Source organism: Schistocerca americana, chromosome 4 (assembly GCF_021461395.2).
Source record: "Schistocerca americana isolate TAMUIC-IGC-003095 chromosome 4, iqSchAmer2.1, whole genome shotgun sequence".
NCBI lineage: Eukaryota > Metazoa > Arthropoda > Insecta > Orthoptera > Acrididae > Schistocerca > Schistocerca americana.
Window position 1 is genome coordinate 393,749,550 of NC_060122.1, and position 72,089 is coordinate 393,821,638.

The following is a 72,089-nucleotide window of genomic DNA, read 5'->3' on the forward strand; positions in this document are numbered from 1 at the left end:
GCCACCTGCCATCTGTGAGTGGTTATTGCACGTTGAAGTCGAACATCGACGGTGGTCACATTTACTTGTCTGGGCCGTGTAGGTGGCGAAACGGGAGGCGCCACTTGAGCCTGAAACAAAAATATGGCACCACCAAAACTCACTAAAAAAGAAGAAATTCGAGGTAAAACTCTCTGCTAGCAAAGTCACGTACACAGTCTTTTGGGATAGCGATGGCGTCATTCGCGTCGAATTGTTACCAGGCGGGTCAACCATTAGCTCAGAGGCATATGTGATGAGTCTGAACAAACCAGAGAACTGTTTCCGACGTGTTTGGTCCGACTAGAAGTCAAAAAAAATCTTTCTCCAACACGACATAGCACCCCGATGCACAAGCCACAGAACTTGGGAAGAACTGGGCAAATTGGATTAGACATTATTGCCTCATGTTCCATAGGACCAAACCTGGCGCCTCTTTGGACCACTTAAGATTATCTACGTGAGACACATCCTGAAAATTATGAGACAGTAATTAATGCAGTGAAAACGCGATTACGAACGCAGGTCAAGGGCTTTTACTAACTGGGACTACATGCTCTTAGGCAATGCTGGTGTAAAGCCGTAGAACCTGTTTGAGACTGTAGAAAATCAGTAACTGTACAAGAAATGTTGACTGCTATTGTACCAAATTCCTACTCTTAAGAATATATACACACACCAAAAAAAGTTTTGCATCACCTCGGTTCCAAGAGCTCCGGAACCTGTTCAGAAAATTGGAATAGAGATCAACACAAATATCATTTCCGCCATTTTTACTGCTCATGAAAACCACACATTGCATATTGTACCACCATACAGCGATACCATCAAAGGTAGTGGTCCAGATTGTTGTACACGCTGGTACCTCTAATACAAATTAGCACGTCCTCTTGCACTGACACATGCCTGTATTCGTCGTGGCATACTATTCACAAGTTCATTAAGGCACTGTTGGTCCAGATTGCCCCACTCCAAAATGGTGCTTCGGCATAGATCCCTCACAGAGGATGGTGGGTCACGTCGTCCATAAACATCCCTTTTCAATCTATCCCATGCATGTTGGATTGGGTTCGTGTGTGGAGAACATGCTATCCTGAAGGAAGTCATTCACAAGATGTGCATGATAGGGGCACGAATTGTCGTCCATGAAGACGAATGCCTCGCCAATACTGACGATATGGTTGCACTGTCGGTAGGAGGATGGCATTCACGTATCATACAGCCATTACAGCGCCTTCCATGACCTCCTGCTGCGGACGTTTGTCCCTCATAAAGACACCCCAAAACAGTGGGGTATCTCCACCTTGCTGCACTCGCTGGACAGTCTAAGGCGTTCAGCCTGACCAGGTTGCCTCCAAAGGCGTCTCCAACGATTGCTTGGTTAAAAGCATATGCGACACTCATTGGTGAAGAGAATGTGATGCCAATGCTCAGCGGTCCATTCGGCATGTTGTTGGGCCCATCTGTACCACGCTGCATGGTGTCGTGGCTGCAAAGACGGACCTCACCATGGACATCCGGAGTGAAGATGTGCATCATGCAGCCTATAGTGCACAGATTGAGTCCTAACACGACATCCTGTGGCTGCATTAAAAGCGTATTCAACATGGTGGCGTTGCTGTCAGGGTTCCTCGAGCCATAATCCATAGGTTGCGGTCATCCACTGCACTGTCAAGGCATGTCATCGACACTTCCTGTCTGTCTGTATCTCCTCTATTCCACTTTAGTTCACTCTGATATGCCTGGACACTTCTCTTGTTGAGGGTCCTACCTGGCACAAAGTTGTAAGGCGTCCGGATTTTACAGACCTTAAATGATCTTTTACAAAAGAACGCCAAGCTTCAGTGCAGAAAGGGATAAGGCCAGATCAGTACATTATTCCTTTTAACGTAAATACGGCCAGGACCGAGGGTAAGTGGCTGCACTGATTTAACAGGGCTAGTGGAGACCCGGTAAGAAAAATAAAAATCTAACGAGACAGCGGTTGGCTAAAGCCGTACTGGGCGATGCAAATGCGACATGTTGGGGAGATATCCATTATATAAAAGCTTTTTGAGAACCAAAAATTGCTAGATCTACCTCATCTCATGGCAGGCCGCACAAGTGTGTGGAAAATAGCGAGTGTTGAAAGTAATTGATCATGATTGTTGTATATCACTTGACCCCTGAAGGCACAGTCGATAAATTATACGTAGAATGAGAAAGGGAACAGCTGTTTTGTCTTTCTAGAATAGATCCCAAACTTTCACTTTTATTAATTCATGCATTCTAGTTACGTGACAACAGCATTTCTAATTAATTTGTTACGATCCGCACCTAATAGTAGATGCCTTACAGGGCCAGATTAATATAGAATATCTGTTTAACACAATGAGCCTGAGAACACAGTTCAGATGTATTATCCATTTGCTAGCGTATCCTTGCAAAGTAACAATGCGGACGTGATCAAACCGTGGTATTGACCGTCTAGGCATGGCTGAACTACAGACAACACGAGCCGTGTACCTTCTCCCTGGTGGAACGACTGGAACTGATCGGCTGTTGGACCCCTCCGTCTAATTGGCACTGCTCATGCATGGTTGTTTACACATTTGGGACACCTCTGAACAGTCAAAGGGACTGTGTCTGTGATACAATATCCACAGTCAACGTCTGTCTTCAGGAGTTATGGGAACCGTGGTGATGTAAAAAATTTTTCGATGTGTATATATTCTGAGAAAAAAATATTCAGGGCATTATTTACCGAACAGCCCTAGTTTTAATAACTAATAACTATTTTGTATCAGCGTTCAGCTTAGCTGGCTTCTTCTCCTTCCTCTAAAAACTATCACATTTAAATACAAGCTTCTACCATCAACAATTGAAGATGTGGTATCACAAACTCGTTGTAGCCGATTTTGGTGGTCACTTCAAAGGCACTGATTGTTTTTCCTCTCGCAAAGGTAATCAGCTGAGATCGCTGTTTCGACTGCAAAATTTATCCGAGGGAAACCATTTCTGAGAAAGTTGATCGAACAACCCAGAGCTCAGATTTCACGATGCATACTGCTGACTGGGAAAACTGATTAACTGCTGATGTCTGTTCTTTATGGAACTACATTGCCGCAAGGTATTGAGAGGTCAGCGAATATACACTAACGTGACAAGTCATGGGATATCTCCTAATGTCGTGTGGGACATCCTTTTGTCTGCCGTAGTGCAGCAACTCGACATGAGTGGACTCAATACCTCGTTGCATATCCCTGCAGAAATATTGAGCCATGCTACCTCTATTGCTGTCCACAATTGACAAAGTGTTGCTGGTGCAGAATTTTTCGCACAAACTGACCTCTTCATTATGCCTCATAAATTTTCGATGGGATTCATGCCGGGCGATCTGGGTAATCAAATAATTCGATAGAATTGTCCAGAATGTTCTTCAAACCAGACACGTACAGATTTGGCCAGGTGACATGGCACACTGTCATCCATGAAAATTCCATCGTTGTTTGAGAACATGAGGTCCACGAAAGTCTAAAAATGATATCCAGGTAGTCAAACATGACCATCCTACCTGATACGTTCATCGTATGTCCCACCATTGATTTCTGTGGCTATTTCAAGGCGTGTTTCTTGTATGTTAACACAGACAACTCTACCTCAACGCCGTTGCTCCCGGCCGTTGAGGTCGCGGCCACTTCGTTGTCCGTGGTGAGAGGTAATGCCTGAAATAGGGAATTCTCGGAGTATTCTTGACACTGTTGATGTCTTAACATTGAATTCCCTAACGATTTCCGAAATGGAATGTCCCCAACCACCATTCCGTGTTCAGAGTCTGTTAATTCACGACGAGCGGCCATAATTACGTCGTACACCTTTCCAGGTGAATCATCGGAGTACAAATGACAGCTCTGCCAATGCAATTCTCTTTGGTACCTTGTGTAAGAGATACCACCGCCAGCTGTATATGTGCATATCGCTATCCCATGACTTCTGTCACCTCAGAGTTCAAAATGGTTCAAATGGCTCTGAGCACTACGGGGATTAACATCTGAGGTCATCAGTCCCCTAGAACTTTTTTTTTGGTCATCAGTCTACTGACTGGTTTGATGCGGCCCGCCACGAATTCCTTTCCTGTGCTAAACTCTTCATCTCAGAGTAGCACTTGCAACCTACGTCCACAATTATTTGCTTGACGTATTCCAATCTATGTCTTCCTCTACAGTTTTTGCCCTCTACAGCTCCCTCCAGTACCATGGAAGTCATTCCCTCATGTCTTATCAGATGTCCTATCATCCTGTCCCTTCTCCTCATCAGTGTTTTCCACATATTCCTTTCCTCTCCGATTCTGCGTAGAACCTCCTCATTCCTTACCTTATCAGTCCACCTAACTTTCAACATTCGTCTATAGCACCACATCTCAGATGCTTCGATTCTCTTCTGTTCCGGTTTTCCCACAGTCCATGTTTCACTACCATACAATGCTGTACTCCAGACGTACATTCTCAGAAATTTCTTCCTCAAATTAAGGCCGGTATTTGATATTAGTAGACTCCTCTTGGCCAGAAATGCCTTTTTTGCCATAGCGAGTCTGCTTTTGATGTCCTCCTTGCTCCGTCCGTCATTGGTTATTTTACTGCCTAGGTATCAAAATTCCTTAACTTCATTGGCTTCGTGACCATCAATCCTGATGTTAAGTTTCTCGCTGTTCTCATTTGTACTACTTCTCATTACCTTCGTCTTTCTCCGATTTACTCTCAAACCATACTATGCACTCATTAGAACTTAGAAATACTTAAACCTAACTAACCTAAGAACACACACACATCCATGCCCGAGAGAGGATTCGAACCTGCGACCGTAGCGGTCGCGCGGTTCCAGACTGAAGCGCCCAGAACCGCTCGGCCCCTGAGACCGGCCACCTCAGCGTACAAGTATGCGCCAACCATCGACTTACAATGGTCAACACAGCTAGTAAAAGAACCAGAGACTTTAGGAACAGAAACGAGTGCTGAACGAAGGAAATAAAGGGTATGCTCCAGTTGTTGTGAAGGACATAAGATACTTAGAGAAATGTCTTGAATTCACATGACTCATTGAAGTCCTCACACGCTAATTTCAGCCTAAAAACGTTTAAGGAAGAAACAATGGCACTCAGTAGTCGAGGACCGAAAGAGAAATGCGAACACTGATGCCACATATAAACTGACAATCCAAAGCATTATGACCAGTTCTCACTGCAAGATTAATTGCCACCTGGTTGTGGCATATGATACAGTAAGGAAAGTACATAAGCGAAGCAGAGATGAACGGAGTAAATTTTAGTCATGATGTGAGTCACAAATGGGGAACTCTCCTTAAATAAGTGACTCTGATGAAAAGAAAATCCTTATGTCCAAGCATATGGGAATGAGAATTTCCAAACCCCTGAAGCCTGTTAGTAGTCCGAATGCTACCGTCGTGAGCATCTTCGAAGTGTGGTTAATGGACGGTGAAACCTCGAAGCAAAAAGATATTGTACGCCAACACACGATCACAGAACGAGGAAGTCGGCTTGCCCAGCTCTGTAAACCAGGATGGAGGCGATCTGTTGCTAATCTGAAGACAGAACGCAATACCAGAGCAGGCACAAGTGTTCCTATTCATAACGAATCCTACACCTGTTATACCATTTTCTGCTGCTGTTGATATTACCCGATACTCATCTGACCAGAAATGCTTGTCTTCCTTCCACTTCACTTCACTGACCCCTACTATATCTAGATTGAGCCTTTGCATTTCCCTATTCAGATTTTCTAGTTTCCCTACCACGTTCAAGCTTCTGACATTCCACGCCCCGACTCGTAGAACGTTATCCTTTCGTTGATTATTCAATCTTTTTCTCATGGTAACCTACCCCTTGGCAGTCCCCTCCCGGAGATCCGAATGGGGGACTATTCCGGAATCTTTTGCCAATGGAGATATCATCATGACACTTCTTCAAATACAGGCCACATGTCCTATGGATACACGTTACGTGTCTTTAATGCAGTGGTTTCCATTGCCTTCTGCATCCTCATGTCGTTGATCATTGCTGATTCTTCCGCCTTTAGGGGAAATTTCCCACCCCTAGGACAAGAGAGTGCCCTGAACCTCTATCCGCTCCTCCGCCCTCTTTGAAAAGGCCGTTGGCAGAATGAGGCTGACTTCTTATGCCGGAAGTCTTCGGCCGCCAATGCTGATTATTTATCAAAATTTAGGCAGTGGCGGGGATCGAACCCGGGACCGAAGACGTACCCGTTGTTGAACCTGGGACTTCACAGCAGGCAAACACTTTATGTCCCTTGTTGCTGACATGAACATCTGTGGAACGTGGTTGTAGGGGTGAAGTTACGAGTAGGCGATAAGGTGATGGCCGTCAACTTGTCTTCACTGCTCGTGGAGGTCAGAAGCTTGCCTCGTTGTTACAGACAGATAGAGGGGACGATCTATGGCAGATCTGAAGACATAGTGCAAACTAGCGCAGGCACAAGTATTTCGGAACACGCAATTCAGTGGACACTGTTGGAAATGAGACTTTGCAGCAGATGATCCCATTGTGTTTCCTCGCCGACCAAACGACATCGCCAGTTACGATTGCAGTGAACACAGGATGATCAAGATGGGAACTTGGGCAAAAGGAATCATATCGACTGGTCGGAAAAATCGCATTTCTTGTTACACCTGGTCAACGGTCGTGTCTGGCAAAGCCATCATCCAGGCAAACGTCTACTCGTAGCATGCACAGTGCAGTAGACGCAGGCATTTGGATCAGTTTAACGTCTGGGGACACATTTATCTGGGCTTCCATGAGACCTGTGGCAGTAATCGAAGACACCACAACTACGTGAACACTGTTTCTAACACCTCCGTCCCTTCAAATCTGATTTCTCCCCAATGGCAATGGCATTTTCCAGTAGGATAAATACTGGTTTGTGGAGCATGGTATTGAAGTCACATCGATGCCTGTCAGCAAATCCGCTAAATATGTATCACATGGGAATATATCTGGGACGCCATGTGCCGCCAGCTTCACACTCGTAAGTCTTCGGCATGTGCATAGTCACCTGGTGCCATGTACTTCGGCAAACCTGCCAAGCACATATCGAATCCATGCCACGCAGAATCGCTGTCGTATTGCGTGCCAAAAGTTGACCAGCACGCCATTAAGCAGTTGGCCTATTCCTTCGGCACATCGGTATACATTAAGCATACAAATCAGTGTCTGCAGCAAAGTCAGAAAATATATAATGCAGACAAACACATTATACCCACAGAGGATGCAAAAGCAATGCAAACTGAAAACTACGCGGACAACATGAAACATGGGTAAACTTTTAAAAATACTACCTGAGTAATCTTAATGTAAACGCCTGTATAACACATAGATACTTCCCATAAATAGCACATTTTGCATCGTTTGAAATACTGTTGATCTCATCAATACGATGACTGCTCTCATGCAGTTTTCCAACTATTCTATCCTGTCTAAGTCTCTTCTTCTCCAAATAATTACTGCAACTTACATTCTTCTGCATCTGCTTACCGTATTCACCTCTTGGTCTCCCTCTACGATTTTTACCCTCCCCCTCCCCCCTCACACACACACACGCACACGCACTTCCCTCCAATACTAAATTGATGATCCCTTGATGTCCCTCTTCTGTTCAGATTGTGCCACAACTTTCCTTCCTCCAGGTTCCATTCAGCGTACCCGTGGTCTGGGGGCAGCGTCTTTGATTCGTAATCGGTCCCGGGTTCGATCCCCGCCACTGCCTAAATTTTGATAAATAATCAGCATTGGCGGCCGAAGACTTCCGGCATAAGAAGTCAGCCTCATTCTGCCAACGGCCTTTTCAAAGAGGGCGGAGGAGCGGATAGAGGTTCAGGGCACTCTCTTGTCCTAGGGGTGGGAAATTTCCCCTAAAGGCGGAAGAATCAGCAATCATCAACGACATGAGGATGCAGAAGGCAATGGAAACCACTGCATTAAAGACACGTAACGTGTATCCATAGGACATGTGGCCTGTATTTGAAGAAGTGTCATGATGATCTCTCCATTGGCAAAAGATTCTGGAATAGTCCCCCATTCGGATCTCCGGGAGGGGACTGCCAAGGGGTAGGTTACCATGAGAAAAAGATTGAATAACCAACGAAAGGATAACGTTCTACGAGCCGGGGCGTGGAATGTCAGAAGCTTGAACGTGGTAGGGAAACCAGAAAATCTGAATAGGGAAATGCAAAGGCTCAATCTAGATATAGTAGGGGTCAGTGAAGTGAAGTGGAAGGAAGACAAGCATTTCTGGTCAGATGAGTATCGGGTAATATCAACAGCAGCAGAAAATGGTATAACAGGTGTAGGATTCGTTATGAATAGGAAGGTAGGGCAGAGGGTGTGTTACTGTGAACAGTTCAGTGAACGGGTTCTTCTAATCAGAATTGACAGTAGACCAACACCGACAACGATAGTTCAGGTACACATGCCGACGTCGCAAGCTGAAGATGAAAAGATAGAGAAAGTGTATGAGGATATTGAAATGGTAATGCAGTATGTAAAGGGGGACGAAAATCTAATAGTCATGGGCGACTGGAATGCAGTTGTAGGGGAAGGAGTAGAAGAAAAGGTTACAGGAGAATATGGGCTTTGGACAAGGAGTGAAAGAGGAGAAAGACTAATTGAGTTCTGTAACAAGTTTCAGCTAGTAATAGCGAATACCCTGTTCAAGACTCACAAGAGGAGGAGGTATACTTGGAAAAGGCCGGGAGATACGGGAAGATTTCAATTAGATTACATCATGGTCAGAGATTCCGAAATCAGATACTGGATTGTAAGGCGTACCCAGGAGCAGATATAGACTCAGATCACAATATAGTAGTGATGAAGAGTAGGCTGAAGTTCAAGACATTAGTCAGGAAGAATCAATACGCAAAGAAGTGGGATACGGAAGTACTAAGGAATGACGAGATACGTTTGAAGTTTTCTAACGCTATAGGCACAGCAATAAGGAATAGCGCAGTAGGCAGTACAGTTGAAGAGGAATGGACATCTCTAAAAAGGGCCATCACAGAAGTTGGGAAGGAAAACATAAGTACAAAGAAGGTAGCTGCGAAGAACCATGGGTAACAGAAGAAATACTTCAGTTGCTTGATGAAAGGAGGAAGTACAAACATGTTCCGAGGAAATCAGGAATACAGAAATACAAGTAGCTGAGGAATGAAATAAATAGGAATTGCAGGAAGCTAAGACGAAATGGCTGCAGGAAAAATGTGAAGACATCGAAATAGATATGATTGTCGGAAGGACAGACTCAGCATACAGGAAAGTCAAAACAACCTTTGGTGACATTAAAAGCAACGGTGGTAACATTACGAGTGCAACGGGAATTCCACTGTTAAATTCAGAGCAGAGAGCAGATAGGTGGAAAGAATACATTGAAAGCCTCTATGAGGATGAAGATTTGTCTGATGTGATAGAAGAAGAAACAGGAGTCGATTTAGAAGAGATAGGGGATCCAGTATTAGAATCGGAATTTAAAAGAGCTTTGGAGGACTTACGGTCAAAAAAGGCAGAAGGGATAGATAACATTCCATCAGAATTTCTAGAATCATTGGGGGAAGTGGCAACAAAACGACTATTCACGTTAGTGTGTAGAATATATGAGTCTAGCGTTATACCATCTGACTTTCGGAAAAAGCATCATCCACACAATTCCGAAGACGGCAAGAGCTGACAAGTGCGAGAATTATCGCAGAATCAGCTTAACAGCTCATGCATCGAAGCTGCTTACAAGAATAATATACAGAAGAATGGAAAAGAAAATTGAGAATGCGCTAGGTGACGATCAGTTTGGCTTTAGGAAAAGTAAAGGGACGAGAGAGGCAATTCTGACGTTACGGCTAATAATGGAAGCAAGGCTAAAGAAAAATCAAGACACTTTCATAGGATTTGTCGACCTGGAAAAAGCGTTCGACAATATAAAATTGTGCAAGCTGTTCGAGATTCTGAAAAAGTCGGGGTAGGCTATAGGGAGAGATGGGTCATATACAATATGTACAATAACCAAGAGGGAATAATAAGAGTGGACGATCAAGAACGAAGTGCTCGTATTAAGAAGGGTGTAAGACAAGGATGTAGCCTTTCGCCCCTACTCTTCAATCTGTACATCGAGGAAGCAATGATGGAAATAAAAGAAAGGTTCAGGAGTGGAATTAAAATACAAGGTGAAAGGATATCAATGATACGATTCGCTGATGACATTGCTATCCTGAGTGAAAGTGAAGAAGAATTAAATGATCTGCTGAACGGAATGAACAGTCTAATGCGTACACAGTATGGTTTGAGAGTAAATCGGAGAAAGACGAAGGTAATGAGAAGTAGTACAAATGAGAACAGCGAGAAACTTAACATCAGGACTGATGGTCACGAAGTCAATGAAGTTAAGGAATTCTGCTACCTGGGCAGAAGAATAACCAATGACGGACGGAGCAAGGAGGACATCAAAAGCAGACTCGCTATGGCAAAAAAGGCATTTCTGGCCAAGAGAAGTCTACTAATATCAAATACCGGCCTCAATTTGAGGAAGAAATTTCTGAGGATGTACGTCTGGAGTACAGCATTGTATGGTAGCGAAACATGGACTATGGGAAAACCGTAACAGAAGAGAATCGAAGCGTTTGAGATGTGGTGCTATAGACGAATGTTGAAAATTAGGTGGACTGCTAAGGTAAGGAATGAGGAGGTTCTACGCAGAATCGGAGAGGAAAGGAATATGTGGAAAACACTGATAAGGAGAAGGGACAGGATGATAGGACATCTGATAAGACATGGGGGAATGACTTCCATGGTACTAGAGGGAGCTGTAGAGGGCAAAAACTGTAGAGGAAGACAGAGACTGGAATACGTCAAGCAAATAATTGAGGACGTAGGTTGCAAGTGCTACTCTGAGAAGAAAGGGTTAGCACAGGAAAGGAATTCGTGGCGGGCCGCATCAAACCAGTCAGTAGACTGATGAAAAAAAAAAATATATCTCCTATTGTTTCGGCTGCAGTTTCCCCTTGCCTTTAGCCGTTCGTAGTACCAGCACAACATCGCCGTTTTGGTTGATGCTAGAAGTCGAGATCAATCAATCAGCCTGACTGCTGCCCTGTAACTACTGTACCCCTTCAGGAACCACACGACTGTCTGGCCCGGCATTACAGTATGACAATTAATTAACGTTCAGGAAGTGCGATTTACAACAAAGCAGGTCCGCAGTATCGCTGAGGTATGCAAGCCACCCCACCAATGGCAAGGTCCATCGTTCATAGGGAAATAGTTTCATCAGTTACAACTATATCTTTCCATCTGTTTATCCAATTGACTTGAGAAAAAAAACTACTAAAACATCGCAAATTAGTGCTCTTCCGAACACTGAAATTTTAATATAATAACCCACGCTATTCTCCAGTTTGTAGGGAGATACAAACACGTATTGAGGGAAATGTCGAACACAGTAACTACCTAGATCTACAAATTACTTGAAGATCGGCATTTTACACGTAGCAAACGCTTTCTAGGCAACACATTACGTTTATGGCAGCAAAAGAGATGTAGTATAATCTCCAATGTCCCGTAAATTTTGTTATGCAGTTGAATAAGACAATAATGCTTAATGATGCAGGCCCCTTCTTACTTTGGGTGATTACACTATTATATCTTTCTGCATACGGTTATGTATCACAGTTACGCGGGAAACGTAGCCTTTCACACAGCCAAGATGCACTGTACCAATTTACCGAATGTATTTGATATTTATTTCCAGGGTAATGCTTCAAGTACAGACCACAGAAGTATTGTTAGGATGAATTGTGGTTATCAGGCTGTCTGCAGTGGTCCAATTCTCAGTTGTAGACCAATTGTAAGAAGGAAATCACTGGCTGGATTCCATGGTGCTAACCATAGACCAAATAGGCTATTAAACTAACGCAAATGAGGAACTGGTCTTCAAAAAATGTTGTATAAGCTAATAAATTAAAAACTACAGAAAATCAAAATTACTATCATCATGTAAGTGTATGGAAAAAGGTCACGTCTCTTGACATCACACTCACTGAAGGATTAAATCTAAAGCAAACAATAAGTTCCCTTTCATGACGGCTGTAATAATTTTCTCAGCAACGTTTCCATAAAAGATTCAATGTATTTAAGTACTTAAAACGGAACTCCATTATATTCAGAGCAAGCTTCTACGTCAGCAAAGTGATATTTATGAACACATCTTTATTAACAGGGAACCTGTTTAGTACTGAGATAGAATTTCATTCCGATGTTAGAGTGTTGACGGTTCGGGCCTTCACACTACCTACGAGAAGTTATTGGTATTTGTTATTGAACATATTGTAGATACTATACTGCATATTTCTAAGGCAATGTTAGACCACGTACTGAATCACGTCTTACTTTTTTCTCTGTCAGATTCATCACAACCACCGAGAGCACAGTTTGAATGCTCTGATTGGCCTTCATTTACTAACTTAACAATATCTTATTTTCATATCCTTTCTCAAACACAACAAAGTTTCTTATAAATTAAAAAAAAAATGTTATAATGAGTAGTGTATTCCAGAATGATACAAGAGTAGTGTTGGAAGGCACTCTAAATGTCATCTGAAGCAAAACATTCTTTTGAATAGTTAAGGATACAGATCATGTTAACTGTACTTGTTTTTCCTAATGGAGTCACATTTATAGGAAATGTAATTTGTAATACCTGTACCAACAGGCGTTGGTCGCAGAACAGCCTGGTGTTTTCCAAGTTTGTTTTTCTATCAAGATGGTGTGGCGCGATCAGTGAAATGTTCATAGGTTGTATTATTTTTGTGAAACGAAGCTCAAAATACAATTACTTGAACTTTTTTTTTAAGTATGTCGTCAAACAACTAGCGCCCTTCGGCTGATCGCAGAGAATGCAAAAGTACTTCCATCATCGTGGAGAGTAATTCCACTGCCTGGCCGCCACGAATTTCAGAGCTAACAACCTTAGACTTTTTAACGCGATCCTCGATGAAGACGGAAACAAACAGAAGAAATGCGTGTATGGGAGATGGGCAGCTTGGTACCATTATGAGTACGATCGTCTTCTTAAAGGAACGTAGAGATGCACTAAAACAAACATTACAGCTATTTCCTCTGAAAATGCTTAAGTGACAGTCTCTTAGGAAATTTTTCTACTACCTGTTTAATATTGGTTGGCAATTCTTGTAAATTTAATAAGAATCGCGCATATTTTACTGCGAGATGTAGAGTTATAGTGAATTTTTGAAAATATAGTATGAGCCATTGCAAACGTACTACCTGATAAATATGTAGTTATAACTAATAAATAAAACTGTGTACAAGGGGACTTAAAAAAGTGAGTTTAATCTGTTCCACGCTAACACCCTAGTGCAACTGGAGTGGCACGTTGTCAGAAGGGAGTACATTGTTCACGTTTCTAGAGACACGGTTCTGCTGCGATACGATTAATAGGCGCGTCACAGTGTGGGAGTGAAATGCCGCGGCAGCTGGAAACGTAGTTCAACGTTGTAATAAGCAGGCCAGTATCATATTTGTGAGCAAAACTATTAAACTGCGCACAGATTCACCGGGAAATTATGGCGGTACGTGAACCAAATGCAACGTCACTTCCATCCATAGTGACATGGTGCCAACGACTTGATCAGAGTTTGGTGATAGCAATCGATATCGACCCCATCTGACAGAGGAACTAATTCGCACCAGTCGCAGATTTTCCAACATTCAGGACATTCAGGCAGCAGTTCTCGAATGGCCTTGTGGTCATGGAGGGATCGTCGAGGAACTGGACGATTGTTTACGGAGACTTGGTGAATTGCTGGAAAACAGTGAATCTTTGAGGTTCAGTGCAGCATTCAATAAAAGTTATCTGGCCTAGAAACAAAATAAAATCATTTCATAATAATAAGTAAACCTTTGAAAGTATCATCTCGGGAATCATTCGAATATCTACTTTTCAGTTATTGAGCAAGATGGCGTAGTGGGACGATGCTAAACTTGCAGTCTGAGAGGATGATGGTTCAAATCCCCGCCAGACCTTTCAGAATTAGGTTTCTCATGACACTCCTCAATCGCTTAAGGTGAATGCCAGAATGGTGCCTTTCAAAGGGAGACTTCCTCATCCTCGCTGAATCCGAGCTTGTACTCCTTTCCAGCTGACCCAATCGCGAACTGCATGTTAAACCCTAATCTTCTTTCGTTCTTTTCAACTTTTGCTGCCTCCCAGATTTCTCATCTGTCCTCTTGGGATACCTTCTAAACCAATTCTTAGACCATTACCTCTGAGTACAATTAGACATTAGCTAGTACTCCTCCCACCCCCGCCAGCTGTTGCCCCCCCCCCCCCCAACCCCCATATTATCACTAACTTCAGCACATAACTAAACTGTAGAACGAAATACTTTCCTTTGAACACTTTTACTTTTAAAATAATAAAAGATGAATGATATTTAGTTTGAGTGTGTGTGTGTGTGTGTGTGTGTGTGTGTGTGTGTGTGTGTGTGTGTGTTTTAGAACGAATGGCGAAGAAATTCGTGAAAGTGCTACCCACAACTTCTTCTCAGAAAAGAAAGCTACCTACCCACAGTGAGGGTACACACTTGTTGCAAAACATGCTTCCCCTGCATTACTCCTCCCCATTTCGGCACTTGCTTGTCCGGCATACGGCAGTCCCATTTAAAATCAAAGAAGTTCAGATGTGTGCGCTATACTTATCGTTCGAAAATAACTTCATTGCTTCATACCTTACTTCTGAACTAGCAGAAACTGGACGACTTCAGGCTGTTAATGCCTTGTGTCTAACCACTCTAACAATAATAATAATAGTGTGTACAGCATTGTAGTAGCCCTTATGTAGTTACTGCTGTGTCGTGCTCTCAATTAATTCATTTATCTGTTTCGAAGCGAGTAATGAAGCAATTTCAGGACTACTCCAGGTACTATCTACAACTTGGAGGAGATATTTTCTTGCGATATTTAGCATTTGTTAAGTATATGTCTCACTTTTGTCATCAGTGATGCACGGGACAAAGCACAACATACGTGTGTACTGGATAGACTATGTCAGGAACCTGTAACATCCACTGCATTAATGCTACTGATTGATAAAAGTAACTATTGATAACTCATGTAATCAATATTAGAGTCTTACAAAACTGTGATAATAGTAATGATCTTTTGAAAATAATTTATTTTCGTGACTGAAACAGAATCTAATCATTTAGTTTTACCCTTCTGGGAACCACTGCTCTAAACAATAGTGTCAAAATCTCCGTAGCAGATGTGTTATGTTTCTTCAGTAGCGAAAGTTACCTCTTATTTATTCTATTTAAACAGAAAGTCATCACTATTAACTCGTTATTAATGTTGCAGGAATATATTATGATATAACACACGCAAAAATAAAGTTATCAAGAAATGAAGTACTTTTTCCTGCAACAGCCTGCGTGTTTAGACGATATTTGTAGGTTAAATGTTATAAAATAACCTCACTATTAAACATGTTCTTCATTTTCGTATTCAGTACTCTGATATCACACTTTTAGCTCTCTCAGTAGGAAGGTCGAGTATTTCTGACGAAGACATACACACAGACGCACAAAACAACTCGAGACTGGCCCTCTACGGCTCCGTTGGATGGTCGATTTTAGTACATTTTTCTAAAATGGTATATACATTATAGTGAAAGCTATAAATTTGATCTAAATACAATGTAAAACTTTTAAATTGGGTCTATGTTTTGATAAGAACATTTTTGTGACATGCTTTAAACTGCTTGTGTATAAAGCGCTAACTCATGTTTGTAGCCCAACAAAAATTTGTTCCAATTGTTCTTGCATATAATTATACTTAGCGTGATAGGATGGAAGAAGCCATACAAACATCAACATCATAATTTAAAAAACCACTAGAATATTTCTTTTCAGTATGATTTTCCATTCTGGCTCTTAGTGATATTCGTAAATTATGTGAAGGCATATGTCGATGTGATATTTTTCTTCCTCAGTTGGTGATAACTTCCCTGACAAATATATCCTTTGTCATTTACCTGTTCAGACCAAGATCTGAAGGTTACCTTGTGCAGCTGCAGAGTTCCTTCCATCTTTTTGCATCAATACTCCTTGTTTCCGCATAAGGTGCATAATCGTTATTGATGTATCGCAGAAGAAAAATGAAGGAACAATGTTTTGCACCATTTGTTGTTTCCTCTTGATTAAAACATAATTATTGGAAGTAGGAAATGCTGTACTAACTTCAGACCACTTTGACTGACCTTGAACCCTGCTGCGCCACTTGCGATCATTGACCTAGAACGCACGATATTATGAGTGACCTTGACATGTGCACATATGACATCATTAATGACTTTGAACACATTACGTCATGAAGGTGGCAGATGGAGGGAATTTTTTAACAATTTTACATGTCGGATGTCAGGAAATTTAAAAAATTTAAAGATGGTGGATGGTGGTAAATTTAAAAAGACGCAACATGAGATTGGCGGGAAACTTAAAAAAAAAATTTGACGTGGCACCTACAAGAGGTGTTTCTTTAACCGATCACAGTTACAGTATATGTTTTTTGCTGATGCCTGTCATGTTCAAAAGTACCAACAGCGCTAATTATCAAAAATTACGCAAGCGAACACACACACACACACACACACACATGCGTACTAATATTTATGTCAATCACTGTAACGCCCAGCCAGAAAATTTCGTCTCACGTTATCTCTGTTCTCATGCTTCATGTTTATGTTAAATACTGTACTCTCTTACCACTAAATTTCACCTCACAGCTGTCTCATCAGTGAATTTCATATCTCTATCTCTCTCTCTGTGTTTTCATAATCCACAGATGTGTATGTCAAATACTATACTGCCTCATCCTCAGAGTATTTGCCCTCTCCCTCTTTCTCTCTCTCTCCTTTTCTCTCTCTCTCTCTCTCTCTCTCTCTCTCTCTCTCTCTCTCTAGTAATGTTAAACGCTGTACTACCTAATCATCGGTACATTTCATCTGTGTCTGTCTAATATGTCACAGAGGGACTGACAGGAGAATAAAACTCAAACAAAAAATAGTTTAGATATAAAATTTATTATAATAAAAGATTACACTCCAAAGAAAGTTAGATGCACACTTGGTTGACTGTGCACAGTTACATAAAACAAGGAATACTCAGAGTTTCAATTGTATAGTATTTCTACATTCAATGTTTTTACATATTTTTCACGCATACAAAAATACTCTACTTGTAGTAATCTCACAAAATTGAGCTCACGTTACAGTCAAGCATGAGTGTAACTTAGTACGAATTATATACAGTTGATTTTTCTGTATCATTTAACATGTCTTTCCAGTAATCATCGATGTTAAAGTCTGATCATGAACGTTCGACACCCTTTTCTCTATGGATGATGCATTTCGATTCAGTATTAAGAGTGTATATTTTTGTTCTCAGACCTATGAATTCAGTAATAATTGCTCCTGACAATTCATCTGCCGTTAAATCCACGTCCTTCTTATTGACACTCGGGATGTTATAAATTTTATAATCGTAGTAAGGTGAAGTGTCAAACCATATACGCACATCATTTTCTATGTCATAAATATCTGATGTGATTACGTGATACATAAGGCTACTAGTGTACAACACATGTTACTTTTTTCCTCAAATTTATTCAACATATAGCCGTAATGACAATCTAAAATCAGCGTCTTGGGAACATTCAAAATAGACACAGCTACAGAAATAGGTTTATTGGAAAGAATGTTAAGTCTACTAAATTTAATTTTCATCAAATGTAAGACTGAATTGGAATTTAGTTTTACAGTCTACGCAGCAGGTCTGTAAATACCTTCCCAATTTTATAGCTTCACATCACTAATCTCTCACACATTTTGCATAGTTTTGCCGAAAACACTATTATTCATGAGTCTCTAGAAAGTTTTCTCAGAATCGATTTATGCACTTGTACAGTTCGCAGCATTAATATCTGTGTACACAGGTTGATCGATGGAATGACAATTTTCAGTGATTCCTTCTGAAAGTCATATTAGAATGGTAGCACTGTTTTGAATTCCTGTAGTGTACTGCTTAGTTTTTATCATGTAAAGTAGAAATGAACTTTTTGGAGCACCAGGCTTGCCACTAATGTAGCTCCTTGGTGGTATCATTTCCCCAGGGGGTAATGGTAGATCGGAATGAAGAGTATTGATATTTTCAAAATATTCAAAATCAAAATCTATTTCTAAAACATATCCCACATCAGAATCATGTGGTACATTTTTCACAGCAAAAGTTATAAATCTTCCCAGACTAACCTAAGCAAAATGTGTAATAGGAAGTATTTCATTATTGCCCAACTGTAGAGGATATTGACATCTAGATATCTAACGTAAGACTTATCCTTATTTTCATCATAACTAGACATGAATCTATTGTCTGCAACTGTATGTCTATGGGAGTAGTGAATAATACCAGTTCTGGTGCCATACTCAACAAACCGATAGTATGATAGTAGCTGAAAAGTTTGTGGGACAAATATTGCATGAGACAACGGGGGCCATAATATGACGTTGGTTTTTTATTGCTAGGTGGGGTCGCGTCAGAAATATGAAGGTCAACTTTGTTTTTTTTTAAATGGGATTCTGTAGTTTGGTACTCATTTTCTGATACCGGCTATCGAGACGGATCCAGTAATGTGTATCGATAATGTTTCGGAAGGTCAACGAAGGTCAAAAACGTGGCATGAACGTCCATTTACAGAAGGTGTTTGATGTGATGACCACTGGTATCAATGCTGTGCTGCAATATTCTTACCATGGATTGAGTGATATACCTTAGCACTTCGGCACTTATCGCAGCACATGCTCTGACAATTCTCTCTCGTATATCGTGCAAGTGGTTAATATTCGCCGAATACGGCGTATCCATCTAATGTGCCATTGACATGTAAACTACATTCGACGGTTTCTTAATACAACACTAACATGAACGGTAAGACTAGTATCGTCGAATCAAACAAATGTGGATTATGTATTCCTTCGAAGAAGAAGTCGATATGCTTCTCATTTAGAGAACGCCAACGATATTCAGTGAGAACTAGAGACTTACACGCTGAAAGATATCCTAAACGTACTCACCCGACATGTCGTACATTTAAATATGTGTATAATAATTTGAGAACAACTGGATCTTTAACGCGTCGGAAACATATCCGGCAAAGGAAAGTTACTAACGAGGAAACGGAAATTGGTACTCTTGCCACTGTGGTTAGAGATCCTTGTGTTAGTTCGCGCCAAATCGCAAGGGAATATGGCATGAGCCAGAGCAGTGTTGTTCATGTTCTGCATCGCCATAAATATCACCCTTCCCATATCAATCTCCATCAAGAATTAACTGGTAAGGACTGTATGCGTCGCACTGAATTCTGCCGATGGACTTAACTTCAGATTCAGAGGGAGGACACATTTATTAATTTGATTTTATTTACTGACGAGGATTCATTCACGGGGAACCATTGATAATTGATTAATTTGAATAACATGCATTACTGGGCAACTGAAAATCCATGTTGCCTGCGGCAAGTTGCACACCAGAAGCCGTGGTCGGTCAATGTATGGTTTGGGATTCTGGAGAACAGAATTAAGTATGTTATTGTAAGAAAAACCTTTAGGAACAAGATGGGTGTCCGGCACATTTTTCGCTGATGACCAGAAATGAGTTGCAGAGACAATTCACAAATCGTAGGATTGGACGCGGAGGAGATGTGTCTCGGTCGGCCAGACTTGACGCTTCTGGATTTTTTATTGTGAGGATTCGTTTATAAAGACGTTCCAACTACACTTGAAGATATGTGAGAAAGAACTGTAAGAGCATGTGCTTCAATAGGTGCCTATGGGATAAGGAATACCACTCAATCCATGATAAGCACTGCACTGATACCAATGGTCATCACTTGGGACACATTATGTAAATGAACGTTCATTCCACCTTTCTGACCTTCGTTGACCTTCAAAGACCTTATTATTACACATCATTGGATTCGTCTCGATAGCCGCTGTCTGAAAATAAGTACCAAACTACAGCATCCCATTTAAAAAACAAAGTTGACCTTCATATCTGTGAAGCGACCCCACCTAGCAACAAAAAACCAACGTCATATTGTGGCCCCCGTTGTCCCATGCAACTTTTGTCCCAAAAGCTTTCCAGCTCCTATCATACTTTCGGAGTTATTCTTGATGTCAGTAGTCAGTGACTCACTCTGTATCCCAGTAGACGCTGAAAATTTTTTTTCATCTTTCTTGTGACCTGTGGGCATCCGTCATAATCTAAATATTGGATGCCTTACACGTTTACGGAAACGTTTTCGTTCCGCTTTTCGAAAATGTGAGTGTGTTTCAGCTCTACAAGAAACGATATGCTAGAAAAGCTTAATTTGTCTGCATATGGAAAGTAGCTTATACACACAGTCTACAAGCTGATTTACAGAATGCAAATCTGGCAGCATTGGCGACTTAAAACAAACCTTGGCCTTTTACTTAATAGTTATTACTCTAGTTTTATTTGCTATCGCTTATGTCAGTTTTGTGTATGTTGTTGTTGTGGTTTTCAGTCCAAAGATGAGTTTGATACAGCTCTCCGTGCTACTCTACCCTGTGCCAGCCTCTTTACCTCTGAATAACTACTGCAAACTTCATCATTCTGAAACAGCTTGCCGTCTTCATTTGTTGGTATCCCTCTGCAGTTTGTACCCCTCCCGTTCAGCACTAAACTAGTGACCCCTTGATGTCTCAGAACGTGTCCTATCAACCGATTCCTTCTTTTAGTCGGGTTGTGCCACAAATTCCTTGTCTACACATTTCTGTTCAGTACCTCCTCATTAATTGTGTGATCTATTCGTCTAATCTCTTCGGTAATGTTCTGTTGCCCTCCATTTCAAACGCTGCTATTCTCTTCTCGTCTAAACTGTTTATCGTCCAACTTTCATTTCCATACATGGCTACACTCCAGACAAATGCCTTGAGGGAAGACCTCGTGACACTTAAATCTGTATTCGATGTCAACAAATTTCTCTTCTTCAGAAACGCTTTTCTTGCCGTTGCCAGTCTACATTTTATATCCTCTCTACTTCGGACGTTATCAGTTGTTTTGCTGCCCTCATTGTCGTAGCGGCCCCTTATTGTTAGAGGGCCCACATAACCGACTCGCAAGATGGGTTGCCGACACCTTTTCAGGAGCGCAGAGAGAAACATCGCCAGCGGACAGAAACAAAACAGACTTTCCAAATAAACACGGAACTATTTCGCTAGTGACAATGTCCCACCAGTCGGAACTCATATGACGGATGCAGCACTCCGCCGACCTGGCTTTATAAGCAGGCCTATACCGGCAGTGTTTTCCAGTCGCTAGGAACAGTTCCGGCCAGTACTTATACGCCGGACCCTAGTCTTGCGTGCACTCGCCGTAGTCTTGCAGTAGCACGTTGTATTTTGTAGAGTAGTTCTGGTCATTATTTTCTTCCATCGTCTTGTTTTCGTGTTTGTTTTGCCACCACAGAGTTGTGGTTTTTTTTCTGTTTGTTCTGCGTTTAAAACTTTGTGTATGCCAAGAAGGCATCTTTCCTTTAATTGTAATAAAATGTATTCAAATTGCTGTTATTTCTTTCCTGTCAACCGCACGACCTGGACGCCTCGCATTCCATTCCCCAGTCGGGCGCCCGTTTTCTCATTATTTTGGAGGTCGGACATATTCCAGTGGTGCTCCAAACTGACACTGCATCATCCGTTTCTACTGTGGGTGGTGCCACATACCAAAGTTTGACCTCGCCGGCCTTATTGCCGTACACTCGCGCCTTGTGCAGTTTTAGTAATCATTCTATATCTGTCGACGGTGTTTTTTTCACAAAAATCTCTTACAACGGTCGTTCCTTCACTGATCAGTTTTTGGTGGTCAGATGGCGCTACTCATCTTCTGAGTATGGACATTTTGGTTGTCTGGATTTATCAGTGCCGGACGCGGTACAGGGCGGTGTCACTTCCCTCATCTGATATCCTCCTCGTCCTGTTGCTCAGTAAATACGACACGTTGTTCTCATCCTCCACAGCAGGGGTGAAGAGTTTCACTGTGCATGTTCACCTTCTTCCCTCTGCTGTTTAAGGCCCGCCCGGTTCCCTTTGCTCTCCGAGACAGGCTCCAGGTGGAACTTCGCGACTTACAAAATGAAGGCATCCTTCCTCCTGTCGAACACAGTTGCTGGGCGACTCCTATCGCGATAGTCGAGAAGTCGAACGGTGATTTGCGCATCTAGGTCACGGTCAATTCTCAGTCCGTCATCGATGCCTATCCTATCCCATTTGTGGATGACAGACTGACGCGTCTTGCGGACTCGACCAAATTTGACTTGCGCGATGCTTATTTGCAGCTGCCTTTGGACGAGGAATCACAGCGGATCCTAGTCATCAATACTCCGTGTGGCCTTTTCCGGTACAACTGGCTCCCGTTTGGCATTGCCAGTGCCCCCGCCATTTTCCAACGTTATTTGGAACACCTCACAACCCAGGTGCCCGTTGCGGCCAATTATCTGGACGACGTCATCGTCGGTGGCTCGTCCGCGGTGGACCTCACGGACAAGCTGCATCGGCAGTGTCAGGTTTTCTCCGAGGCTAACCTGCGTTGCCGGTAAGAAAAGGATGACTTTTTTGCGCGAGAGGTCAAATGGTTCAAATGGCTCTGAGCACTATGGGACATAACATCTGTGGTCATCAGTCCCCTAGAACTTAGAACTAATTAAACCTAACTAACCTAAGGACATCACACACATCCATACCCGAGGCAGGATTCGAACCTGCGACCGTAGCAGTCGCGCGGTTCCGGACTGAGCGCGTAGAACCGCGAGAGGTCAGCTGTCTCGGGTTCACAACTTATGCTCACAGCCTACACGCCTCCTTCCACCGACATGAAGCAACTTCAATCCGTCCTCGGTCTAATCACCTATTATCTGCGATTCATACCCCACGCCGTCGAGATTTCGGCGCCCCTGACTGGGTTATTGCGCAAGGGTATGCGTTGGGTTTGTGACACGATCTGTGAGCAGGCTTTCACACGTCTCAAGTCAGCTCTGTCCCACCCTCCATGTCTGGCCACTTACCACCCTTCCTTGCCCCTCATCGTCGCTGCCGATTCCTCGGACTATGGTCTGGGTGTGGTCCTCTCGCAAGTGGTCGACGGCCTTGAGAGGTCCAGTGGTTTTCGCATCCAAAAATTTGACCGACGCTCAAACCAAATATAGTCAAATTCAAAAGGCAGCTGGTTTTCGCCCTGACGAAATTCTACGATTTTGTGTATGGTCGTCATTTCATGCTGCAGACCGATCACAAACCTTTGGTTTCTTTGTTTTCACCTGGGTGCTGCAGTGGCCACTCGGAAGGCGCGCAGCTCCAGCGTTGTGCTCTCTTCCTGGCGACATTCGACTCTGATATTGTCTACCGCACCTCTGAACGGCTCGCAGGTTTTCTGTCCAGGCTGCCTGCCGGGGCGGACTGTGAGTTCGACGCTTCCACCTTGGTTTGTTTCCATGTGGACCCCGACTGTGGACGCAGACCTGGACGCGCTTCCGTTGGATGCTGATCCGGTCCAGTGGGTGACCGCTCAGGATCAGACACTGGAAGCTCTCCGCCGCCAAATCTCTGTGGGCTGGCCGACGAGCCGTCGTAGCGTCCGCAATGCAGAGATACAGTACTTTCGAGATCATCAGTATAGTCTCTTTTTCCGCAGTCGCGTCATCCTTTTGCATAGTGATTCGGACATTCCCCTAATGGTCACATGGCATGCATCGCACGCTGCGTCCTCGACCTCCTCGACACTGGCCATTGGGGCATCGTCCTCACTAAACAGCTGGCCCACCGACACCTTTACTGAGATGGTTTGCATAAAGACACTGCCCCCCTCGTGTCGGCCTGCACCACGTGCCAGACACGTCAGGCAGCACCCCCGCACCAGTATTTAGTATGGACGGATGCAGCTGCTCCATGGGAACGTCTCCACTTGGATTTCACAGGGCCGTTTCATGGTTCCCAGTGGCGCATACTGATCGACTCCGGTTCGGGATACCCTTATGTCTCACGCATGATGAACACCACTTCATCTGAGACTGTCAACATTCTCTGGCGCCTCCTTGCTACGGGAGCACAGACGATGTTGGCAAGTCACACTTTAGCTTTGAGCATAATTGACCTCTGTCGGTCAATAGTTTTAAGTGTGTTGACTGGAGCGATGTTCACCAAGTCACACTTTAGCTTTAAACATAGTTCCGCTGTCATTCCCTAAGTTCAATGACAGTGGTCACCAGGCCCGAATTATGATGGCAGTGTTCCACACATAGTTTTTACAGTATGTGTATAGATCACCTCCATGAAGGCAAATTGAGTACCCAAATGCCGCCACATTATCCCCTGCTTTAGTGTTTTCTATAGCTCATAACTATAACTTCGTCAAAAAACTAAATCAGGCACGTGCATTAGTTTTTGACTTGATTCTAGACCATTTCAGCTCAAATATATTAATCTTGAATAATGACGGTGTGACATGGGCTAAAGCAAACTGGAGCCATGACAAGGTTGTGACGAGGCAAACTGCCAAGATTGATAGACTTTCTACACAGATGCAACAGGAAGCTCCTCGACGATCTGTTGTTAATTTGACAGAGAAAGGTTTTGATGATGCGACTATGTCTGTGTTAGACAAAGGTCTGAATTTTGCCCCCACACCTGTTTCACCGCCATTTGTAGACTTCGTCAGCGCCATTGAAGAAGCTGCACGCCGTCTTGATACAGATAAAGCAGAGGAAGTCCTACGTGAGTCTTGTCGTGTGCTAACTAGAGGTGCACCTATGAAGAGTAATATCTCACCTATGGAAAGGGGAGCTCTCCGTAATTTAACAGCAGATGTGGATACAGTTGTCTTAAGATCGGACAAAGGAAGTTCTACGGTTCTTATGACAAAGGATATTTACGTCAGTAAGATCAACGTTGTATTATGTGATTCCACCTATCACAAAATTAATAAGGACCCCACGAGCCGAGTTATGCGAAAAACAGCAGAACTCTTGTCAAATAGTTCTCTATCGAAGGAGGTCATCAAGAGATTGAAACCAAATAGTGCGATTCCTCCCAGCCTATATGGACTGCCTAAGATCCATAAGGAAAATTTACCATTACGTCCGATCGTGAGCAACATTGGGGCACCCACCTACGACCTAGCAAAATTTCTGGCATCACTGCTTAAACCAGTTATAGACAAATGCCCTCATCACATAAAAAACTATAGCGATTTTATCATCCGTATTCAGTCTTTACAGCTGCAAAGTAACGACTTGCTGGTCAGCCTTGACGTGGTTTCTCTCTTTACCGAGGTGCCTCTTGTAGATTCATTACACCTGATCGGTAATATGTTTGATGCAGATATTACAATGTTGTTTGAGCATACTCTCTCTTCTACATATTTTACATTGAACAATGAATTTTATGAACAATCTGACGGTGTTGCCATGGGGAGTCCTTTGTCTTCCCTGGTGGCAAATCTTTTTATGGAAGATTTTGAAGAGAGAGCTCTCAACTCTGCCACTTTTAAACCGACAGTGTTTTGGCGTTACGTGGATATCACCTTTACAGCATGGCCTCATGGCGTGGACCGTCTCCAGGAATTTTTACATCAAATGAATTCCATATACGAAAATATTAAGTTCACTATGGAAACCGGAAAAGATGGTTGTTTTCCCATTTTTAGATGTTCTGGTACGGCACAAGAATGATGGCACACTTGGTCATGCGGTGTATAGGAAACCGACCCATACAGATTTGTATCTAAAAAAATGGTTCAAATGGCTCTGAGCACTATGGGACTTAACATCTGCTGTCATCAGTCCCCTACAACTTAGAACTACTTAAACCTAACTAACCTAAGGACATCACACACATCCATGCCCGAGGCAGGATTCGAACCTGCGACCGTAGCAGTCGCGCAGATTTGTATCTGCAAGCTACCAGTTGCCATAATCCAGCACAAACAATGGGCGTCCTTAAAACTTTAATCCACCGTGCCCATACTATTTCTGACGTCGACAGTCTTCAAGCGGAACTCAAACACCTGCAAAAAGTATTCCTGATGAATTGCTTTTGAACTAAGCAAGTTAACAGAGCTGTGCAGTCCTACAAACGACGCAACAAGGAAGAAGAAGAGGTCTTCAGGTCAACGGCTTATCTACCTTTTATTGGGAACATCTCGTCACAGATAGGTAGAATATTGAGGAAGCATCAAGTTAGTCATCTTTCGCCCTCCTCCTAAAATATCATCACTGGTGGGATCCGTTAAGGATGACCTGGGTCTACGTAAATCAGGTGTCTACAAGATTCTGTGTGATTGCGGCAAGTCATATATAGGGCAGACAACAAGAACGGTGCAGGAACGTATTGTGGAACACCAGCGGCATACTCGCCTTCTGCAACTCACCAAGTCCGCAATCGCTGAACATAGTATTTCTACTGGCCACTCTATGAATTACAATGATACAAAAATTGTCGCTCAAACATCAAATTTCTGGAGTTCAATTATAAATTAATCCATAGAATAAAATTGTCAGACAGCGAGACTCTTATCAATAGAGATAGCGGTTACCAGTTAAATTCCGCTTGGAATCCTGTTGTAGAGAAACTTCGTAGTCAATGTAGTTATCGGTATAAAGATGAAGATCGATGTGATATCGAAATGCCAAGTTTTCACCGCGGAGGGCACCAGGCGCAGCGCGCGGAGGTGTGAACGCGCACGCTAAACAGTACATGCGCTGTGCATGCACAATGCAGCCCCCTTTGGCTTTAAATAGCAGAGCTCAGCGCGTATTCGCCAGTACTTCTACAGCTGTACTCACCTGAAGATGGCCAAAAGACTTTGTGCCGAAATATCGTGGCAAGATGTTACTGACTTATGGCAGTTCTCCCGTGTTTTTGTGGAACAATGACCATCTATTTTATATGACCCGTGTTGCCGGATGTTACAGATTAGATATAGACTCGTTCATAAGTTCAATCATGAGCATTTGTATGCTAATTCAACAGGATGTTCATGCGTTGTAACCATTGCTAAGCAACTGCTTAACATTTACGCCTCAAAAAAATTTTTTAGACCTAGTCATAATAATGACGATGTTGGCTTTATATTATCCTTCCCGCTCCTAAGTTCTTTTTAGGTGATTACACTTCGTGCTTAAGCACAAAATTTTCCTAGACAGGCCATACCTTTTAAGTACTTGATGTCTTCCTCACATCATGACCAACGAATATTTCATAAATGTTAAGACAGTCGATCTAAGTACGTTCTGCACAGGATAACATACACGCCCTTCTCCTCAGCTGTACCTTTTATTTCACTTCACTAGTAAGTTCAAGGTGAGGAGTTAGTTTCGCGTCTTGTCCCAACAAGTACCCATCACACAGTTTATGCGCAGGCGCAAGGTATTGTGTCCGCCTAGGCGGGCCTCATGACGCTACGGTCAGTTCCAGTACGGCACCCGTGGCTGCCGCATGGCGGTCGCGAATCGGGGCCGAGGCAGTGCCAGGTAAGTTTTTACAGTCTGACGATAATTTATGGATTTGTAGTTTTAGCTTGACGATGTCCACTATGGACAAACGGTAGTTACTTTTATTCTGAAGAAGGTTGGGTTATCCCGACTGAAACCTAGGTAAACATTGTAACTGAAGCTGTTGGTTATTAAAATTAAAATCAATTCTGTACTGCCAATGGAATTTCCCTCATCCATACGCCCCATTTCACCCTGCATCAAACGGCCGAGCAGGACGTTTTTTGCGGATGTTAAAGAGCCAGATCGATAAGCTTCTGAGCCATCACCCGCTGAAGGAGACCGTGCTTCTTTTCTTGGCTACATACCGCCCCCCCCCCCCCCCCCATGCTGGTAAGAGTCCAGCAGAGATACTTCAGGGTCGATCATTCGGCTCTCCCTTGTCTGTCCTGGTTCCCGAGGCTTCTCACTCTCCCGCCCGCACGCCTACGCACTCCTTTCGCGTCGGGCAGGTGGTCTGGGCCCGGACCTTCCCTCAAATAGTCTGTCTGTAAACTCAAGAGCGAGCAGCGCTTTTGGTGGGAGAAAGAACGCTGCCACCGGCCTACAGGGGCACCCAAAATCTGTTGCCCGTTATCTATCTAGCGGTGTAGATCGGCGTGCAGTGATATACGTCCTTTCTGATCGTGGGATCTTAGTTGCCAGTGTCAGTGAGTTAACTTTGTATACTTACTGATGTACTTCGATATCCGGAAGTGATGGATAATCATCTAGCATTGCAAGAAAATGTGCAGATAACTAGGAAGAGGAGGTATTTGCGGAGTAACGAGCGTCTCTAATGTTATTAGAGCGTGTAATAAAGAGGCTACCCAAAAAGAACTGTTGGCTAATATTACCAGCCCCAATCAAAGGGCTGCAATTTATGCAATCGTCAGCCTCACGTAATAGGACGCAGAAGTAAGGAATGGAAAAATTAGCCGCATGGTTTACTGGAATCGCCAAGAAGGAAAACTAATAATTTTGGGACGAAACCCATCGTTATAGACAGTTTCCAAATCATGTAAAACCTTTGATGCTTATGGAACACTAAATCTCTATCTCGGTCACTAGTCACCTGATTCTAAGACATATTGCTTAAAACATCTGCGCAATAGCTATTCAGAACACTGCTGAAATTTCCTTCGAAACATGTGCACCAATTCTGGACTTCTAAGCATTCAGCTTTATTTGTTAATCTACAGCAATGTTATCCTCTTTAAAATACTCCCCATTAGATACCATACACTTATGCCAATGCATTTTCCAATTCCCGAAACACTTTAGGAACTGTATCTTCTGGATAGTTTATAGGTCTCTTAACTGTGCATTTTTAATGTCATCCATGCTTGTAAAACCGCTGTCCTTTAAGGTCTGCTTTGAAATGTTTATACCACTTGTCTGCCCTTGGTTTACCAATAACAGGCTCACCAAAAGCAATATTTACCATTTCTAAAAGTTTCATTCCATTCTTATAACAAAATTTAACGCAGATCCTCTAATTTATTTTTATGCAAAACAAGTAATCGTTGATGCTACCAAAACACATGTAACCTTTCTGACAGCTGACAGCCGGCCGCTGGTGGCCGAGCGGTTCTAGGCGCTTCAGTCTGGAACCGCGCGACCGCTACGGTCGCAGGTTCGAATCCTGCCTCGGGCATGGATGTGTGTGATGTCCTTAGGTTAGTTAGGTTTAAGTAGTTCTAAGATCTAGGGGACTGATGACCTGAGCTGTTAAGTCCCATAGTGCTCAGAGCCATTTGAACCATTTTGACAGCTGACAACAGAGTAAATACCGAATATGCATAACATTGAACACATACTTTTGAGGCATGTTTACGAAGACAGTGACAAAAAAGTAGTGCAAATCGGACTAATACAACACACAAAATTATAAATTTCTGCTTACTTTTTAAAAAGTCTTTGTGTTGCAAGAATTGTTAAGTTTCAAAGCAATCCTTCAAAGAAAATTTCTACCTTTTAGTAGAAACACAAAATAAGAACAAGCCTTAAATTTTACAGACTGATTGTATTGGTTCGTTTTACGAATAGCAATAGAGAAACATACATGCACATGAACGGGAATTTGGCTCTATGTTTGTAGTACATTCCTGACCGTTCTTATGTTAATATTATTTACTCTATAATGTCGTGTTTCGGAATAAGCTATAGTTTTTTTTGTATTCCTAGTGGTCTTAATGCATCTGTCTAAAAATAAACGCAGCCGAGACGTATCTGTACACGGCTTCGCCGCAGATTTGAAGGGAGCGCCGCGGCAGGGCCGGTACTGAGTTGTGAAACAGCCTGTAGAAGCGCCTTGTGACGTAGCTGGGTTGACAGAGTGGGGAGTCGCTCGCTCGCTCTTCAGTTTACCGACAGACTATACACGGGAGCGCTGGGCGCCTGCGGCCATCACCGAGCTCTGCGGCCGGGCGATGGCGCCCCTCCGGCGGCCCGGCGGTTCCGCTCAACCAGCTCCGCCCCCGTCCGGTGGCCCAAGGCGCTGCCAGCGCCTATCGTCGAACCTCTGCTTCCGCCTCCGCTTCAGCCGCTGTCTCCGCCGCCAGCTGCCCGTGCTGCGTCGCCGCCGCGCTCCCCTGCCAGCCACGAACCCATGGACGTCGAACAGGACACCCCTATTCCTATGGACGTTTGTGGTGCTGTACATTTTTTTCCAGGGGGAGAAATATCGTAGCTGCTCCTTATTGTTAAAGGGCCCTCAGAATCGATTCGCAAGATGTGTTGCCTACCCCTTCTCAGAAACGCGGAGAGAAACATCGCCAGCGGACAGAGACAAAACAGACTTTCCAAATAAACACAGAACTACTTCGCTAGACAACATGTGACAGTGTCCCCCCAATCAGAACTCACATCACGGATCTAGCACTCCGCACGTCGAGACCGTCAGACCGGCAGTTTACCAACCGCTAGCAACAGCTCCGGCCAGTACTTACACCGGCTCCTAGCCTTATATACAGTCGCAGTAGTATTGTTGTTGTTGTTGTGGTCTTCAGTCCTGAGACTGGTTTGATGCACCTCTCCATCCTACTCTATCCTGTGCAAGCTTCTTCATCTCCCAGTACCTACCGCAGCCTACATCCTTCTGAATCTGCTTAGTGTATTCATCTCTCGGTCTCCCTCTACGATTTTTACCCTCCACGCTGCCCTCCAATACTAAATTGGTGATCCCTTGATGTCTCAGAACATGTCCTACCAACCGGTCCCTTCTTCTCGACAAGCTGGGCCACAAGCTCCTCTTCTCCCCAATTCCTCCTCATTAGTTATGTGATCTACCCATCTAATCTTCAGCATTCTTCTGTAGCACCACATTTCAAAAGCTGCTATTCTCTTCTTGTCTAAACTATTTATCGTCCACGTTTCACTTCCATCCATGGCAACACACCATACAAATACTTTCAGAAATGACTTCCTGACATTTAAATCTATACTCGATGTTAACAAACTTTTCTTCTTCAGAAACGCTTTTCTTGCCATTGCCAGTCTACATTTTATATCCTCTCTACTTCGACCATCATCAGTTATTTTGCTCCCCAAATAGCAAAACTCCTTTACTATTTTAAGTGTCTCATTTCCTAATCTAATTCCCTCACCATCACCCGACTTATTTCGACTACATTCCATTATCCTCGTTTTGCTTTTGTTGATGTTCATCTTATACCCTCCTTTCAAGACACTATCCATTCCGTTCAACTGCACTTCCAAGTCCTTTACTGTCTCTGACAGAATTACAATGTCATCGGCGAACCTCAAAGTTTTTATTTCTTCTCCATGGATTTTAATACCTACTCCAAACTTTTCTTTTGCTTCCTTTATTGCTTGCTCCATATACAGATTGAATAACATCGGGGATAGGCTACAACCCTGTCTCAGTATTGTAGTAGCACGTTGTATTTTGTAGAGTAGTTTTGGTCATTATTATCTTCCATTGCCTTTTTTCCTTATCTGTTTTGCCACCAAAGAGTCGTGGGTTTTTTTTTTCTGTGTGTTCTGCGTTTAAAACTTTGTGTATGCCAAGAAGGTATCTTTTCTTTAATTGTAATAAAGTGTGTTCAAATTGACTGTTAGTTCTTTCCTGCCGACCGCATCACACTACACAAACAGCAAAACTCATCTACGACTTGTAGTTTCTCGTTTCCTAATCGAATTCCCCCAGCTTCACCCTTTTGTTGATCATCTTATATCGTCCTTTCAAGACAATGTCCATCCTGTCCAAATGCTCTTCCAGACCCTTTGCTGTCTCTGACGGAGCTACAGTGTCATATATGTAATGTATTTTTTATAGTCTTGCACGAAACCTCTTATTTTGATTAACTTTAGCAGCAAATAAAGTATTTCTTTTAGTATCCAACCAGAATCTCTGCTAAAAGGCCTCGATTTTCCTTAACAGCTTATCAGCGGTATTGGTCGAGTACCAATCATTAATCATTTCGGATGCCATTAAATTCGCATTCTTTGTACTGAGAGATTTTTTTTTTTACGTCGCTTTGTGAAGGTAAAGTTGAAGACCAGCAACAAACTGCTTTTAAGACGTTGGTTCACTAAAGAAACTTTGTTGTCGAAAACAGTAAGACAGGCAGAAATGTCTAGGATCCTTAAACCCAAACCTATTAGGGAATGAACAGCAACCTGTTCCACATTATCTAATTTAATGCGTTTTAGTGGTAGTTCACCATTATCACTAACATAATAAAGTCTAAAAGTCAGCAACGATGTATGGCCTACCGAGATACTTCCCCATCGGCAGTCTTCTTCTACTACATCGACTGTGTTCTAGCCGCTGCAGATTCTGTGCTGCCCGATGATCTACGGGCTGCACTTTTGACCATCACTGCTGCTTGTTGATTCTGTAACAGCGAATGAGATAAATCGTGCATCAGAAAAAGCAATGTAGTTGCATTCATAGTTATGACAATGCTTGAATAGAAAGAAGCATGCATGCAACAGAAAAGTGAAGATTTGAATAGGCTTTGCGAATGATCTGCATAAGCAGCCTCATGATGAGGTATTTTGATGACATTTGTTGCAGTCTTCAACAGCTGCTCCAGTAGGTACTATAGACAATGACTGGTGGTGATTCTGGGACACTGAATGTAAATATGTATGCGTGAGTTGCAGCAAGTAATCAATAGGCGGAAAGGTGTAACACTGTTAATTGTAAGGTACATACAAGTTACACTTTATTCTGGAGAGTTACTTACATGTCCTAGAAGATAGCAATGAAATAACATCTGTGATGGTTCAATATCAGCAATTTCCCACGAATGGCCGCTAACACCTCCCATCACACCCAAATTCTCAATTTTATCGACTCACAACTAATGTAGTGCCCCTTGTCGATTACCCTCATTATTTGCTGCATTTCGCCGGGTCCCATAAAAGTTAGAGCCAAGTGTGCATCCATATCGAAGAGATAAACAGCCGTCCTCGCCGGAATTATACATTTGTGGTGTCTGTTCTTCCGGACATGTCTACATATATAAGACGATTTTTATTTTCCTGTTTTTCGTCCACATCAAATAAAGCAAAACGAAGCAAATGAACAGCATACAAACGCAATAACACGCTAGATGGCGAATGAAACCTTGTGTTTTGTGGCGAAATAAATAAAGATTCGTGTGCAAACATCAAAACTTCCATAATAAGGACACCAAGCATCTTAACACATGTAAAGAGAAAGGGGAACACGGCTCCAGAATAAAAAATTGTAACATGCTGAGTAACACGATCTTCGTTCTGAAATGGTAAAAGAAGAACAGAGACTATTTTGTTTGTTTTCACTTGACAGGCTGTAAAAACGTGTGGTGCGTTAAAGCTACCAGCATAAACATTAACATGTTGCCGTCATGTAAGGTATCTGTAAAACTAAGAACATATTTATTTTTCCAAGCTAGATTTCTAGGACCATTTTTCGGTATGGCATAAACACACTGTATCTCGCGTGTCGGTAACTATATACATAAATCAACACAAAGTGTGTAGCCTAATTACCACTCATTTTTATACGCATATAACATTAAGCAGAAATTCAGTTGTTGCCGTATCATAGGAGTTTCCAGATTCAATAATAAAATATCCCACCGAAGACAGCATACAAAAAGTGCTGAGACATATTTGCGTACGATGTCTCGGATACGGCAGTATAATTCTTCTTCATTTTTTCCTCTTTTTTATGCTTGTTTCATTCCCTGCTCCTCTCAAATGTGTACTCGCGTAGGTTCGCAGATATTCACGTGGTGCAAAATTATTGTTTAACCTTGTGTATGTATATCGGAAGACAAAATAACTGTTTTATGTAGCAGAAAACTGAGCAAATATATAATCATTTTACGAAAACCGTGTTATATCTGTTAGTGCAGAGTTTCTCATGCAGGAAGTGTGTGTGTGTTTTGACGTCGTTTGCAGCGACGCGGAGTAACTAAATCAGCGTCAACATCGGCTCGGCTGAGCTATTAGGCGGCCTCTTTGACGGAGGCCTCAGTGAAAGCAAGCGGGTTGCTCGCGCGGCAGCCTGGCTGCGTAATCGAGTTAGTGTCGGCCCATTGGCTCGTGGCCTGTTGCAGGCTCGCTCGCGCCGGATATCACTGCCTCCGCATTTGACGCGTATCGCAGAACGCGGCGCCTCTAGATTAATTACACGTGCGGGCGAAGCCCCACACTTAGCACCGGCAGTGTGGCTGACGTCCGATGTGCTGGTTTTGGCAGAGGAAACTCGCTGACTTCTGCTGTAGAGCTTTTGGTTGTTTACGCGAGAACACAAAAGCGTTTCGCCCTTACGTAACTTAGGGGTGCGAAAAACTGACCGGTTAAAAGTGATACGTGTATTTTAGCTCTGAATAACCGGTATTTTTCGGTATTTTTTTAGTTCGTCGTGGTCTCCTGACCTTCATTGCTTACATGTTCCGCCCTCACAATCATATTCCGCACATGAAGTCGCTTCATTCGAACCCAAACTCGATAAGACAAAGTGAATGTTGTATAAATTCATGTAAACGATATGCAATTGACAAGTGAGGGCACCGTGGTTGAAATACTCGAGGTTGGCGTGCACACATACATTCGAGACACGACGGTCACAGGGGCTTTTAGTTCAGGAGAGAGGCCACACAACGGGACGCCAGGCCCTTCAGAGGACGACCCAGCCCATGTCAGCCAGTGACCGCCTGTAGCGGACAGCGTGGGCCCGAGTGAAAAGGAGGAACGACCCCATGTTCGGCTTACAAGCAAAGTCCGCTACATTGCGTAGGAGCGGCCTGCCTACGCATTCTTTACACATACCACGCAGTTTCAGAGATTTTCACAGGGAGATAGCAAACGCCAAACGCCAAAGCTACAGGTTTCCGGGTTGGTCGCCTTAAAAGAAACGTCATTCTCCCGTTTTAGAAGAGCACTGCTGATTGGCAGACGATATTTCTGACGCCATGAGTTAAAAGAATAATGAAAGAGACCGAAAGATATACCCCTTCACGTCTGGCGTTGAGAGGCGCCGTTCTGTTGTCGCTCTTGGAGCGAGTACACGCAACGAGAGCGTGCGCGCTCGTACGTGTACTCGAAAGAACGAGGAACAAGTCTCTCCTCAGTACTTCACTGGGAGAGCTTCTCTGTCGAGAGTGAATCAAAGGGCGACTCTATATTGAGTCCTTGCGATTAAGCGTTGTTCACTGTGTTGGCAGCCGGCCGCGGTGGTCTAGTGGTTCTAGGTGCGCAGTCCGGAACTGCGGGACTGCTACGGTCGCAGGTTCGAATCCTGCCTCGGGCATGGATGTGTGTGATGTCCTTAGGTTAGTTAGGTTTAAGTAGTTCTAAGTTCTAGGGGTCTGATGACCACAGAAGTTAAGTCCCATAGTGCTCAGAGCCATTTTTTTGCACTGTGTTGGCCGACACACTTATTGTGCAGTGTGAACGGACAGAGTTATAGTTAAACGCCTCTGAGCGAATTTTGAGTGGCATCACAGTGGACTGGTTATCTGACCGGTGTACCACGCCAATAGTTAGACTAGGGTCGAATAGGAATCCTTGACTTCATCAAGGCAGAGGGAGAGTTTGATTGGCGAAGGTCAATCCAGATAGAACAAGAGTTATCTTATTTGTCAGGAGCAAGCAGCGCAGACAGCAGTCATCGCAGCTTATGGTATTGTTCGCTACAGCTCTTGCGAGCCCCATATTTCCTCCACAACAGTACACTTCGCTGAATTTCACATGCGACAGCCTCGACTGTACCTAGCAACATTCTAACGGATAATTATTCAAGTTGAGTAGCCGTGCCTCTCAGCCATTCTGCCAAGTTAACTACCATCTTAAACTTTGTGTAGAAATTTCATTAGCGAATCCTATCCTGGAAAGGTAACTTCACATTCCGAAATGAACCAGGATATAACTTGTTCAATTCATAACAAAGTGTCATTGTGATTTCTCACAATTTTTGCAAAATAAATAATAACTTTCGTTAGTTTCATGTTTTTCTTACACTTACTAGCAGTACTCCAGAACCCAAGTATCCCACTAGTTACGTAAGAAATCTTGTGAATTTTTGTGTCATTTCCTTACAGTGGACGACTCCAGAAGATATTTATCGCTGAAAGTTTTTCAGGCATTTCTCTTTAGAACGTTAGGAGCGTCTGTCTGACTTCTGTAGTAGTGTGGGGGTGGAAATTGCATCTTGCAGGAGGCACAGGGTAAAGGGTACATCTCAGATTAATCCGTTGCGCAGAATAACAGAATAACAGATCTACCCCACACCTCAGACGGTTTTTTTTCTAATTTTTTACTAGTAACAAATTGCCATAGTTGGAACGCTGAAAGTTTTAGATTTTAAATAAAACCATTTTTAAAAGCGAGTAAGTACTGGGGAATAGAAATTGGGAAAAGCGATCAGCACTATTTTATTAACACTGCCCGCAGTTAGGAACCAGCAACAAACACCGACCTGACAAGGAACGTCTTGAATGCGTGGTGCGAGGTAGGAAGATTAATCTTAAGCGAGGCTGATTTGAAATGTCGTGTTAACAATTACGACAGGGGAAGTATTAGCTGATGATAACTCACCACGTGCCTCAAGAGGGCGATAGAAAATGAGTGGCCGGGAGGTGCACAGATCAACCTGCTGTGGGATGTATGGACTGTTGTTGTTGTGGTCTTCAGTCCTGAGACTGGTTTGATGCAGCTCTCCATCCTACTCTATCCTGTGCAAGCGTTTTCATCTCCCAGCACTTACTGAAACCTACATCCTTCTGAATCTGCTTAATGCATTCATCTCTTGGTCTCCCTATACGATTTTTACCCTCCACGCTGCCCTTCAATGCTAAATTTGTGATCCCTTGATGCATCAGAACATGCCCTACCAACGGATCCCTTCTTCTTGTCAAGTGGTGCCACAAACTCCTCTTCTCCCCTATTCTATGCAATACCTCCACATTAGTTACGTGATCTACCCATCTAATCTTCAGCATTCTTCTGTAGCACCACATTTCGAAAGCTATTCTCTTCCTGTCCAAACTATTTATCGTTCATGTTTCACTTCCATACATGGCTGCACTCCATACAAATACTTTCAGAAACGACTTCCTGACGCTTAAATCTATACTCGATGTTAACAAATTCCTCTTCTTCAGAAACGCATTCCTTGCCGTTGCCAGTCTACATTTTATATCCTCTCTACTTCGACCATCATCAGTTATTTTGCTCCCCAAATAGCAAAACTCCTTTACTACATTAAGCGTCTCATTTCCTAATCGAATTCCCTCAGCATCACCCGACTTAATTCTACTGCATTCCATTATCCTCGTTTTGCTTTTGTTGATGTTCATCTTATATCCTCCTTTCAAGACACTATCCATTCCATTCAACTGCTCTTCCAAGTCCTTTGCTATCTCTGATAGAATTACAATGTCATCGGCGAAACTCAAAGTTTTTATTTCTTCTCCATGGATTTTAATTCCTACTCCGAATTTTTCTTTTGTTTCCTTTACTGCTTGCTCCATATACAGATTGAATAACATCAGGGAGAGGCTACATCCCTGTCTCACTCCCTTCCCAACCACTGCTTCCCTTTCATGCCCCTCGACTCTTATAACTGCCATCTGGTTCCTGTACAAATTGTAAATGGCCTTTCGCTCCTTGTATTTTACCCTTGCCACCTTTAGAATTTGAAAGAGAGAATTCCAGTCAACATTGTCAAAAGCTTTCTCTAAGTCTACAAATGCTAGAAAAGTGGGTTTGCCTTTCCTTAATCCTTCTTCTAAGGTAAGGCGTAAGGTCAGTATTGTCTCACGTGTTCCAACATTTCTACGGAATCCTAACTGATCTTCCCCGAGGTCGACGTCTACCAGTTTTTCCATTCGTCTGTAAAGAATTCGCGTTAGTATTTTGCAGCTGTGACTTATTAAACTGATAGTTCGGTAATTTTCACCTCTGTCAACACCTGCGATCTTTGGGATTGGAATTATTATATTTTTCTTGAAGTCTGAGGGTATTTCGCCTGTCTCATACATCTTGCTCACTAGATAGTAGAGTTTTGTCATGACTGGCTCTCCCAAGGCCGTCAGTAGTTCTAATGGAATGTTGTCTACTCCCAGGCCCTTGTTTCGACTCAGGTCTTTCAGTGCTCTATCAAACTCTACACGCAGTATCGTATCTCCCATTTCATCTTCATCTACACCCTCCTCCATTTCCATAATATTGTCCTCAAGTACATCGCCCTTGTATAGACCCTCTATATACTCCTTCCACCTTTCTGCTTTCCCTTCTTTGCTTAGAATTGGGTTTCCATCTGAGCTCTTGATATTCATACAAGTGGTTCTCTTTTCTCCAAAGGTCTCTTTAATTTTCCTGTAAGCAGTATCTATCTTGCACCTAGTGAGATAAGCCTCTGCATCCTTACATTTGTCCTCTAGCCATCCCTGCTTAGCCATTTTGCCATTCCTGTCGATCTCATTTTTGAGACGTTTGTATTCCTTTTTGCCTGCTTCATTTACTGCATTTTTATATTTTCTCCTTTCATCAATTAAATTCAATATTTCCTCTGTTACCCAAGGATTTCTACCAGCCCTCGTCTTTTTACCTACTTGATCGTCTGCTGCCTTCACTACCTCAACCCTCAGAGCTACCCATTCTTCTTCTATTGTATTTCTTTCCCCTATTCCTGTCAATTGTTCCCTTATTCTCTCCCTGAAACTCTCTACAACCTCTGATTTAGTCAGTTTATCCAGGCCCCATCTCCTTAAATTCCCACCTTTTTGCAGTTTCTTCAGTTTTAATCTACAGTTCATTACCAATAGATTGTGGTCAGAGTCCACATCTGCCCCTGGAAATGTCTTACAATTTAAAACCTCGTTCCTAAATCTCAGTCTTACCATTATATAATCTATCTGAAACCTTTTAGTATGTATTACACTTCACAAAATGGACATCGTCGGCATTCCAGCAATGTTCAAAACAAACCGTTAATTTGCACCATGAACGCCGAATGAAGAATGGCGCGTCACAGTGATCACGAAGATTGACACCATCAAGATCAAAAGAGAACGCCTTGGGAGTTACAGACCGTGAATTTAGGTATCCACTCTTAAAGATTGCATGTAACTGATGGAATGTGACGAAATGCAGCCGAAAGCGAAACAGTCTGCCGTGCAGCTTATTCTGAAACTGGTTATCCTTCAATCGTACCTGTAGACAGTACGATAATACGTTTCATCGGCACAGAAAAAACAAAATCCAAAGACTGAAATTGCCTAATGGTTCCAGGTGGTATGAACTGCAGAAGGAATAGTCTGTCCTAAACGTGTATGACTTTTTTTTTACACGCAAATCAGGAACCAAGCAAAAGCAAGTTAGTTTGACCAGCTGTTGACCAAACGCAGTGCTCGTACCATGGTTGTAGTTCTGTTACACCATTTTCCCACTCCTGCTTCCTGCGACTAAACATAACCTACTGTCCTTGCAAGATCACGCTCAAGAGAAATAACCGCAGCACAATAAATAACTTAACAGCCAATTTACTGGCAATATTAACATTCGGCATAATTGTATACAAACGCGTGAGTTGATCTTGATACATCTTACATGGTACGTCTAATTTCCAGGATTCCTTTTACCTGCATTTCCTCTTCAAGTCCCGATTGGTCAATGTTGGCAGCAAATTTCTTGCTTAACGATAGGATAAGTTTGTTTATCTCAACCACAAGTTTTCGGGACGATTGCACAGTTTGCAGTGCATCGTTAAGTTGGCTCTGTGTTTGAAATTTCGTTACCTTATTTCTTCCAGTTCCGTAGCACTGTTTGAAATTATGCAACCATCCACTGTTTCCCTTGATATTATTGTACTCTACGTCGCGCGCAGTTTGATGTGCACGACGTAGTAGGTCACTATTACGCACATCCAGTAAATTGTATCGAACCTCCATGAAACACGCAAACACCAGCTTTTCTAACAAGTGCGCCTTGTCCTCCCTTGAATGTCCTTGGTTTTTCTTATGCACTACTCAGTCATACTATTGCAGACTTATTCGAAATATGTTCATAAGTGTTGTTTTGCTATGCTCCGGATGATCTTCCATGTCCTTATGCTTAGTACCCACTTCTTGGACAACTACTGTCCTTTACTAGGTTTCACTGCAGACAGAATTTGTGGCTCCCTGTCCGACAAGGATGATGAACCACATGACCCGACACCTGTTTCAGTGTCACTTTCGCTTGTTAAGCACTTGTCGTCGTCATTCTACTCCTCATGTACATTCTCCGCACAGTCGAGGGTATATGGCAGCACACACTCCACTACCAGATCTTGCAGAATCGCTAATATATCATCTGCCATTTCTTTTTTTACTCTTCGAAATTCCTTGTATTCCTGTCTGACGAAATGTCAACTTCAGCAACTGTTGTAAATATAATGCAACGTTTGCTTTGTTTATAGCTGTCTTTGCTCAGCGTTGTATCAACATCACTAGTATTGTAGCATTGTGAAACGTCCCCTTCGAACGATTATACATGACTGTGCTTAAACTGACACACAATATTTTTAGCGCAACGCAACCTGACTTTCAAAAATCCCTACAAAAGAATGGCCCTGACTAACATTAACCTATACGTTTCACAAATCACTTACCTCACAAAAATCTTCGTTACTCGAACTACTGCAATACAGCGAGCGCCACTACTGCCAGCTAAATAAAAGATTCAAACTACTGAAGGCACTAACTACCGATAGGCACAGTTAGCAAAAGAAAGATTTTGATGGAGAACAAACAATGTATTTACCTTAATATTGTTCAAAAGTCATAATATATATAGCAGATCATGACATCCATTCTTACAAATGTACTGTTTCTGATGGACACAAGTGCAGATCATCCGCTCTCAAAAATCCGCCATCTCACTTCCCCACATCCACCACTGCTGGCGGCTCACCTCCAACTGCGCTACGCGCTGTTAACGTCCAGCTTCCCAACACTACAATGGCAGATAACAATGCAAACTAGCCACAGACTGCACACAGCACAGCCAGTGATTTTCATACAGAGCGCTACGTGGCGTTACCAATAAGAAAACCTAAACAGCCTACTTACATAGACCCATGCTCCCCACAACAAATTTTACGAATTGTTTTGGGCACTGGCCAATACATATTTGTTAAAATTTTTTCACAATTACAATAACAAAGAAATCATATGCACACACTTATTGGTACATTGTTGGTCAAAAGCTAAAATTTTCTCACAGTCCATAAAGACAGTCCTGATCGTTCATCACAGTAAAATAGTGTTTATCTCTAAGTCTGAACAGTAAAAGAAAAAGCACATGGAAGTAGTGGATTTCCATGCAGTGTTGAAGAAGTAGTGTTGCCCTTCCAACGGAGAGACAGTGTTGACTCTTGACATGCAAACAGGCAATGGGCCACAACAGAGCAAACCCACCGCAGAGTCAGTCGAAGTTTTGAATAATATTGGTAGGTAGGTCCTCACAGAGCAGACCATCTGTAGTCCTGGTAGAGATTACGGTATTGGTGGGCCACCAGAGGTGCAGAGCCAGTGCAGTCCTTGTAGAAATAATGGTATTGGTGAGTCATCAAATGTGTAGACCCACTGTAGTCCTTGTAGATATGGCTAGCAGCCATCTGTTGCCACTGTGCAGGTGCACAATCACCATCGAAGAGTCTTGCGGAGAATATAGCAAGTCTATAAACCACCACTTGTGCACGCAGAAAGTTTTTGGAATTGTTCTTAAAAGTCTTGCAGACAATATAGCAAGTCCGTAAACCACCACTTGTGCACTCACAAAGTTTTTGGAATTGTCCTTAGAACCAGCAATACTATTAATCAGTCCCTTGCTAAATTATTAACACATGTGCAAACACTATCAGTCCCTACTTCTCACATATTGTCCATATACTATGACCAACAGAAACGTGTGCAGTGAAATGTAACTTATAAGTTACATAATTTGATGAACTGGTGACAATTACAATTTTATAACATAAGAATACCAATATAAAGGTACAAAATACATCATTAAAGAACATAACAATACAGATAACATTTGTAGTAAAACAGGTTTTACAAAAGAATAGAAATAAATATGTACATCAGTGTTACAAGAATTATGACATAAGTACATACATAAAAGATCGGAATAACTTTTGAAACATCAACTTAACACATGAGCATTAAAACAAAACAGAATAAATAATGTCTAAACATATTTACAAAGTAAATAACATATTATCAGAAAAATTCTACAATGTAAATCTTATTAGCTAAACACATAAAGACAGGAAAAAGACAAATACACAAGGGTACATAAACACATAGCAGAATAACACAGGAGGAAAGGACAGGGTTTGTTTTCAGTGTAACATTTGGTACTGCAGTCCAACCCAAAACTTCATTCCATATATCTTTCCTCTTATTTCAACATTTGTTTCCACCAAAAAAATCCTATCCAAGCATGCTTTCTGTTTTTACATGTTCACATTTTTCTTACCTCATTATTTATTTTCCATTATCTTACCTCATCATTTATTTCCAAGAAAATCCTACCTATACCTGCTTTCGGTACGTTTTTTGTATAACTTCTCAATGCATTTCTTCCAATTCATCGCAACTCATTCTCTTATATAGTCTACCCCTTCTTACACTAACTTAAATCTACTGAGCTCAGATGCTAAACTAAGGGATGAGGCAATGCAGGAGCACAAAACAATTAACACAAACAGCAATGACAAAAAAATGCGAAGTGGCAAAGCAAGCAGCAGTAAATCTAAATTAACAGAGGAAATGCAACATTACAACTAATATGAACCACTGTGCAGCAAGAAGAAAAATAAATCAGTAGTAAAACTAGCTTAACAGACTTATACAAAGTGACATTCAGTAGCACTATGCATGGCAAACAGCAGCAGCAAATGCTATAACTTATATCTAAACATGGCAAAGCTCAAGCAGAAAAAATATTACAGTAAAAATGGCCATATCTAATACCTATGTCACATCTTAACACTAGAGTGATGCATCACAAAAACTTACTCTGCAAGAAAGTTACCAAGTCATTAAAAAAATTATTTATGCAATTCCTGTGAAGGGAAATGTCTATTTGGGCTCTCTTTTCTACGAAAGTACATCATAAAATGATTCTTTAGTGGGTCTGTAGACAGAAAATAGTGATATTAGTACATCTATTAAATTTTATTTTAACCAATGCTGCAGTAAAGCTAGAAACTAGATATTAAACAAAATGAGCAAATATGTACAAAGGAAGGCATGAAACATCATTCATTAGCCATATGGCATTTCATAAGGTAGTGAAAAAATCTCTCAACTAGAAAGACAGTAGTCATAATCAGGTGTATAGACATAAAATATTTCTCGTCATTTCATTAGGCATTTCAGTAAATATAATAAATTCAGTTATTATTTCTTTCATCACGGAATTGCGACGGATGTGACCTGTAATTGTTGTGTTCCTGTTTTCGCATTCCGCGATTGTCAGTGTCAATTTCTAATTCTTGTAACAGTCCCTGAAAAGCTTCAATGTCGCCTTTGCAACGTCCTGCCAAAATAATATATCGTAAATGTTCAGGTAATTTGACCAAGCAAATGCGAATGAGTTCTGAAGGGCTGTATGGGTTTGACAGGTACTGATTCTTGTGCAACATGTCTTCAAAATATTTCACAAGACTGGAAAATTCAGATTGTTCGAAATGTTTCATCATTATGATACTATGTTTTACGCGGTCTTGTGTAGCTTGAGACCAATATGCTCAGAGGAAGGCATGATAATATTCTCCTTCACTGTGACAATCGTGAATGACCGATCGCATTCATTCAGCTGGTTCATTCTCTAAGCAGCCACACATAAATTCTAATCTGTGCTCTAATGACCAGTTGGGAGGAAAACAATGAGAGAATTGATGGAGCCACGTTTGTGGATGAATGTCGTTGCCAGAATTCTTAAATGTTTGGAATTTACGTGTAGTAATGAACAGCTTATAGTCAAAATCATTGTGTCGGCGAGTAGCATATTGGTCATTGTTACATCGTGCTGGCGGTTCCATCTCAAAATTCGGTGCACCTTGCCAATTTCTTTCATAATTTCCGAAAAGCCCTGTGTTATTATTTTGTGGCTTTTCCGTGTTTCTGAGTCCCTCTTCCCGTGTTGGAGCGTGAGTGTCCTCTCAAATATGTAATTTTTGTATTACTTGTGCCAACTGATCTTGTACTTCCCGGATTTCTCTTTTGTGTCGCGTATTAATTTGATTCTGATTTTGTTTGAATTTCTTAATTTGTTTATACTCTTCTGCGTCAGAGATGGCTACAGGTCTTGTGTCATTCAGATCATCATCTACCTTTGCACATAAGTTAGTGAACTGATCCGAAAGTTCGGCTACTTTCCCCGATAGTGAACTGATTTCCTCAGTGTGTTTTTCTGAACCAAGTTTCGGAGTGTCCATTTGTGTTGAAATCGTATCTACCATGTCCTTTAAGTTTTCCTGAGTTTTTGCAAGTTGCATAACCGAATCGGTAGATGCAACTGAGTCAATTTTAGCTTGCAAGGTCTCATGATTTTCATGAACAATAGTTTGCAGTTCTTTTATGGCTGCTTCGTGATTCTGTAATTTATTTTCATGCCGCGAAAAAATAGGTTGAAAATGCTCACAAATTTGTGTTTTTACGTCATTACAGACTTTTTGACATTTCGATTCGATTTTATGTAACTCAGTAGTTAAATCTTCACGTGTTTGTTCAAGCATATGTTCCACTGAGTCTAACTTTTGAAGCTTTTGTTCCATTGCGTCTAACTGTTGCTGTGTTTGTCTCTGGTGTTGTTCCATTGTGTCTAACTTTTGAAGATTTTGTTCCATTGTGTCTCACTTTTGAAGATTTTGTTCCATTGTGTCTAACTTTTGTAGCGTTTGTCCCATTTGCTGCATTAACTGTAATAACAAGGCATTGGTGTCTGAAACATGTTCCTCAGTGCTTTTCGGCAGTGAAGTTGCACCGGCAACATTCACATTTTGACAAGCAGAAAATGTGTATTGACTTATTTGAGAAAACGGTGAGGACCCAAAACCTGAATCTGCAGTATTTTCAAGATTGTGTCCTGTCATTCCCGATTCCTGAGGCGGGCTGTTGCCGACCGATCGATCGATAATGCTTCCCTGTTCACTAATTGTTTCACTGTCTACACCGTTGTTTGCCATCCGCTCCATTTCTCTATGCACAATTACCAAATTACTATGTTGAACATTAGTTAATTCATTACACAGTGGCACTAACACACTGCTTTCATCTTCACTGTCATTTCTCAGTTTACTTTGGAGCCTAGTATTACGTTTTTCACACACCATAATTGTCACAATATTTCACACAATAACACAGAAAAGCACAATTTGAAGAGCAAAAATAAGAAAACACATCAACATAGCACTGAAAATAATATCTAGTTAATCGCAAGCGCCGCTGCGAAATACTTGGTGCAAATCTACATCCATGCCACAACTGTTTTACTGTACAAAAATGAAAGACTGCAACTACAAAGTAGATTCTCTCTACAATTACGTGCTAGCAATAAACAAAAGCTACACTAATTACACAAACTACAAGAAAAAAATCAGAAGATTCCAGTGAGGTATCCTGGCAGGGTCGCCATATGAAACGTCCCCTTTGAACAATTATACATGACTCTGCTTAAACTGACACACAATATTTTTAGCGCAATGCAGTCTGACTTTCAAAAATCCCTACAAAAGAATGGCCCTGACTAACATTAACCTATACGTTTCACAAATCACTTACCTCACAAAAATCTTTGTTACTCGAACTACTGCAATACAGCGAGCGGCACTACTGCCAGCTAAATAAAAGATTCAAACTACTGAAGGCACTAACTACTGATAGGCACAGCTAGCAAAAGAAAGATTCTGATAGAGAACAAACAATGTATTTACCTTAATATTGTTCAAAAGTCATAATATATACACCAGTTCATGACATCCATTCTTACAAATGTACTGTTTCTGATGGACACGCGCCCAGATCATCCGCTCTCAAAAGTCCGCCATCTCACCTCCCCACATCCACCACTGCTGGCGGCTCACCTCCAACTGCGCTACGCTACGCGTTGTTAACAGCCAGCTGCCCAACACTACAATGGCAGACAACAATGCAAACTAGCCACAGACTGCACACAGCACAGCCAGTGATATTCATACAGAGCGCTACGTGGCGTTACCAATAACAAAACCTAAACAGCCTACTTACAATTGTTGTGAGTTACTCGCCGACTAAGCAGTTCAACTACGCTCCGTAGCATCGTGCTGTGCTCACCGTTGGATACCTCTGGTCCCGCCACCGGATGCCATTAGCAACGAATATTGTGGTTGCGTCGTAGATAATGTGCGAGGCGTTGACTGCCGTAAGCATCGTTGGCATCTTGAGACCTCGCACTTAAGGGGTACCTTCTAGGAGTAGGTGCAGCATTTTAGAGACAAAAATGTACCTGGTCTACAGGCAAATTCTCGCTGTTGTCCTCGGACGTCAGTTGTACTGCAAAATGCTACCATTTCTAGTTCGGAGGTACTTTGTGAAATGCGTTAGGAATAAATTACAATAATCCACTTGCTTTAAAAGATTAAAAAGGGGATGAGGCAAAAGAAACTTGCGATATTAATTAAGAAGGATATATCCACAATGTTCCTTGGAAGAGAAGACAAATTTGATAGATATGCCTATAATTTTACTAACGTGCCATAAGCTAGGAATAACTGAAACCATAATTTTGTGGTTGCTTCAAGGTGAATTGTTGATACCATTCAAAAGAGACGATGTAGGTCATCAACTTGAGACCTTTCGTTCTCGCTGTTGCCACACCCGCCTCTTTCCTCTTCGCAAGCTTTGCTGGTGAGAAAGAGACTGACTTCTGCTGTAAAGTGAGCCCCATGTCGATAATGATCTCCTAGTCCTTCACCTGCGTTAGAATTTTGTTCCACGTCTACGGTCGTTATTGGAAATAATAGCAATTAAAAATAACCTAAGACCAGTTGTTTCGGAAACCGGTTATTTCGAGCGGTTTTAACAGACAGGATAGTCCTCCCCGATAGCTGAGTGGTCAGCGCGGCGGTCTGTCACCCTAAGCAGCCCGGGTTCGATTCCTGGCTGGGTCGGAGATTTTCTTCTCTGAGGGACTGGGTGCTGTGTTGTGTTGTCCTCATTGTCATTTCATCATCATCAGTGGAAGGCAAAGGGAAACCAGCACTGGAATCACTTCCCTAGACGCTCATCCGGTGGACCTCTCTGACGAGGCTTCCCACATGACAAGACCTGCCGTAAGGCAGAAAAAAAATTTTTTTTAACAGACAGGTTAAACTGGAGATGAAAAAGACCGGTCTAACTAAAAACTTTTGTTACAGCGATAACCGCCATCATTACGTAGCAGTAAGCCCGTAATGAGTATCTGCATGTTGCTGTATCACATGAGAGCGTACTTGCCTCTTTGTAGCAGTGGTGGACGACCACGTGGGACTCAAGTCCTACTGTTATTCAGTGAATCTTAAAGTTATGAGGGTATTGTACAAACAGTTAAGTTCCGTGCCGTCGTCGTGGTCTTCAATCCGATGAATCGTTTGATGGAGCTCTCGCGAGAATCTTCATCTCTGCGTAACAATTGCAGTCTATATCCACTTGAACCTGTTCACTGTACTCAGTCCAGTCCTTGGTCTCCCTCCACAATTGTTGCCCCACACACTTCCCTCCATAAAAAATAACTATTTCTTGATGCAGCATTGGTGTATCCTAGCAACCTATCCCTTCTTTCACTTAAGAAGTGCCGTAAATTTCTTTTCCCCTTATTCAGTTCAGTGCCCATGGCCCTGTCAGTTCAGTGCCCATGGCCCTGCCCGGGGACTAGGTGTGTTGTCCTCATCATTTCATCATCATCATCGTAATCCATCGGCATCATCATCATCATCATCATTCGTGACAGTGGCTATATTGGACTGTGTACAAATTGGATTGTGTAAAAATTAGGACATTGTACGGGCGTTGATGGCCGCGCAATTGAGAGCCCCACAAACCAAACATCATCATCATCATCATTATCATCATCATCATCATCGAAGGCAACCGCTTTCGGTATACAGCGTAAAACAGGCCATTCTATACTTATTTTGTACGTGACATGATTGTAATTAACTAGTGCCAAAAACATTAACTGTGGCTTCCTATGAATATAATGTGGAGTATTAAAATTTACGATGGTTTAGTAACAATGTAACACTTTCTCCCCTTTAGTATTATAGGATTAAGCTGTCGTTGAGTTTATTCTTTATTATGCGACCGTTCTCGGTTAAACAGCATTATCCAGCACCTGTTGCATTCAAAAATTTCAAGAGGAAAAGATGTTTGAAACTTGTAGTAAACATACAGGTAATACTTGCAGATTTTTGATGGCACCAAAAGTCACATATAATTACTCAGCATAACAGAACGTCAGTACTATGGTTTTCGCAAATAATGTTTAGTCGTGTTTCGTGATATATTGTTACAGAGAAAATACTAATCATGAAGACCATTTGAATTAAATCTATGACATTTACAGTTTAGCTATGTTTTACACAAAGTTTGATTATAATTGTTTGCCGTTTTACCTTGTTTATTCCTTGGAGAGTTGTCTACAATTAAAACTACCTGCATCTACTTCTACAAGTCTGACAATCAAGTATATTGGTAAGGCAATATTATTCAGACGGACAGTAACACAGTACACGGGAAGTCGATGGGAAAACAGAGGGAGGGAATGATCTGCTTCCCCGTTCCCCACCTCAAGTATCACAGGGAGTTTTCTCAGCTGTCTACTGTACAGCAGACATATTAACTTACTCAGCCGTACGCGTTTTACAAAGCGAAAACATTACAGTATGTTTTACTCTCAACTATTATTGAGGAGTTTAACGATCCATAAAATTATTGTTATTAGATGAAATTTCAATGGCAGAGTGTTCCTAAGTATTTAATGGCATATAGGCATGAGTGACACCAGAAATACTTCAGGTGATCTATGAAAGAAGGAAGTACAAAATGTTCAGGAAAACTCAGGAATACAGAAATACAAGTCGCTGAGGAATGAAATAAATAGTAAGTGCAGAGAAGCTAAGACGAAATGGCTGCATGAAACATATGAAGAAACTGAAACAGAAAATTACTCAGCGTACAGGGAAGTCAAATCAACCTTCTATGAAAGGCTGGTAACATTAAGACTGCAAAGGGAATTCCACTGTTAAATACAGAGGAGAAAGCGGATAGGTGTAAACAGTACATTGAAGACCTCTACGAAGGGGAAGATTGGTCTGATGTGATAGAAGAATAAACAGAAGTCGACTTAGAAGAGATAGGGAATCCAATGTTCGGATCAGAATTTATAACAGCATTAGAGGACTTAAGATCAAATAAGGCAGAAGGGATAAATAACATTCCATCGGAATTTCTAAAATCATTCAGGGAAGTGACAAGAAAACGACTATTCACGTTGGTGTGTAGAATGTATGAGTCTGCCGACATACCATCTGACTTCCGAAAAAATATCATGCACCCAATTCCGAACACTGCAAGAGCTGAGAAGTGAGCGAATTGCCGCACAATCAGCTTAACAGCTCATACATCAAAATTGCTGACAAGAAAAATACGCAAAATTGAGGACGTTTAAGAAGACGATGAGTTTGGCTTTAGGAAAGGTAAATGCATCATACAGGCAATTCTGATGTTGCGGTTGATAATGGAAGCAAGACTAAAGAAAAATCAAAACTCGTTCAAAGGATTTGTCGACCTGGAAAAACGTTCGACAGTGTTAAATGGTTCAAAATGTTTTAAATTCTGAGAAAAGTAGGGATAAGCTGTAGGGAGGGACGGATAATATACAATATGCACAAGAGCCACAAAGGAATGATAAGAGTGGACGGCCAAGAGCGAAGTGCTCGGATTAAAAAGGGTTTAAGACAGGGATGTAGCCTTTCGCCCCTACTGACCAATCTGTACGTCGAAGAAGCAATGATGGGAATAAAAGGAAGATTCGGGAGTGGGATTAAAATTCAGGGCGAAAGGATATCAATGATGACATTACTATCCTGAGTGAAAGTGAAGAAGAATTATATGATGTGCTGAGTGGAATGAACTGTCTAATGTGTACAAATATTGGATGTGAATAAATCGAAGAAAGACAAAAGTAAAACATGTAGCAGAAATGAGAACAGCGAGAAACTTAACATCACGAATGATGGTCACGAAGTAGATGAAGTTAAGGAATTCTACCACCAATGACGGACGGAGCAAGGAGGACATCAAAAGCAAACCAGCACCGGCAAAAAAATAGCATTCCTGGCCGAGAGAAGTCTACTAGTATCAAACATGGGCCTTAATTTCAGAAAGAAACTACCGAGAATGTACGTTTGGAGCACAGCATTGCCGGCCTCTGTGACCGTGCGGTTCTAGGCGCTTCAGTCTGGAACCGCGTGACCACTACGGTCGCAGGTTCGAATCCTGCCTCGGGCATGGATGTGTGTGATGTCCTTAGGTTAGTTAGGTTTAAGTCGTTCTAAGTTCTAGGGGACTGGTGACCACAGATGTTAAGTCCCATAGTGCTCAGAGCCATTTGAACCAAGCACAGCACTGTACGGTAGTGAAACATGGACTGTGGCAAAATCGGAACAGAAGAGAATCGAAGCATTTGAGATGTAGTGCTACAGACGAATGTTGAAAATCAGGTGGATAGATAAGGTGAAGAATAAAGAAGTTCTGCGCAGAAACGGAGAGAAAAGGAATATGTGAAAAATACTAACAAGGAGAAGAGAGAGGATGATAGGACATCTGTTAAGACATAACGAAATGACTTCCGTGGCACTATAGGGAGATGTCGAGGGCAGTAACTGTAGAGGAAGACAAGACTGGAATACATCCAGCAAATAATTGAGGATGTAGGTTGCAAGTGCCACTTTGAGATGAAGAGGTTGGTACAGTAGAAGAATCTGTGGTGGAACGCATCAGTCATCAAGACTGGTGACTAAAGAAGATTCGAAATGAAGATGCCGGCAGAAGTCAGATGCACTGCTGGCTGGATATCCAGCAACCCGTTGCTAGCCGCTGTTTTCCCGCTCTGAGCGCTGTTTGTTTGACCCACAATTTCAGCAGAAACGGCAGCCGGCGTAACGCGGCGCACAAAGGGAAAAACACACGGCGTCCGCCTCTTGCTCTCTGCGAGGCAACCTCGCGTGCGCCCGTAACTGCGGTACTTGTTTACACGGTGTCTCTCTGACGACAAGCAGTTTCTGTATTCTGTGTACACACTCCACAGTCAAAGCGGCCCCGTCATAACATATTTCAGCCTCAAAGAAGCATAAAATTATATAAGTGCTTTTATTAAGTGAAATTTCTGGGCTAGCAGGACAGAGCGGATGCGGTTATATTTGTGGAAAGGAGCCAAAATAAGTTACTGTCAGTTGCACTCAACATATAATCTTCATTTGTTAAAACACACAATCACACAAGCAAGAATCAAAACTCTCAAGGTTTTAACGAAAGACCTCCGCTGATTTAACTTAGATCGGCTGAAAGCCACATCGAAAATCCAAGGCAGCAGACCTAAGCAAGGAATTGAGGTACAGGAGTTCTTCTGGAGGTTCCACTCCTTTAGAAAAAAAAATTTATCTTCAATATAAATAGGCTCAAAGCCTTACCTTAATTTTTTCCCATAGAACTCGGCTGAAGGCCTCACATTAATCAAGAACAGTGTTACGGCTTAAGACCGAGACAAAGACGTTCAATGTTTAATCTAAATAGGCTGAAAACTAGGCTGAAGGCCGCATATCAACAAAACAATTTAACGGCTTAGGGCCTAGCAAACAGAGCTTTCAATCTGAAAATGCTGAAGGCCTTATCTTCGTGTACAAATCGGCTGAAGGCCTCATACTAAACAATAACAATCTTATGACTTAAGGACAAGACAAGGATTTTGAATTTTTAATTTAAGAGAGATTAAAACTCGGCTGACGGCCACACAGAGTACTTAAGACTAAAAAATAAATCACTATGTAAAAAAAAGGAGCGGCGCTCAGGAGGTTCCAAGGGTCGGCCTGGGAAGCTAACACTAATGCACGTTTAGGTGAGACAGGCAGCTACAACGAGAAACTCTTAATCGGAAGGTAACACAACCTAGGCACGGTTCACGACCGACCGACAATCTGACCAATTTCCAACGGTCAGATCGAACTGCACAGATAATGGAAACTATCGGCCGATGAAGAGTAAATCAAGATACCAATAACTTCAAACTCGGCCTCACCAAGATCAAGGCATCAAACACCACTCAAGACAAGTTTAAAAGAATACCGAAAACACAAGTCACAACTGTCAAGTCACTACGGGAGGCTGCAGATTCTAGGCAACAAAACACCTGATCTGTAATCACACGCGTCAACAGCTCAGGATACAACAGTGCACAAATAACGAACAAATCGTAACAGCCGAGTTTTAAGAACAGGTAACTGTTGTGGTTGGCAGGAGAGCCAACACCGGGTTACTAGAGGAAGCCGAAAGGTACGCGTTTTAGCTCACGCAGGCTGGCGTGAGGTCTGGAACAGGACAAGGAAATTAGAATTTAGAAAAACGGACGTAGGTGGTGGAATACTTAACTTTAATCCATTAATGGTGAACGTCGCTCTTGACGGTACATGTTTTACAGTATCTATAGCAACTGGTAATGGCGCCTTGCTAGGCCGTAGCAAATGACGTAGCTGAAGGCTATGCTAACTATCGTCTCGGCAAATGAGAGCGTATTTTGTCAGTGAACCATCGTTAGCAAAGTCGGCTGTACAACTGGGGCGAGTGCTACGAAGTCTCTCTAGACCTGCCGTGTGGCGGCGCTCGGTCTGCAATCACTGATAGTGGCGACACGCGGGTCCGACGTATTACACTAACGGACCGCGGCCGATTTAAAGGCTACCACCTAGCAAGTATGGTGTCTGGCGATGACACCATAGTAACTAATTACACAACTTGAGGATCCTGCTTCGGAAGAAAGTGAAAAGTCACTCACACAGCTAGCGCCTACAAATGCAACAGCGCGTGCCCACCGCCAAAAGCCCCGGCCTGGCTTCGCGCTGTGGAGACTGCGTCGCTACTCAGTTCCTATGAACCAACAAGGTCCAGCCACATCCGAACTCGGAAAATGGTGTTCGTCCTGAGATCCAAGACGTCATCGACTGCCGGCCGGGGTGGCCGATCGGTTCTAGGCGCTTCAGTCTGGAACCAAGCGACCACTACGGTCGCAGGTTCAAATCCTGCCTCGGGCACGGATGTGTGTGATGTCCTTACATTAGTTAGGTTTAAGTAGTTCTAAGTTCTAGGGGACTGAAGTTATGTCCACATAGTGTTCAGAGCCATTTTGAACGTCGTCGACTGAGACGACCGGCCGAGCAATCGACCAACGGCAGCCCACTTTTCGCTGACAGCGGTCCCGGCGAATACTAACACCAAAAATGGCTTCAAATGGCTCTGAGCACTATGGGACTAAACATCTGAGGTCATCAGTCCCCTAGAACTTAGAACTACTTAAACCTAACTAACCTAAGGACATCACACACATCCATGCCCGAGGCAGGATTCGAACCTGCAACCGTAGCGGTCGCGCGGTTCCTGACTGACGCGCCTAGAACCGCTCGGCCACCCTGGCCGGCAATACTAACACCATACGGACCCGAATGTTGCTGGCTGCCCACTCTTCCCCGACTGATCCTGGTGCCAGTGCTCAGCAGACCTCATGTCGCCATCCGACGACCACCCGACCGTCCGACCAACGGCCTTCCCTCTGCGTCGACCACGGTCCCGGCGCGTACTTGCAGCGTGCGGACCTGCCTGCTGCTGACTGCCAACTCGTCCGACAGCCGAGTAACGACGAACCCTACTCAGTCCACAACCCAAAAGCGACTGAGACTCAGAGCCTACTGACTAACATGCGACTGCCTTCCGACTGACTCTGCCGACTCACTGCACCGACTCACTCCAGCGACTCCGTCCAGCGTCTCCGTCTTTCCTGTCAGAGCAGAACCCGGAAATGCGTTCTCACCACAGACAGTAACACGAACCGACTATCGATAACGCTGGTGCTGCCACTCACGGACATCGAAGGTGAGCAAGGATAGTGGCGCCAGAAGGCATTAACAGAAAAAAATATTCTCGCCGCTTCAGAATTGCAAGAAGGACAGGTCACAATAGTGAGTCACGCACGGCTCTGTAAGTGTAATCTTGAACGCACCGTCCTCGTACTGAACCCGAATGATATGCAAAAGGAAATCCTAGATATGCCCCGAATTCAGATGTTCTCATGTACGAAGTTTACACGCTTGAAGTTATATAGTAGGGCAACCTGACTGCACCATTAAGGAAATGTGACCTACAACTGTGGTCAGTCTGCGTCCGATATGCAATGTGAGCTAACTGAAGAAAACTTCAAAATCCAAGATTGCTAAAAGGACATGCTATTGGATGGTCTGTTCCGACAGAGCTACACTGTCGTCATCGGATTTTCATGACGAATTATCCATCAGTTTTGCAACTCACTTCACACTGCATATGCACTTTCCACTGCCATATGCTGGAGAACGTCAACACTTATAATCGGCGCTATGTGGTTATCTTTATGTTTGTACATAATATTTTTTTCCTATTTGACATGCCGATGTGCAGCGACGTTCCTGGTAGTGGGTAGTGTATATGAAAAGTGAAGCGACTCGCACCACTGAAGGACAACTTGTTGTAAAAACATTTTCATAAAATCCCATGATGACAGCATAGCTCTGTCCAAACCGGTCATCCGAAAAAAATGCCTTTTTAGCGGCTTTGGCTTGTGAAGTTTTCTTCCGTTATTAGGAGAGACTGGCTTTTCGCAAACATATTTACAACGGACATTTGAGTTCTCAACCTCAAAGACTCCTTGGGACTGACGGATAAAACCCGAAGTGGAAAGCTCTGAGATATTTATCGAGTCTTGGAATATTTATCGGAAAGTCAGACTGCAAGCCGTAAGAGGTGAAATGTTCATTGCACTCGACAAAAATATTGTCTCTAATGGGACTGAAACTGAGTGTAACAATGAAGTAATCTGGTCGCACATAACAGGTCCAGGTGAAACCAAGTTAACTGTTGGATGGTATTACCGACCACTCGACTCTGCTGTGACAGTCCTAGAGTCTTTAGAGAAAATCCATGGTCAGTTGTGGATAAGCACCCAGCTCATGCAATATTAGTTGGTGGTGAGTTTAACTTACCGAGCATATATTGGGATGTGTTTGAATTCATTGCAGGGCATACAGGCAGACAATCTTGTGAAATACTTTTGAACAGGTGTTTTGAAAACTGTATTGAGCAACTAGTTCAGCAGCCAACACGCAATGGAAGTATTCTTGTTCTTGCGGCTCAAACAAGCCAGACTTTATCGATGGGGTCAGTATAGAAACCGGGATTAGTGATCATGATGTCATCATGGCGACTGTGGTTATCGAAAGATAATTAATCAGTCAAGAGGCCTAGGGGAGTGTTTATGCTAGAAACGTACGGGAGAATCGCGCAAACGGACTGTTGTTGGCCACTGCACAGAGAGGTCGTATGGGTAACCCAGTAATAAACATTACTGTCGTTGAGAAGCAACTGCAAAAGTTGAAGTCGCCAGGTCCGGATGGAATCCTAATTCGGTTTTACAAAGACTATTCTGCGCCATTGGACTCTTACATAGTTTGCATTTGTCGCGAATCTCTCGACCAGTGCAAAGTGCCAAGCGACTGGAAACAAGCGCGGATGTTCTTTGGAGACAGGGGAAGAATCAGGGAAGTGTGACAGGACCACTGCTTTTTTCTATACACATGAATGATCTGGCAGACAGAGTGGGCAGTAATGTGAGGTTGTTCGTTGATGATGCTGTGGTGTACAGGGAGGTTTCGAAGAAAAGTGACTGTAGGTTGATACAAAATGACCTCGACAAAATTTCTAGTTGGTTTAACTAGTTGTTGAAATGAATGGCAACTGGCTCATAATGCAGAAAAATATAAGTTAATTCGGATGAGCAGGGAAAAAAACTGTGATGTTCGGAAGCAGCATTAGCAGTGTCCTGCTTGACACAGTCACGTCGTTTAAATATCTGGGCGTACCGTTGCGAAGCAATATGAAATGGGACGAGCAAGTGATGATTTTGGTAAGGAAGGCTAATGATCTTCGGTTTATTGGGAGAATTTTAGGAAAACATGGTTCATCTGTAAAGGACATCGCTTATGGGACGCTATTGCGACCTATTCTTGAGTACTGCTCGAGTGTTTGGGATACGCACCAGGTCAAATTGAAAGAAGACATCGAAACAATTCAGAGATGAGATTGATGCTAGATTTGTTACTGGTAGGTTCGATCAGCATGCAGGTGTTATGGTACCTCGGGAGCTCAACTGGAATTCTCCAGAGGGAAGAAGATAAGATAAGAGAAGTTAGGGCTTATACAGAGGCGTAAAGACAGCCTTTTCCCCTCGCCCTAACTGCGAGTGGAACAGGAAGGGAAACGACTAGCTATGGTACAAGGTACCCTTTACCACACACCGTACGGTAGTTTGCGGAGTTTGTATGTAGATGTAATTAACTCACTCGTATGAGTCTAATAAGTTGGAGTGAACATATGAATTTACATGAGTTACGTGTGAGCAACTGTGCTTATAACTCAGTTGTGTACAATGCGCACGCAGGGCACAGTTTGTTATCACAGCTCACAAATGCAAGACGTAAAGTAACCGTACTTGGTGTAAAGTGATGATCTCCAGTTCCGACACCCCGACAGCACGACTGACTTACCTTCTGTTCTTAAAAAGGCAGTCAGAGAAATACGGAAACTAATGCTCATTGCATTTGCTGAATAACGTAATGTTGATCGCAGAAACAACTCAAGAATGTGGTTATCTTTGCTGAAGGCAAAATGCACTTTACGTAGAGTGGTTAGCGACATTTTCAAAATGCAACTTGGCCTAAGATCTTCAGAACTGAGGGCAAATAAATTCGATTTATTTTGAAAATATTTAATTAAAAAATCATATAACCACTTCCAAAATGTAGATTAGCCGCGATGACATTGACATACGGCCCCTCCCGCCGGAGGGCATGGGTGTGTGTATGTTGTCCTGAGCATAAGTTAGTTTAAATAGTGTGTAAGTCTAGGGACCAATGACGTCAGCAATTTGATCCCTTAGGAATTCAAACACATCTGAACAACATTCACATAATTCAAGTACAAAGCACGTGGTACAAATGTCTACAGCACTATTAGAACAAAAAAAAAAAAACAATTATTGTTAGAAACGCAGCTCTCCACGCTACTCTGTCCTGCACAAGCCTCCTCATTTCCGAATAACTACCACAGCCTAAATCCTTTTGAACCTGCTTACTGCATTCATCTCTTGATCTCGCTCTGTAATTTTTACCCCCCCCCCCCCCCCTCCCCACACACACTCCCCTCCAGTACTAAACTGGTGATCCCTTGACGTCTCAGAATGTGTCCTATCAATCGATCCCTTATTTTAGCCAAGTTGTGCCACAAACTTCTTTTCTTCCCAATTCCATTCAATACTTCCTAGTTAGTTACGTCATCTGCACCTACCTAATCTTCAGCAATGTTATGTAGCAGCACGTTTCAAAAGCTTCTTCTCTTCTGTTCTCTCTCCACGTTTCACTTCCATACAAGGCCATACATCAGACAAATAAGACATCCTAACACTTAAATCTATATTTGACGCCAGTAAATTTCCCTTTTTCAGAAACGCTTTTCTTGCCATTGCCAGTCTACATTTTATATCCTCTCAACTTCGGTCATTATCATTTGTTTTACTGCGCAAATAGAAAAACTGGCCTATTACTTTTTTTGTCTCGTTTCCTAAAACCTTCGGCATCGCCTGATTTAATTCGACTACTTTCTATTACTCTTGTTACGCTTTCATCAATGATCATCATATATCCTCCTTCCAAAACATTGTTCATTCCATCCACCTGTTCTCCCAAGACCTTTGCTGTCTCTGACAGAATTATAATGTAATCTGCCAGCCTCAGCGTTTTTATTTCTTCTCCCTAAAACTTTAATTCCAACTCCAAATTTTTCTTTGGTTTCCTTTACTATCTGCTCAGTGTACTGACTGAATAACATTTGGGATAGGCTACAACCCTTTCTTATTCCTTTCCTAACCAGTGCTTCCTTTTCATGCCTCTCAACGCTTATAACTGCCGTGTGGTTCCGTTTAGGCTGTAAATAGCCTGTCGCTTCGTTTCTTTTGTCCCTGCTACCTTTTGAAATTTGAAGACTGTGTTCCAGTTAACATTCTCAAAAGCTTTCTCTAAGTCTACTAATGCAACAAATTAAGGTTTGCCTTTCCTTAAACTATCGTCTAATAGACATTCTGAGGTCAGCATTGCTTCGTGTATCCCTACATTTCTGCGGAATTCTAACTGACCTTCTCCGATGTCGGCTTCTATCAACTTTTCCATCTTTCTGTATAGAATTCTTGTCAGTATTTTGCAACCACGACTTATTACACCGATAGTTCGGTAATATTCATACCTGTTAGCATCTGTTTTCTTTGCAGTTAGAATTACTACTTTCTTTATGAAGTCTGAGCGTATTTCGTCTGTCTCACACCTCTTGCACACCAGGTGGAATAATTTTATATTAGTTGGCTCTCGCAAGGATATCAGAGGTTCTGACGGAATGTCATCTACTCCAGGGGCCTTGTTTCGTCTTAGGTTTTCAGTGCACGTCAAATTATTTTCTCAGTATCATGTACCCCATCTCATATTCATTCTTCCCGTTCTATGCTACTAACTTGAAGTTCATTTCCCTTGCATAGCCCCCATATATACTCCTTTCATCCTTCAGCTTTCCCTTCTTTGCATAGTACTAGTTTTACATTCGAGCTGTTGATATTCACATAGCTGCTACTCTTTCCTCCAAAAGCCTCTTTTATTTTCCTGTAAACGGTATCCATCTTTCCCCTAGTTATATATTTTTCTATATCCTTACAATTTCCCTCTAGTCACTGATGCTTAACCATTTTACACTTTCTGTTAATTTCATTTTTTAGACTTTCCAGTTCTGTTTCGCCTTTTTATTTTGCTACATTTATACACTTACTTCTTTCCTCAACTAAAATCAATGTCTCCTATTATATCCAAGGATTTCTACTAGGCTTTGTCTGTTTATCTATATGATCCTCTGCTGCCTTCACTAGCTCCTCTCTCGAAGCTCCCATTCATCTTCTACTGTATTCATTTCCCCTGCAGCAGTCAGTCATCGCCTAATGTTCCCTCTTAAACTCTCAACAACATCTAGTTCTTTCACCTTATCCAGGTCTCATCTTCTTTCTTTCCTAACTTATTGCACTGTCTTCAATTGTAATCTATATTTCATTACCAATAAATTATAGCCAGAGTCCACATCCGTCCCTGTAAATGTCTTATAATTTAAAATCGGGTTCCAAAATCTCTGTCTTACCATTACGTAATCAGTCTGAATCCTACCGGTATCACCAGGTAACTTCCACCTAGACAACCTTCTTTCCAAGTTAGATTATGTTCGGTGCAAAATTCTACTAGGCGGCTTCCTGTTTCAGTCCTTTCTCCCAGTCCAAATTCACCCACTATTTTCCCTCCTCTTCCTTTTCCTGCTATCGAATTCCAGACCCCCATTACAATTTCTATTTCGTCTCCCTTAACTATATGAATAAATTACATTATTTTATCATACCTGCTTCAGTCTCTTCATTATCTAAGTAGTTAATTGGCATGTAAACTTGTACTACTCTGGTGGGTGTTGTCTTCGTGCCTGTATTGGCTACGATGATGCTTTCACTATGCTGTCCATAGTATCTTACCCGCATTCCTATTTTCATTATTGGACCTGCTCCTATATTTCCTATTTGACTTCTATTTGAAACCCCGTAATCACCTAACCAGAAGTTCTATTTCTCCTGCCACCGAACTTCGCTAATTCCTACTATACCTAACTTTATCCTACCCATTTCACTATTGCATTTTCTAACCAACCTGCCCGACAAATTAAGGGATGTAATATTTCACGCTCCGACCTGTAGAATGCTAGTTTGGTTTCTCCCGATGACGACATCCTCCTGAGTACTCCCCAACCGAAGACGATCGCATTGTTCAATCTTGCTCTCAGTTGTTCTCTGTACCAACACAACCCAAGGCCATGTTGGCTGTTGTCACAAAACGAGATCATCAATCATCTACACTACTTCCCCTGTAACTACTGAAAACTCTGTATAGCTCGAAAACTACTGAAAGAAGCTCGTTGAATGGGGATGTGCTGAGTATGGAAGCCCTACTATTCGGATGGATAAATGGAAAACCGACTCTGTCCCGTACATCGAAGATCACTCGCTCCATAAAGCCACAAGCGTCACACTCAATATCTTGCAATACGAACAAGAAAATAGGCAAGCATTATCCGCACAATACCTATGAGTGAACACCAAGCTCTTATTTCAAGAGCACTCAAGTTTTACACAGCCATACAGTATCTTAGCACATAGCAGCGCTCCTTCGACAGCAGCGACCGAGTTTAGCACACCAATCACTCTGTCTAGTTCAAACATGTCGCCCACCGTTCGTACACAGTCAGCGCTTGAAATTCTTTGGCTTGTAGAACCAGAAAATCACTGTCTCCCGACCACTTTACTAAACGTACCAAAGACAGTTACGCCTGCATACATCGACAGCTCGCTACAGAATATGTCTTAGCAGTGTACCAACAAGTTAATAAAATTGGAATAATTTCAGAAGTGAAAGCTATGAACTGCACACACAACTTTCAACACGTCGTAGTACAGCTGCGCGTAGTACTCTCGCGCCAGCCGCGGTGGCCGAGCGGTTCTAGGAGCTTCAGTCCGGAACCGCGCGACTGCTACCGTCGCAGGTTCGAACCCTGCCTCGGGCATGGATGCATGTGATGTCCTTAGGTTAGTTATGTTTAAGTAGTTCTAAGTTCTAGGGGACTGATGACCTCCGATGTTAAGTCCCATAGTGCTTAGAGCCATTTGAACCATTTTGAGTACTTTCGCAAGCTGCAGTACTGTGTTGTAGTAGGCCTACTTAGTTCTTATACAGCGTTTCCGTACGTGCTTTTTTGTGAAGAGATGAATAGTATCTGCGCATTTATCTGAGTTGCGTAGCGCATAGTATTGTTTTCGTGCGTTTGTGTATTTTGAGATTTTAGTATAGCGTGAGCTAACTGAATTGTAGTCACAACCAGCAACAGCGAACGGAAGTACTTAGATTCTAGAATGAGACTTTCACTTAGCAGCGGAGTGTGCGCTATTATGAAACTTCCTGGCAGATTAATACTGTGTGCCGGACCGAGTCTCGGTCCGGCACACAGTATTAATCTCCCAGGACGTTTCATATCAGCGCACACTCCGCTGCAGAGTGAAAATCTCATTCTGGAAACATCCCCCAGGCTGTGGCTCAGACGTGTCTCCGCAGTATCCTTTCTTCCAGGAGTGCTAGTTCTGCAAGGTTCACAGAAGAGCTTCTGTGAAGTTTGGAAAGTAGGAGACGAGGTACTGGCGGAATTAAAGCTGTGGGGTGGGGTCGTGAGTCGTGCTTGGGTAGCTCGGTAGGTAGAGCACTTGCCTGCGAAAGGCAAAGGTCCCGAGTTCGAGTCTCGGTCCGGCACATAGTTTTAATCTACCAGGAAGTTTCTTAATTAGATTCTACTTAATAATTTCTTGCATTATTACACATCTTGCTGTATAGTTGAACTCATGTAAATACGGACACGAATTACCCATGTTGCTTGTGGATGCAAGAGGGATTTGCCACCAGCAGAAAACAGTTGGAAGCTGCCCTCCTGGCCTGCTGTGGCCTTGAGACAGCAAAGGTGAAAGCTGTGACCTAAACGAGTGCGTACAGCGTCGTTTGAGGCCCCGTATACCATCTAATTGGGAAATATACGTTTGAGAATATTTCAGGCAAAGCTTAGAATAGGTTGCGTGTAAATTTCCTGACCGTGTTATAGTATTAGGAAGATATGACAACTTACCTTCTACAGGCTGGCAAATTTAAGAGCCTTGGGCGTGTGTTAGGGCAAAGAATCTGCCCGAAATTGTTCTGAATGTCTTGAGCAATTAATCAGACAACTGACTTGATCTCCTGGTTATAAGAAGGTCCGAACTTTTCAACTCTGTTAAAGTAAGACAAAAAGTAGTGGTAGTAGGGTCTTTATAGCATCACTGACTGGGAGTTTTTTATGTTTGAAGTTTCTTTTTTTTCATCGCTCGGTAGAAGCTCAAATATTGTTGCGACCTAATATCTATCTTCTTTCTATGCCTCACTAAAATTAAATAATGAATAGCGAGCTCCTTCCAGTACTGTACGGATCGTACTGTTAGTTTTCGAGTCGTAACTGCTCGTTGATGCTGTTCTAGGCGCTACAGTCTAGAACCGCGCGACTGCAACGGTCGCAGGTTCGAATCCTGCCTCGGCATGGATGTGTGTGATAGTTTAGTTAGGTTTAAGTAGTTCTAAGTTCTAGGGGACTGATGACCTCAGAAGTTGAGTCCCATAGTGCTCAGAGCCATTTGCTTGTTGATCACCAACTCCCTAGAGGAGGAAACGTATTGTGGCATTGTTGTCAGTAAGCCTAGCTTTATAAAGAAGCATTTACAAGAAGTTCTAGGGTGGACATCGGATGATAGGTATATTACATGTGTTTCTGTAAGGAACGTCAACTTCTTCAATGACGAGTTACCTTAGAACCAGATTCCACTAGACATTAGTAAAAGTAAGAAAAGGTACTCAACACTTGAGCACTTTCATCTCCAAAATCTGCTATTATCCCTATTGTGAAAGATTCATAACTTAGACATCTCAAAATAAGTAACACACATTACTTCTAATTGAGGTTGTGATGAGTATCAACATACAAGAATTTAGAATGTTCTGTTAATATATTGATTTCCTTCATCTGCTGTTTCTAAACGTCTACAATGCCGAATTGCGTGTATTATGTTTATGTAAGTTCAGCGACCTAAGATTTGCAGAGAAGCAGATAACATTTTTCTAGAAAAATGTACAAGCAATTTCTGGCACAGAAGTTCTTTCATTACGCGTAATTACAATTCTTCCGTTATCAGCAAAGGGAGCTACTCGAATTTCTGGGATATGCGGTAGCAGTTTATTTATATACAACAGTAACATCAGTGGACCAATACTAACCCCTGCGTTGCACCTGTTCCTAAATGTGAAAAAGCGGTTTCGTTGCGTACATTCTCTGTGTTTTTTAACACCAAACTTTGAATTCTTTTAATAGACATGATGAAAACCAGGTGCCAGCAAGATCTCCGATACGATAATCTTTTAGCCTCTTTTGGAGAATACGTGAACTGCACAATCAAATTATTTTGACAGGTTACACAAAATACAATATTTCCTCATTTAATTTACGTGTAATCTGTTTTAAGAAGCGACAAAAGTCCTTTTCTGATGAAAGAGCCTTGTGAAATCCAAACTGACACTAACTAAGTATTTTATTTTAGGATCTATGCGTTATTGTTGTTCGGTACTTAATGGTTTCCAGTACCTTAGAGAAAGAGGCTTGCAGTAAAGAATGTGTAGTGATTATTAATACTTAACTACCTTTCTTGTGAAGTATTCTGACAATATAAAATACTAGTTTGTCTACAAATAGAGTGTGATAGTGGTGGGAGTAGTTGACTGATTATACTGCATGCTGTGAAGGATTTTAGCAATGGACTTGAATTATTTCTACCTCATCAGAAGTTTTGGTTTTGAGAGAGGTACGAGTAGTTACAGTTTTAATTTCTTTGACTTAGGGTAGAGTATTAATGGGTTGACATCGTAGATTCCTTTTCCTAAAAATGGTGTTTTGCTCTCTTTCGTAACCCATGACTCTTCAGATGTCTTATTAGGGCCATACTTCTTTTTCTTGTGAAGACTCCTGTTAAAGATTAACAGATGTCTTTCAGGAAATACATTAAATTTAGATTTACACCATTGGCCCATCCGTCAGGGGCTATATTGCTCGCTAGGTAGCCGAATTCCCTCACTTCATTTACTTCGTGCCCATCAATCAAAATGTTAAGTTTCTCGCTGTTTTGGTTTTTGCTGCTTCTTATTATTTTCGTCTTTCTACGATTTACTCTCTATCCGTATTCTGTACTCATTAGCCTCTTCATTCCAGTCAACAGATCATGTAATATTTCTTGACTGTCACTGAGGATAGCAGTCCCATCAGCGAATCTTCTCATTGATATCCTTTCATCTTAGATTTTAATTCCACTCTTGAACCTTTCTTTTATTTCCAGCATTGCTTCTTCGACGTTTAGACTGAACAGTAGTAGCGAAAAACTGCTTCCCTGTCTTGCACACTTTTTAGCCCCGGCACTTCTTTCTTGGTCTTCCATTCTTATTGCTCCCCCTTGCCAAATCAAATGCAACGTAAGAATTGCCTCTCTGGTGTCTTTACTTTTCCTAAAGCCAAACTGATTGTCATCTAACAGGTCCTCAATCTTCATTTCCATTCTTCTGTAAATTCTTCTTGTTAACAGCTTGGATGCATAGGCTGTTAAGCTGATGATGTGAGAATTCTCGCACTTGTCAGCTCATGCAGTCTTCGGAATTGTGTGGATGATATTTATCTGAAAGTCAGACGGTAAATTGCCACACGCGCACATTCCACACACAAGCGTGAATAGTCGTTTTGTTGCCTCTTACCCAATGGTTTTAGAAATCTGATGGTATGGTATCTATCCCTTATGACTTATTCGACCCAAAGTCAACCAAAGGTCTTTTAAATTATGATTCTAATTCTGGATCCCCAATCTCTTCTATATCAACTCCTGCTTCTTCTGCTATCACGTCATCATACAACTCTTCCTCCTAATAGACGCTTTCAGTGTATTCTTTCATCTATCTATTCTTTCCTCTGCATTTAACAGTGGAATTCCAATTGCACTCTTCATGTTGCCGCCACCCTCGCTTTTAACTTCATCGAAAGCTGACTTGATCTTTCCATAAGCTGAGTCAGTCCTTCCGACAGTCATTTCTTCCTCGATTTCTTCACATTTTTCCTGCAGTCATTTCGCCTTAGCTTCCCTGCACTTTCCGTTTATTTCATTCCAAAGTGACTTGTATTTCTGTATTACTGAATTTCCTGTAACATTTTTGTACTTCCTACTTTCATCGATAAACTGAAGTGTTCCTTTTGTTACCGATGGTTTCTTTGCAGCTATCTTCCTTGCACCTACGATTTTCTTTTCAACTTCTGTGACTGCGTTTTTAGGGATGTCCATTCCTCTCCAACTGAACTGCCTACAAAGCTATTAATTACCGCAGTATCTACAGAGTTAGATAACTTCTTTTCTTTCCTCAGTACTTCTGTATCCCACTTCTTTCCGCACTGATTCTTCCTGATTATTGCCTTAAACTTTACCTTCTCTCATCACCACTAAATTGTGATCATCTGCTCCTGGGTATGTCTTACAATCAAGTATTTGATTTCGGAATCTCGTCCAGATCATGATGTACTCTAACTGATATCTTCCTGTATCTCCTGGCCGTTTCCTGTTATACCTACTCCACTTGTGATTCCTGAACAGATTATTCGCTATTAATAACTGAGATTGATTGCAGAACTAAATTAGTCTTTCTCCTCCCTCATTCCTTGTCCCAAGTCCATGTTCTCCCGTAACCTTTCTTGTACCCCCCAGGCCCGGACCTGGGGGGTGGGGAAGGGGCGTGGTACAAAGCTGGGTATCTGCCCTGGCGGCAATTTGAGGGGGCGCCAAATCGTATTCTTGAAGAAAAGACCCTTGTTTCACAAAGCTCCTTGCATCCAGCGCACGTTGCTGGTTTTTGGACGTTCTTGAACACATTATAAGTCTGTTTCTGAACGAATCATAAGTTGATTTTTGAATGCGTGCATAGTGTACGTGATGACTCTGCCAGGGGAATCCCCGTCGAATGCAGAAATAAAAAAAAACTTTCCCGCAGACAAAAGTGAATGGGGCTATACGATCTGAGCCGAGTAAACCCAAACGGGTGAATGTACCGCGGAAAACGCGTAGTACGAACACTTAATAACGCCTAATAGCAGAATAAACCCAGGATAAGTGAACTGATGATTCTGGCAGGGTTAGTGAAATTAACCGGAGGATAAGTTTTGAGAATGGCAGGAATACTTACAGAATTAGTGATGACAAAATTGTTCGTTAGGACGAGGAAAGAGAAGAAACGGGGACATCACACAAATTATAAGGAAGAATATGACGATTCCAAATTTAAATAAAATTTTCGTACTACTGTTAGTTTTCGATCTCGTGTTTGAGAAACTGACGCTTATGAATGAAATGTGAAACTATTTCCTATCATAAAACTTTTTGCTTGTAGTAGGCCCCACAGGCATTTGATATTCGTACTTAGTGAATTACATTCTGCCGTGTTACTTATGTAAATGAGATAGGAAAAAAAGGACCATTTAGCCGGCCGGGGTGGCCGAGCGGTACTAGGCGCTACAGACTGGAACCGTGTGGCCGCTACGGTCGCAGGTTCGAATCCTGCCTCGGGCATGGATGTGTGTGATGTCCTTAGGTTAGTTAGGTTTAAGTAGTTCTAAGTTCTAGGAGACTAATGACCTCAGAAGTTAAGTCCCATAGTGCTCAGAGCCATTTGAACCATTTTGAAAGGACCATTTATGCCAAAACAGTCTCGCTTATTTGTCGTATGTTACAATTGCTGCAATATTAAAAAGGCTTATTCGTTTCATCTAGCAGACAGTGACAAAATAGACGTAATCAAATCGAGAAACATCACCAGTCGAGGTTTTTCAGTATTAAAGATATCTTGATTTTTCATGAAAGCAAAACGTTTGGTGAATTTTTATGCGGTAGTAGAATCTTTCGCAGAAGAGAAAGCAAACTGTGTAAAGCTGTAGCAAGATTATAGAGAAAAAAATGTTGGGACCTAAGGATTGAAGAAATGTCTACAGTCTTACTTGTCTCTTGTCTTTACTAGTTTTATGTTTCCTATGCTTAATTTCACGTTACACATAAGAGAAAGTTATTTGCTAACAGGCATTAAAGAGTGAATATTTTCTGTAGAGTTCATACTCTCCCGGCCACATATAATCCCACCCAGTATTAACTGGGAGTTTTTTTAAGGTTGTCCTACCGGCCGACTGGGAGCAGTAGAGGCACAAGAGGACATTTTAATTTCCATTGTCCTGAATATAGGTTTGTTGGTTTCCATTACAAAATACACACGTTTGAATTCCGCATAGAAAAATAAAGTGACGTGTGATAAAAGAACGACGTCGGCATGAATACCTGAACTATCATTGTCGGTATTGGTTTGGTGTCGATTCTGATGAGAACAACCATATCACTGAACTGTTCACAGTAGCCCGCATCTCGTGGTCGTGCGGTAGCGTTCTCGCTTCCCACGCCCGGGTTCCCGGGTTCGATTCCCGGCGGAGTGAGGGATTTTCTCTGCCTCGTGATGGCTGGGTGTTGTGTGCTGTCCTTAGGTTAGTTAGGTTTAAGTAGTTCTATGTTCTAGGGGACTGATGACCATCGATGTTAAGTCCCATAGTGCTCAGAGCCAACTGTTCACAGAAACACACTCTTTTCCCTATCTCCCTATTCATAATCAATTCTACTCTCGTTATAACATTTTCTACTGCTGTTGACATTACCTTATACTCATCTCACCAGAAATCCTTGTCTTCTTTCCATTTCCCTCTAGCTGTATCTAGATTGAGCCTTTGCATTTCCAGTTTCAGATTTTCCAGCTTTCCTATGACGTTCAAACTTCTGACATTCCACGGCGCGAAAAGTAGAACGTTATCCTTTCGTTGGTTATTCACTTTTTTTCTCGTAGTAACCTCCCCCGTGGCAGTCCCCTCCCAGAGATCTGAGTGGGGAACTGGTCAAGAATTTTTTGCCAATGGAGAATCCATCACGACACTTTCTCAATGTCCTGTGGATACACATGATGTGTCTTTAATGCAATGGTTTCTATTGCCTTCTGCATCCTCATGTCGTTGGTTATTTGATGAGTCTTCGGCCTGTTGAGGCAGTTTCCCACCCCAAGGGCAAGAGAGACTCTTGAAACTCTGTCGGCTCCTCCGGCCGTTTTACAAGGCTGTTGGGAGAATGAGGGTGACTTATTGTGCCGAAGTCTTCGTCCACCAAAGCTGCTGATTTTTATCCAAAATTTAAGCGGTGGGGAGTTCGAATCTACAACCGAATTGCTAACACTACACCACGGGGCTAAGCTGATATGAATCCTTAGATCGGCTTTGAACTTGTTATTTCAGTTGAAGAGGTCCGGACGAGTTGGAAAACCACAGAGGTTGCCTATTTTAAAAGTCATAGTAAACGAAATCAAACCCTGGTCCCAATCAGCAGCAACTAAGGGACTAAAATACAGCTGTCGTAGATCAAGGAAATTTTGTTAACCGCCTCTGTGAAGCACCAAAAGAGAGTAACTTTGATTCACAATCAGTTGTGCAAGATAAAGATTGTAACAACGATGCACTCGCAGAAAATTGTCGAGACGAAACCTCGGGAGAACAAATCCATGATGTCCGATCGAATGTAAACACCTGGAAGAGGCCTACAAAGAACACAACGTTTGAAGACAATTTACTCATATCATTAAAAGACAGTAAAGAAAAGGAGGAAGACAACGACAGAGAATTCTTTGAGTCGTTGTTGCCCTCTTTGAAGACTTTAAATGTAGATTAGAAGCTATTATTTCGTAGTCACGTATTTCAACTGTTTTTGTCGATTAAGCAAAATATCAGACTAGCTGAAATATACACACACGAGATCGATCAAGTCTTCTCCACTATCCACTGACCTCTTTCAGTTTCGCTTCAACTTCAACATACCAACAGCATCCTAACCATCCTATGCCGTATCACGACGATCCTTCCGTACAGAACCAAGCGATTGCGCATGCCTCTCCACCCCAATCATATTGAGAGATGTAATAACTACAGGAATTCAATTGTAATACAATACCATTATAAAATTGTATACTACCAAAAGTAATACATAGTTGTAGTAAAGCTCTGAACATTAAATATATTACAATCGTCTTGCGTGCAATTATTCATATTCTTACGTGCTACTCTTCTGTCGAAGTAATAGGTATACTTTCGAGGCCACGCTGTTTTATATTCAATCGACAAGCTCGTCAAAAGAAGGAATTGACATATGAAAATATGTGTAAAATTTGTCTTCGTCGTTGCGCAAATCGGAATACAGTGTATCGAACGCTCCTTTCGTACATCTTTGTTCCACCGTAGGATGCCCCAAAACCTTCTCTCGCGTGCGGAATTTTTCCTTTTGTACATCCGACAGCCTGAAATAACCTTTAATTGCAGCGAGCTCATCTCCACATACATGATCAAAGAGAACAATGTGCTAGAGCACAAATCACTGAAGTCCGCGCTCACTCGACTGAGCAGGAACGCAGGCATCCGCCCATATGTGTAAACCGTCGACGAGGGTCCGCCAACCGTTCGCGCAGCGCGGGCTGCGGATCATACGCCTAACAAGGGAAACTTCCGGTCTCACCCCCTCAGACTTAGTGGTTAGTTGGCCCATAGGATATCCCGTCAAAAACTAACACAGCTCAAGCATGAATACAGGAAGAAGGTTTACTGAACTGTGGAAGAAAGAAGCAAAATAAAAACAGTGAACGATCCACATTTAATATGAGTAAGATCGACCGAGAGCGGAGTGTCGTGGTTCTGAGGTCACGGCGTTAGACTACAAAGGGCGAGAACGGGATTCCAATATCCCTCGTGGCGAATTTTTTTTCCCACAAAATTACGAACTGTCCGTCCGCTCATTGACGTGTCAGTTCGCTGTATTCAGATTTGTGTATGTGTCGTGGTGTAATGTCCGTTTGCAACAGCGACATTTAACGAAGGGATCTCCAGGCGTACCTACCTCCCATTTGTTCCACACAGGTACCGCGTGCTATGCTTCTTGCGATCCGGTTTGGAAGTTTTGACTCTTGAAAACCTTCGTTGCGACATAGTTCACACCAGTTTATTTGTTGTTTTCATTTCTGTGAGAAGTCTATCGGCGTGTCGCTTGCTCTCACTATTCATCACAGAATATGAGTCATGCGGTAACAATAGATTGCTGTCGCAAGTAAATGTGATGATCAATGGGCTAACGTCCCACTATATCTGAAAGGGGTGCAATAGGTAGTTTCCCTTGGAAGTATGCAACAGGTCTTAGTCAATTAAGGTCGAACCCACGTCAGCTGTGTGCCAGTTGCGTTGCATACCAATCGGACATTACCTCATAACAATCACTTTCTTTACGTATGCGACGGTTGTCTTACCAGATTCGCCTAGAAACTGGAAGCGATGAACCGTCGTACAAATGGCCGTGAAATCTACGGAAAAAAAACTGTATTCATAGCATAACTGAAATTTTCGATGTTTAAATCAGGTTTGATTCGAGAACTGTTGATTTGTAACGTGAAACAGAGGGATGTTGTAGCAAAAGTACAGAATACAATTCAGATTTTTCTTATATGCCAAAAACGCAATTTGCCGCGCGGGATTAGCCGAGCGGTCTAGGGCGCTGCAGTCATGGACTGTGCGGCTGGTCCCGGCGGAGGTTCGAGTCCTCCCTCGGGCATGGGTGTGTGTGTTTGTCCTTAGAATAATTTCGGTTAAGTAGTGTGTAAGCTTAGGGACTGATGACCTTAGCAGTTAAGTCCCATAAGATTTCACACACATTTCAACATTTCAAAAACGCAATTTCTTCAAGAAAAAGGTAAAACAAAACAAAAAAACAGCAAAGCGAAGGCACATCAAACATTGTTTCAATACTTCGTCGAACTTATACACAACATGTTTCTGTTACTAATAAGCAACTTTCGCATTTATTACTAATAACAAGAAACTCCGACATTTGATCACCACGAAGAACATTCTGTTGAGTACAAAAAAAAACACAATAATTATACAAGGAGGTCCATGGATCGTGACCGGGCGAAATATCTCACGAAATAAGCCTCAAACGAAAAAACTACAATGAACGAAACTTGTCTAGCTTGAAGGGGGAAAACAGATTGCGCTATGCTTGGCCCGCTACATGGCGCTGCCGTGGGCCAAACGTATATCAACTGCGTTTTTTTAAATAGTAACCCCCATTTTTGTTACATATTCGTGTAGTACGTAAAGAAGTATGCATGTTTTAGTTGGACTACTTTTTTCGCTTTGTGATAGATAGCGCTGTAATAGTCACAAACGTTTAAGTATGTGGTATTACGTAACATTCCGCCAGTGCGAACGGTATTTGCTTCGCGATGCATTACCCGCGTTAAAATGGACCGTTTACCAATTGCGGAAAAGGTCGATATCGTGTTGATGTATGGATATTGTGATCAAAATGCCCAATGAGCGTGTGCTATGTATGCTGCTCGGTATCGTGGACGACATCATCCGAGTGTCGGGACCGTTCGCCGGATAGTTACGTTATTTAAGGAAACAGGAAGTGTTCAGCCACATGTGAAACGTCAGCCACGACCTGCAACAAATGATGATGCCCAAGTAGGTGTTTTAGGTGCTGTCGCGGCTAATCCGCACATCAGTAGCAGACAAATTGCGCGAGAATCGGGAATCTCAAAAACGTCGGTGTTGAGAATGCTACATCAACGTCGATTGCAGCCGTACCATATTTCTTTGCACTAGGAATTACATGGCGACGACTTTGAACGTCGTGTACAGGTCTTCCACTGGACACAACAGAAATTACGGGACGATGACAGATTTTTTGC